The sequence below is a fragment of the Vidua macroura genome, chromosome 6, assembly GCF_024509145.1.
Source record: "Vidua macroura isolate BioBank_ID:100142 chromosome 6, ASM2450914v1, whole genome shotgun sequence".
NCBI lineage: Eukaryota > Metazoa > Chordata > Aves > Passeriformes > Viduidae > Vidua > Vidua macroura.
In genome coordinates this window covers 16,307,644-16,361,437 of record NC_071576.1, presented here as the reverse complement: position 1 = coordinate 16,361,437, position 53,794 = coordinate 16,307,644, and the positions used below count along the sequence as shown (strand labels likewise).

Genomic DNA, 53,794 nt, shown 5'->3' with positions numbered 1-53,794 from the left:
CAATTTAAGTTTAATGTAATTTGCAATAATTTTGTTTTGATACCATTTCACATGATCAGCTTTTAACTAAGAACATAATTATCAAACAATTAAGAAGCACCAGAACTGTGATTTAAGACACCGACATAGGTACAAGCTGCTAAAGACACTAGTGTGTTTAATGCCTTCGTTATCATCATGTCTATTTCTAAAGCAATTTTCACAGCCACAATGCACTCGATTTCCAAGGACAGACTACAAAGGGAACTTTCTAAACTCACACATTTCCAAATGTTCCTTTAGGCTGACTGTAAATGGCATGATTCACCCCCCTCAGACTGTCCCCTAGCAACGAGTACAACCATCAACAAAGCTCCACCATTCATCTGCTGTCTGAAGTGTAAGTTGCTGAGGGATGGGAATAACAGAATTCATGAGGTTACAATACAAGAGTTAAACTCATGGTAATCAGGAAAGAGCTTTTTCGCCTCCTTTGCTTGGCACTGTCGTTAAGCAGCTTTCTTGTAAATATGACTTGACTGTTCATCAACCAACTTCTCAGCTGTGGAGCAAGTTTGCTTTAAGTAGACTCTGGAGCTGTAAACAATGTGTGCTGGGAGAAAAAGAAGGCGGTCGGAAGATAGCTTTGGTCCTCGCAATGTTTGATTCTGAAATGCTGTTTTCAATATTGTTTGTTTTGTTTTGACAAAAGTGGTAAAGAAATTTGAATGAGAGTAAAAAGAAACAAACCTGTATGTGCTACCAAAACACAAACAAACCCCTAAAAGTATTTGCTAATGTGCTTGGATCAATCTGAATGCGGGGGCGGGGGGGGGGGGGGGGGGGGGGGAGTGGGATGCCGGTGATTTACAGTCTGTGGCTCGTATCTGAAACATTCAGAGAGAAACTCACAGAAAAAAAACCTAGAATTAACCTTCAGCACATGTTTGTTCAGTGCTGAAATGTAAGCCAGCTGCTTAGGCTCCTGAAGAGACTAACATAGTACAGAACCTAAAATACAAAGAGAGAGAGTTTGGGCAGAATAAATATCTCATAAACCTCTGAGTCCATAGAAAATAGAGAGTCAAATACACAAGGCAAACAATAAAGTTAATACAAGCAAAAGATACGGAGAGGAGATGAAGGGGCACCAGCGTTTTATGGTTCTTTGCATGAACTTGAAAGCAAGGTAGGAGTACTCAAGATCCCAGGCAAACACAAAATGGTGACATAACCTCCTTGACTTGAACCCTTCAGAGAGTGTCACAGCAGTGGAGGAATGCCCATGGGCCTGCAAGAAGAGAGAAGGAATTCATTTTAGTTAGATCCACCACCTGAAGAGGTGCTACAAGCACAGGCTGATTCTGGTGACCTAACACAGTGAGCTCACGAGATACAGCAGGGTGGAAACTTCATGTCCAGCAAACCAGGAAAAATGTCCTCGGAAGCAGCAGCAGCAAGGGGAAGGTGTCCTGCAGGTTTTAAAGACACAATAGTCCTGGTCCGTTGAGAAGGTGATTACTGAAGAGAATAACGGTGAAAACGCTTGGGCACCTTACCCAAAACCTTGTGTTCTCATCAGGGCAGGGAACATACCCCAGGCAGAAGACTGCCATGTATGTTTCTCAGTTTCTTTCGCTTTGAAGAAAAGAACTACCTCAGCAGCACTAACTGGGAATCATGAGACAAGAAAAAGAACTAGTAGGACCACATTAGGAATTTATATTGACTGCTTTAAAGGAAAAAATAGGAAGCATAGAAAACACAGAACAAACGAAAATGTATAAAATATAACATATTTTGATTATGTTTTATTAATATGAAAAATATTTGAAATAATAAGTATCAATTCCTAGCAATCATAACTAGCAAATGTCCTTATAAAACAGAATGTGATTTTGAAGGTCCAGCACTTCTGGGAATTTTAGGTTTTCAGACTGCTGTTTTGCCACTTTAGTTTATAATAGCATATCAGTATCTATATCAATGACACTGGGGGTGAGGTAAAAATAATAGGCAGGCCAAAAGTTTTATAAGCAGCTTTGGGAAATACTTAGGCTGGCTAGAGTTGAAGGAAGGTGTAAATTCACGTGGAAGGCAAACACTCCAGGGACAAGTTAACAAAGCCTCAGCAGGGAGGTAGTTGGCAGCAGGGCACCTCTGATACCTACTAAGGGCAGAGCCATTTCTTGGAACAGTGAACAATGTGGCAATGAGGAAATTTGTGACCCTGCTACCTGCTCAAATAGCACCCCGAATTCACTTCTGTGTGCAAGAGTAACAGATGTGGGAAGAAGAACTTGATGAACTAATGAAAGACTCCAGTTTTGAGGGGTTGTGACAGAAGGCACAAAACTAAGGTTATCCAGTGCTAGAGTTAGATAAAGATTATGGTAAAAATTGGTGGTCAGTACTTTATGTTCATGTGCACTTACTTAATGTGCAGAAACACAGAAGGTGGCTTTTATTCTAGCTGAATTATATAAAAAATTAATGTTATTTAGAGAAGGTCAGTGTGGACAGAAACTTGACTTTAAATCACACGGACTTGACTTACTCCCTTAGAAGTGAGACTTTTTAAATTACAGATGCTTTAGAGAATTGCTGCTTGCATTGTAACACTGGTATTTCACAGATGCTGGAGTGACTGCAGACTCACTGCAGAGCACTCAAGGACTCTCCTGTGGTGACAATACTGTTCAACTGCGTTTTTTAACTTGGCTATTCACATCTCCTACCTGTCTTTATACTCTGATACAAAACCTGTAGGCATATTACCAATTAGCTAACTCAGTTCCATCACTATTTGATGTAGTAGCAGCTGGGGTATCCAAAAAGCAGAGAGAGAATCAGACATGTTGTACTGGTACAGCCTCTCTTCCTGACCTACATCAGCCCCATGCCATACTCTGCTATGTATTTTACAAAGGCCAGTAGGATGCTGCAAGCTGCCAGACACGAGAGAAAAGATTAGTCTTGTCTAAAAACTTGGAAGCATGATGTATGGGCTCTGGGATGTGTGTACTTCCAGAAGGAATGCTAACCCACACTGGTACACTAGCCAGGGAATGCTGCTGAGCCCTCTCAGGTGGGCAGCCCACCTACAGTATCTTTATGCAAATAATTTACACTTGCTTAGAAGATCAGTGCTATTTGGCCCAAATCATCCCCCTTCTGTATTACAGATGTACATTTCATGAGCATTAGTTCCACCCTGTACCAGAGAATTTCCAGATCTCAACCTAAACCACTAACAGTTGTTCCCATGGAGCCATTTCAGAGTCCTGAGACAGACAGATACTGTACATCCCTGGGACATTCTGCAGTGCACAGCAAGGCCACGGGTATAGATCTATGATCACTTTAAATCAGTGGCTATTTTGATCATTTGCCAGTAGCATTCTGCATTTTTAACATTACCTACTGATTTATATATTATTTTTACATTGTTCATAAATACAATTGGCATACAGAAGATGGCATCTTCCCCCTCCCTTTTTTAATTGCCTTTTTTTCCAGCAGCCCACAGGGGTTCATTTCAGCTTTCAGTTGTTCTATTAATTTATATTACACCCTCACAAGATTCATACTCCAGTGAATGTGGTTGCATCTAGAGCAATAGCAAATGAAATCTACAAGCTCATCAGGTAGCCAGGCAAATCATAGGAGATGAAATTCATAGGAGAGAACCACAGAACAGAACCACAGAATATCACAGGTTAGAAGGGACCCACAAGAGTTGAATCCAGCTCCTGGCTCTGTACAAGACAAACCTAAAACACAGTTATGTCTCCCTCACATGAATGAAGACAGTTATGGCTCTGACTGAAGGTGGGCATTACAGGCCCTCCCACAGGAGGTTTTCCTGTATCTGCAGCATGCCCACATGCCCTGCCTCCTTTCTGAACTGAACTGTGAGCTGTGTATTCCATCATTTTCTTCTGGACTCCAAAAAGACAAAGTGGCACATGGACAACTTCTTTAGAAACGCTTCAGTTGTAGCAACCTCTCTTCTTTGAATGCTTGCTCGGTTTTACACGTGGGCTGTGGGTGACCCATCTCGTCTCCTGCTTTCACAACTTACCTGGAATGGGAGTTGATGTCCTCGAGGCAGGGGAACTGCAGTACTGCTCTGGCATCCACAGCACTGCTCCAGAATGCCTCTGCAGCTGTAAAATGGTTGAGAGGGGTAAGGCTGAACTTCAGTGGCCACTCTACAGATGCCAGGAAACATCATTTAGCAAGGCAACAAACTTCATTGTGCTGGGTTGAAAAGGCAGCTGCCTGCCTAACAGCACCACAGCAGCAACACGACAACAGAGCCCCATCACTTCTGCTATTAAACATTTCTGAAGGAATGCAAAAACATAGGCAAACCTGATCTGAACAGTTCCATCCTTAGCACATTAAAAGGATTGGGCCTACTTGGCATTTAATTCCATGAGAACATGATGCCTCACCTGGGTGGGCTATGAGAGATGAATGAATGAATGGCCTTTGTTGCCAAGCAGGCACATTACAGACAGCACATTCCAGGGACAACTCACTGTTTAGATACACCAGGTTTTAGATGCTTTCACCTTCATGATACAGGAGAACTCTTTTGTGGTGATGTGCACTGTTAACCCGAATGCAGCCACACTCTGCACACATCAGAAGAAAATCTGGAAATATTCCAGATCACCTGGAATTACTTTCATTAGTGTGTGGGTTCCTCGAGGGACCAGGTAGTTCATATACATTCTGTCTGGTACTCCCACTAAGTCTAGGCTCAAAGTTTGGAAGTTCATCCAAGGAATGAGCATCAAGTCTTTCAGCCACTGAAGGAAGAGAGGGGCCTGTATGGATGATTTAAACATCCTGGCTCTTGTCTGTAAATACTGAAGGGTTTGCCCTGTAAACCATACTTCAGGGCACAATTAAAATGCAATTAAGATGACTGAGCCATGCTTAGTACAACATACATGCAGGTCTCTTGGGATGAGGACAAATGGTTTTAAAAATCAGCCGAAAGAATGATCTAGAACAGATACTGTTCCCTAACATCATTTCTTCCATCTATAAACTCAAACCCACTCTTTTTAAAAAACAATTATCCATCGCTTCTTGCAATCCCCGTTTTTTTTTTTCCCCTAAAATACATTTCAAGATTTCCATGCATACAAGTGAACGTCACTGAGCAAGAGTATACCCACCATTCATCTCCTTCCAACTTCCATGAATATATTATATCAGTGCAGACATGTCCTGTCAGGCTACAAGCATTAGATAACTGGGAAGACAACTAACCATGTAACCACAAGTTAGATAGCATTAAAAGACGTGCAGCCTAATATTTCACCAGTCTTTTAGAGCTTCATAAAAATATAAAAACTTCAAAAAGTTCCTGATTTCATTGTTATTTTGACCAAGCCCAGTAACTTCAGCATAATACTTCTGTTAAATGTAATGTTTCAAAATCCAAGATTCCTACAAGTATTATGAAAGTATCCAAAAGTCTGGAAGACTGCAGCATCAAACATCACAAAATTCAAGCACTTGACTGCTAAAGGAACAGAAAAAAAATCTTTAACAAAAGTGTTCCTTTTATCAACCCAGAAGAATGATTTCCTGAGATAGAGCCTGAAAGACTTGCAGATGACTGTATGGATGAATTTTGAGAGCTTTATGCTCAAGAAAAGTTTGACAGCTTGAGCTGGATTTAGGTTCTGGCTAATTAAGAAAACCTGCAAAATTGCAGATTTCCTTGTCACAATGTCTGCTCTGACACCAAAGTTGCAAAAATCAAGTTTCAGACAGTTTGTTGCAACAGCATGGGGACTCAACCCATGGGAAATCCCATGCAGCAGCAGATTGTAGTGCACTAATCCTGTAGTGACCATGTGCATAACTCCTGATCTCTGTAAAACTGCTGAGAATTGCCCTATCAGAGACATCTCAAATACATTGTAAAAACTCAATCTTAGAAAGTGATCACAAATGAACTCTTTGAGAAAAAGATGGCTAATAATTTCTCCCTAACGCACACTTTTATTTAAATCCAAACTGGCTGGTATGTACTCACAAAGCCCAACCACTGAAGCTTTGCCTTTTGTGGTTGGCACAGAACCTGCCACGCCACCTACAATGTTCAGAAACAAAGTGCTCATCTACCCTTGGGTCTGATCACCTGTGATCCTGCCTCAGATTCTCATTTCTCTTATTTCTATTTGTATTGACACGTTTATGTATTAAACATCATAATTGTTGCAACACCGGTGCTTTGAATGCCCAAAAAGAAATCAGCTCTTGAAAAGAGATGTAAGAAAGGAACTGAATAAACAACCCTTCACAGGAAGCACTGCTGTGCAAAGCCATCTTCCGTAAGGAAGCAGGATATAATGCCTGATTTCAAATTAGTATTATTTAGACTCTTGGGAAAAGGGGAAAGAAGGTGGTCATTGATTTAGACCAAGTTAATTGCTGTTTTTCAACTGAGTATTAGAATACATTTCAAAAGATGGTGTCCTTGTAAAGAGTTTATTCTACAACCATCTTTTATTCATGAAAACTGGTATTTCAAAGGGAATCAAGAGATTTTTAAAGAATACCACTAATGCTATTTTCCTTCAGCTTTAATTATTTCTATTTTATTTGTCTAAGTCAAATGAGTCAGTATACTGGTATTCCTAATTCATCCATCTTGCATTTTGGTGAGTTAGTTACCATCACTGTTCTGCATTATGAAATTTCAGTCTCTTTGGAATACTAATTTCCTATCTATAGATTTAATTCTTTTAATTTAATCCTATTTCCCTGATTTTTCTCTCAACATGTGCTGCTGTAAAATTTAATATAAAATATTTAGTCACAAAATAGTATTGCTTTTATGCACATTGTCACAAGATTTTTTTCTCTAATAAAAATGATACCATCTTCCATAAAATCCTTAACGTATTAAGAACTGTGATGCAGAACAAAATTACACAGTGTGAAACAGGTACCAGCACAACAGTGAGATTATATTACATCAAAAAATTTTAATGGTCCCAAATATATACTCAACAACTAAGCATACACTCAGGGGGGCAAAAAAAATTATGACACAAAAGTGACCACATCTAGAATTCCACTCAATCTTTAATCAAGAAGGGACAAACAAATCCCCCACCTCAAAAAAAAAATCTGCAGTTTAAAGGGCAAAGGGAACAGATTTAAAAAAAAGAGGAAACTTTATATTCAGCCCTCCCCCGCAGAGGTTTTTAAAACCTGTTGTAGCTCGAGTAAAATGTTCAGAATGTACGATTTCAAAGGCAGGTCTCTTTTATACAAAGAAACTGCTGGCATTCTTAACTAGTGAAGAATTATGGCAAAACCCGCCTTTTCTTCAGAAGTCTCATACATGGTCCAAGAAAGCATATTCTGATTGTAGCAACTGACCAGCCAATCCAGAGTTCCACTAACAAAACTCCTGCCCTGTTGGCTTTTTTTTTTCTTTTTTTTTTTTTTTTTTTCTTTTTTTGTTTTGTTTTGTTTTCCATTTCCTTCCCTGAGAAAAGGGCAACATGTGGTCCAAGCTGGAGAGCTCAAAGGCATAAGTCTTTCCCCTAAATGAAGTATTTCTCCTTCTTCTGCTCCTTTGAATTGGCACTTGATTGGCAGAAATCCATTTGTATAGGTTGATCTGTGTCATACACAGTAATTCACAAAAGATTGCTGCTTTGCTGTGGGTTTGTTTTGTTTTTGGAAAAAAATCCTTCCCCAACTGGTAATCTTCAGCAGTTGCCATTATGATGACTCAAGCTTTGCTTTCTTTGACAAAGGTAAAGTTTCCTCTTTATCTTCATCTTCATCATCCTCTTCATCATCATCAGGATAATCTACAAGCCCAACGAGGCCTCCCTACAAAGACAGACACAATTATTATAATTAAGAGAATGTCTGTACATTGATAATTCATGATTGCATTGTAACATGATGTTTGCACAGAATATTGCCATAAGCACCCTGGGTCAGAACATTTTGAATAAAATCATGCAGAACAAAAATAAATCCTTCAGTATGAATGAAAACAACAATATCTGAGAATGTTTAAATGAATAAATCCAAAATGGGGTTTTACCTATCCAATAGGAAATATTGCCAGCTGAAATTTAAGTAAAGCCAAAAATCGACATCATTTTGCTAAGTGTCACTGCAGCTCCACGTGTAAAGACATAGTTTATTTTTACTGAGCACAGCTGACTGCATTGAGCAATCTGGAAGCACTTCAAAAACAAATGCAGAATACTCTTCAATTTAAATTTTTGAATTCGGAAACTTCCCCTAACCATACTATGTTGCAATTTATGAAGCATCAAATTCTCAAAGATCCTATTACTTATTCAAGTGCCTAATAATGGACACCCAGATCAGAACATTTCAGTCAACTGTATAACAAAACACAACTTGAAAAACAATTACACATATTCTGTACAGTCACATACATGTAACACTTGAGTACACTACACCTAAAGCAACATCAGGTAATTAGTGAAAAACCCAATTTCAGCACTGTTTCTAGTTTGTGACTGGTATGTTTTACTCTGAAAGAAGATAAGATACCTTCTGCCTGAATCCAGGAGTGTTTTTCAGTGCACTTCATGTTCCCTTTTGTAACCTGAACAATTTTCTTTTGTCACCACTACTTGAATTTATGGAGTCCATACTGTATCCAATGTATGTAAAGACTCCATTGCGGACTCAAGGAATTACACTGTCTGGGAGAGAAAAACCTCTAATAGATTGAATGGATTTGCAAGCCAATTCCATCCCTTTTAAAAAGCACTTGACTAACTCTTGGATTATACAAGGAGTTTCTTCCACAGAAGTATTTAGATGAAGTGTCCTTAGGTTCTTCCATCAGCCAAACTCTTCTGATCCAGGTGTTTTCAAGAGAATGCAATCCAAATACAAATTCTTAAGCCATGTTGAGCAGGAAAAAACGCCAAACCCTAAACCCCCATTTACCTTCACTAGAAGTTAGGTGAACAAGCAGTATGGTAGCATTACAAAACAAGGATGAATCAGTATTATTCCAAGACTATCTGACAACTGACACACATACCCCACCTTTCAGAAATGGAAACACTTGTAATGAAAATAAATTCTCATTATCTGAACTACACTGTATCAACATTACCTTATCTGCCCTCTTGTGCTGGGAAAATAGCAGTCACTCTACTTTCCTGACTCAGTAGAAACATTTTTATTCAAAAATCTGATAAAATCCAATAGTGTCCTAAAATGTATTTTAAAATGCTAGTTTTGAATATTCACTCTAAGTTACGATGCTCTTTTAAAGTGGCATTCTTCTTCTACTTCAGAATGACCCAAATCAAAACTGTAAGTTAGTTCAAAGATAAAAATGTCACACTTGGGTATTAAAAATTGTTCTGGCTTACAGCAATCACCATCCAATGCAATTTATTTTGTCCACACAGCTCAGTTATAGAATTCTGAACAACATTAAAATGGTGATAGTAGAAATGCTCAATGGATGTGCAGGGCATTGTGGTATCTATCACAATTTGGCTATGTTTCCAAAGTATTTATCTGTCAAATATCCCTGTGCAATTTAACGTAAGTGCAGTGTTGTCTGTATTTCACTGTAAATATCACTGCTAAGAGCAACTAATGGCATGCTTCCCACTTGACCAGTCTGGGCATTAAAAGAACTTTTATTTCTTTTATACACAGCAGATCTCGTTAAAAATGCTGAAGGTCAGACAAGAAGTACACACAAACCAGACAGTCCATTACTGCTTAACTTCTTGGGACTCACACAAACTTCAGAGATGCAAAAGCAAACTCCTACTCTGTAACAATAAAGTCAACCTACAACCATTCAAAATTACCTTAGTTGTAATAGCTGCCATCTGAGATGTGCTTTTAGAAACTGATCCAGGTGAGCCAGGGGACCCTGGAGACCCAGGGGACCCAGGAGATCCAGGCAGATTACTTGCAGATGACTGGCTGGTAAGGTTAGATTTTGTACCACTAGAAAAAGAAAGCTTGAAACTTGGGCTCTGACGACCTGAAAGGTTAGTTTTCAGAAGAACTTCCTTTTCTTCACTCTCTTTCACTGGAAAGAAAAAAAAAAGGCAAAAATAAAGCAGTATTATTAAGTGAAACATTTAATTACAAATCACTTCACTGTTTGCTAAAAGGCTTAATACTTTATGTATAACTCAGTTAAGTGAGACATCATAGACTTTTCCCTTACTACTGTACCACCTACCAGTGGTTGTCACTGACCAGGAACGAACACTTTTGTTCTACCAATGGTATCACCTGAACATTTATGTAGAAAATTTTGAGTTCACACATAACATTTAATTATAACCCAAATAAAACACCGAAAAGCTTGACTATCAGATAAGATTTTAATTCAAATGCTTTAAGAAATTTAAAACATATTTTGTATCATTCTGCCTCTAAAGACAACAAAACTTTTTTAATATGTGGTCTACCAAATTGATGTTGCAATTTCAAAATAAATACATGCAAATCCTTCACTGCAGCAGGGCTGAATAATACAAGTTACGCCATTCATCTTCTCATCACTTACATTTTTTTCTTTCCATGAATTTGCTGATAGGGTCCATAATATCCTCATCATTTTTAGGCTTGTCAGAAGGGGGCACTACTGCCTCTCCATCTTCCATATCATCCTCATCAGTATTAAACCACATTTCCTCCTCATCCTCCAGGGTTCTTGCATCCCTTCTGTACCTGTGGTTTCTCAAAATGGAGCGCATGCTGCAGAACAGGAGGTTTTAAAAGCTTAGATTCAAAAATCAACTTATACTAATAATAAAACTTCTACTTGACACTCAGTGACAGCTTACAGATCCATACATTGCAGAGCAATAAAAACACCAGCAAATCATTCCCTATTGCAAACCTTTGTATTATTATGTGTTTTCAAACTAATTCAAGACAGCAAAACAAGAAGAGATCTTGCTAACAATTCTTGAGAGTAACTCATCTGTTCACTCAGCAGTCATTTTGTTTTAATGAAACTAGACATAAAGCAAAAATAAATGGAGCAAAAAGGCCTAAACTTCCTATTTTTATACATCTCAACCTTTTAACCTTGAGCAACTGTGTACTAAGGGAAGGGAACTTTTGCTCTCGCAAAAGGAAAGAGTGATTCAAGCTTTGCATCAGGTTGCTTTTTACTCCATCAGCAAATCTAACAGGGACAAAAAAGCATTCTCTGAAAATTTCTTTCTATGTTCTATTCCTCAAGCATTTTGATAAAGCTTATCTAAATATCTACTCCCACAACTAAAATGAAAGGAAATCTGACGTGTAAATTTTTGAAGGAAAAATCCACAGAATGGTAATTCACAACTGACAGTCTTTCAGATCAGCAGTGGAAATCTGTTATTTAAACAAATCAACTTGATAGAGATACTTGGTAGACTTCCAGCCTCATTAAAGTACTGCACAGAAGTTTAAGATACAATAAATTAGCATTATGACTGGGGGTCCAGGAACTAACGTTTGCTGAAAGCTGATGAAATGTCTCTAGCAACATATTTGAAAATCACACTTTTAATCAAGTAAATTCAGGAAGGCTTGAGAAGCAAGCAGGAGTCTAAATTACCTACATTTTCCAGAATAAGAGAACAACCCACCAATAGTCTCATAAGAGAATTAAAGCATCAATATACTATTAAGAGCATTTAGTGTATTTTACCTGTCAAGTTTTGGATTATCTTGTCTTTCCCTTTGTTGTTCAAATCGTAGTTTCAGTCCTTTGAATGTCTGCACATAATCTACATCTTCCAGTGCCTTCCAGTAATTTTCAATTACATGAGCCGTTAATGATTTTATATCTTCCTACAGGAAGAAACAAACATAAAGTGACTTATTTTCATTCCAATTAATTTATTTAATATAAAAACTATCTGAAATGAGAATGCCATAGCAAGCACTGTATTAACTTACGCAAAAATGAGTATATAAGTATATAAGTTTAATTAAAAATCTAGAGCCTCAAGTATTTGATTAGCTAAACAACATAAATTTTCTAGCAGTGTCTCCTTCAAAACATTACAGAACCTAAAGCCTGATAAAAACTATACTAATCCCAATCCTAAAATGTCTTTCCACTGTAACTGAGAGATATTTTTATACTGATAGACAGCACGGCGTGCAGTCCTTCAGAAACAGGCTGCTCCAGCAAGGGCTCCCTGTGGGGTCACAAGTCCTGTCAGTGAACATGCTCCAGTGTGGGCTCCTCTCTCCATAGGGCCACAGCTCCTGCCAGGAGCCTGTTCCAGCACAGGCTTCCCGAGGGGTCAGAGCCTCCTTCTTCAGGCCTCCACCTGCTCTAGCCTGGGGTCCTTCACAGGTGGATCTCTGCTGCACCACAGACCTCCAGTGGGCTACAGGGAGATGGTGGCCTCACCATGGACATCACCATCACCATGGACATCACCACAGGCTGCAGGGCAATCTCTGCTCTGACCTCAGCTGGTGGCACATTTATCTTGGAGCCAGCTGGCATTGGTTCTGTTGAACACAGGGGAAGCTTCCAGCAGCTTCTACAGAAACCACTCCTTTAGCCACTGCCCACCACTGCCACTGCAAAACCAATATGCCACTGTACAAGTCATGACCACCTATACAAGTGAACTTTTTTCATAGCTTCAAAACCAGTTTTCAATCAACTCTTCCATGATGATCAGGTCATCTTATTCTTGAATTACCCTGAGTCCCAACACAAAGAAGAAAGAGGTGATCAACACTACAGATTTCAAGAGGTAGCAAGGCATGGTGACTTACTCCTCCACAACTGTCCGCACCCTAGCTTGGCCCCATTTACCACATTTAAAGTCTGTACAGCATCTTGACAGAATCTGGATGCAAACAACAGCAAGGAAATAATACTGTGCAGACAGCCAACTGGCATGAATATTTAAGACTCCCCATGCAAGGAACTTGGTAATACTCCATTAAAATAATCAAAAGAGATTGATATCTCTTCTGTATAATTCCATATTCCATTGAGTTGACATTACAGAGCACAGCTAAATTTGATGGGTTTGCAGCAGTAGTTTCTAATTACATTCCTGTCATAACAAGCCCATCCAATCTGCATGATGAAATTTGATTAGTGCTGCCTTTGCAAATCTGGGTACTGTGAGTACAGTATCAAGTGAATTTAATCTTCAACTAATAGTACTGTTTGAATGTAAGAAAGAACATGTACAAATATGCAACAGTGATATAAAACAATATAGTTCATATAAATACAATATCATATGGTCCCATTATGATAGCATAATTTAGGGCAAAAGCAAAATGAAAAGTAATCTTGAATTACAAGACTAAACAATGCAGTCATTATTTTCTGCATATAATAGCACTCACCACTCTGATAAATTCGAACATCTCTATTATGGCAGAGTTCATCAGATTATAACGGGAACCATTATTTAGAAATGCTTTGACCACGGGTTCAAACAAAAAACTTTTCATTATGTAACGGTTGTAGAATTCATCCTTTAGCCCAATTATCTTTCTCTTGAAACGAAGGGCACCTGAAACACAAGTGTTGTCCAAAGGAGTTTTTTTTACTTTAACAGCAATATTGCAGAAATTACTCAGCATTAGTTAGGACAATTTATAGCCTCAGTTCATATACAGCAATACATTCAGTCCTTCTCTGCTTCTCTATACTGCTGAAGATTACTAACCTGTTCTATCATAAAGAAATCCTCCATCATAACTGTACAAATGAAAACACCTCTCTTCTTCACTGAAGAATTCATATAGTATTGTTTAACTATAATACTACTAATATAAAAATCTATTTTCAATTTTTTTAATTACTTATGGTAAAGGTAAAACATTTTCTCAGTAAAAGAGCTCAGAAATTTGCTTATCAACCCTATTATTCAAATGTTTGGTTAGATTTAATTTGTTATATCTGATTAGAATATAAATAATCTCATTTTAAAATTGGTAAATGACTTTTTATTCACACACATAGTAAGGCAAAGGCTTGATTTGCAAGCAGTTTAAAGCTCTTTCTGAAACTCCAAAGTGTACACAAGTTAGAGAATGTCCATGCATAAAGAGAAAGTACAGTATCACATGGCAGCACATTTTGCTTAGCAACCATGTGTACAGGTTATTTGGTTACAAAATGTAAAAGGTACTTATTGTATGGTACAGCTCAGTCAACTTAAGGCTTTGGTTTTTTAACTCTATGTGCACAACAGAATTACAGAGAAAATCTCCTACTTCCCTCCAGAATTAAGTCTGCTTTGACACTACTGAGCTGAGCGTGCTCAAGAAACTACCAGTCTGAAGAGCAGCACACTGAACTTCCATACAGTTTCATGCAGTCAGGTAGTCATAGCTCTAATTAAGTACCTCTAGTAATTTCTACTAAAAAAGCCATCAAAACTTACAATGTTCTCTTAGTATATTCAATACTGACATACCATCTCTTCAATTCCCCTCTCCACTGAGACGAAGCAAAATCCTTCTTTTTTAAGGATAAAAATGTATATATAAATGCAAAATTATTTACTAATAGTAGCTGATATAACTATAATCTAGTATGAGAAACATAGACTATAACATAGAATTTCTGTATTCAGTAAAAAATTGTCATGATCTATGAACATTTTTTTTCCAGCAGAGTGAAGATATCTATCAGTTCACATCCACAAAATTCTAGTTTATTCCTTAGCTTTCAAACTTACACAATGCCAAGAAAGCGTGCTTTGAGGCCATGAGAACAAGGACCCTTCGCAGGATATCTTTGTTAATAATGTAGTTTTTTATGTGATAGGTATGATGTTCTACACAGAAAGTTAGCAATTCCAGTATTAATGCCAAGAGTTGGGCTGTCTGAAAATCATCTGTAATAAAGCAAAACCAAAATAATTAAATGTATCTGGAATACTGCCTTCAGAAACTAACTTCAAATATCCAATTGCACTCCAGTAAACATTTCCAAGTTTTTTGGTTTTTTTCCCACAGACATTTCATGAAACATGCTGCAGAATATGTTAGTCTTGAAAACAGAAATTGAACAAATTTGTTATGGACTGAGTATTTTCTATGAATACAGATATGGCAGGAAACTCTTAAAATACGCAACCGATTACATTTTTCTTAAATTGGTGTTTGAAGGTTCAGAGTACAGAACATAAGTAGTCAGGCTTATTTAACCAAATCACATTATGATGTCCACAAATCCAGATCATAAACTATCGCCCCAGATGCAGTGTATTGACTAAGTTTACACCAAAAATGTGATCTATAATGCCTTTTAACTAAAGTACTATGCAAGAAATACCTCAGGGTCTTGTAACACTTGTAGTAAGAACTGCTGCTAGTAGCCAGCATGAACAATTACTTCATCACTGATTTCTGCTTTCTTAGTCTGCTGTAGAAACAACTCTCAAACTCAGCACACCTTCCCAGGGGAAATGTTGCAACATTTCTAGTAATCCCTGACCTTAAGAAACCATTTAGACATGTTTAGAAGTCTATGTCAGTGCCCCATGAGTTCCTAAAAATTGTACAAGTATTTTATTTTATTTTTTGCTAAAGCCAAATTTGCAGCAAATGTTGTTCACTTCTTAAATCAGGTCTCTCTGCAGTTTTGTGCTTATGCATTATTCAAATGACTAAATATTGAATCGGCATTTTACTTTGAACTATGTTTCATAATCTCAGACTCAAGTTTTTTAGATGGAAAATGTTCTTTGACAATTATTCTAAACACTGACATTCAACAGTCTTGATGTGCCCAAAATCCAGAGTGTCATTACCTTTGCTAGGCTTGTCCTCTGTAGTATTGGCCAATAAAGGGGCTGTCAGAACATGCATACAATGTTTGTAGAAGAAACCCAAGAATTCTGTCTTTTCTGTTTTCTAAGGAATGAAAAAAGTATATGTAACACATATTATCAAATGCCCTAAAAAATCAAATGTAATTTCATTTGAAGGTATTTACTTACATTAGCAGTGGCAAGCATATTTTCTGGATCAACTAAAGTACGGAGCAAACCCATGAGTAGCACTGCTCCTCCAAGTTCTGGATCTGTGTCACAAATCATGTGTTCTATAATGAGGTTAATGAGTAATATATCCTAAGAGGGGAAAAAAAAATCAATTCAAATGCTACTCCCTTGTGCCAAATCTGAAATTATACAATGCAACAAGCATCCGTGAACAGGTGAACTCATCTCACCTAACAGAACTCTTTAAAACACAGCAGCTCAGTGCCCTGTTACCAAATTCCAAATTACTTCTTTGAAACTAGGGCTCATGTCATTCACAGCCATAAATATACACCAGTAACTTCAAACCCCAGTGATTTCCTAAATATTACACCAATTTCTGAGGACTCTTTACTTACATCATCATTCTGCTGCGCTTCCTGCATGACAAATTCTCGTACCATGGATGGGTTGTATTCAACCAAATATGAGAATATATCAGTGGCTGCACTTCGTACTTGTGCATCATCCATACCCTGGAAAAGTCAAATAAAATAATTTTGTTTTCTTCAAAGGGCTAAATGGAACCAGAAAACACACAGCTTTAATTCCTTCTCACAAATCACACCTAACTATTGCTAAAACCATATTCTAAAACTAAGTCAACTCTGTAAATTTGACAACAGCTGGACAAAATAAATTTTATGGTTTCCATGCCCTTTGATCTATTTCCTTATTTCCTTACTTATTTGGATACCAAAAAGCAAGCAAAGCTAGGAAAGGAAATAGGAAAACAAAAACTGAAGAATGCCAGGGTACTTACCAATGCCATATTGTAAAAGCTTTTAAAGTTTAACAAAAATATTTTGAACATTCTGTATCTTAAGCTAGGACAAGCCAAATGAAGCAAACAAAAAGAAAACCACCTGCTGAAGTTTGTGCTGAAGTTAATTTTTAAAAAAGCCTCTCTGAAGATTGACAAAACTGTTATGACAAATAATTAAAATGACTTACCAATATGACTTCTAGGGCAGGCAGTATGCCCATATTTGACAAAGTTTTGAAAAATGCATCTCTGTTTTGAGGTTGCAGTGTTTGTGAGAATGCACAAAACTCTTTCAGAAAATTTACCTGAAAACCAGGAATATACTAGTTTAGTAATTAAAAAGAAAAAAAAAGTATTCACATGTCACTTTGTGGTAACTGTCACATATTTTACAGGTTTCTTACCAATTCCTGTCTTTTCTCCTCATCTGTGGCTTCATCTGTTAGTTGTGCAAACAAATCTGTCAGAAATTTTTCATCTTCCTACAAAAGCAAAACAATACCATTTGTTTATTTGACAATATCAAAAGGCATCCAAGTATAATATAAAGTTCTTCTAGACCATGCTTCCTGGAATGAAGAGAACATATGTTTGAATACCGTAATTAATCACACCAGTATCAACTTTCTAATTCACTTTTCAAGTACATTAATATGCATCTTGTTTTTGAGCTTTAATCATGTTCAGAATCCCTCCACCCCCAAACAATTCACTCTCAATTACGACGTTTGTTGCACTGCCTTCTAGTTGCCCTTTTTCTACTTTTTACTGCAACTCTCATTGTTTTGTCTTTGACTTCTTCAACTTCCTTCCCCCTTGTCACATGCCTGTCCCCCTAAATCACACCACCCTTGGTCAGCTGTTTACATACATTTATAAACAACATCCCACACAGCCCTACACAGACACACGCATACAAGCATATCTTTGGAATGCTATTAGATCACTCAAGCACAACAGAAGCAAGGACACAATGAAGGGAAAGCTGCCTAAGAGCAGGAATGAGGTGAGCTTCCTTCCCCTCAATGTTGTGAAAAGGGTGAATTCTAGAGACCAAATCAAAACAACTGTTCCTATTACATACAGAATTCATTGGACATTCTGGCTGACAGCATTCAAAACCCATTCCATTATTTTCACACAGGTGTATCTTAGCAAAACTACAAACAGCTCCAAACACATTACAAATGTGTATTTAGACTGAAAGAAGGAGCAATATTTAGCTTTCCATAACCTTTACTATCCTAACAACTAGGAAATTATTAAGAAATAAACCTTCTCCCATCCTTTTCCTAATATTATGCAGTAGTAAGGCAGCACTTGCTTGAGAAAGGTTCCAGTATATCAGGTACTAATGCATTTTTTCAGAAAACGGACACTGTTGTTTCTTGTGAAGTCAGTAATACATGGATGTGCAACATCCCTCCATCCCAAAAACACAGTGCCAGAAATCCAAGCTTCTTTGCTCATGTTTGCACTGCATAAAGCAAAACCATGAAAGTACTTCAGATACACACACAAAAGCTTTCTTATGTTGTGAATTCCCTCAATACCTCATCCACGCTCAACACGCGGCCTTGCTGAGGAAGTGAGCACCTCAGTTGTGATAGCACACCATGCTAAGGCTGCTACAACACTCCCACAATGCAATCAGCATCTCTACGTGGCACTGCACAACACAGATAAACCCACAACAGGCTGGCATGAGCTACTATATCTCATTGCACTATAAGGTAAACCTTTTGTTTAGAATATGCCATGTTTTCTCTTGTCTGATGCTGAGCTGTGCTCCTAACCTGGCCCAACAGGTAATGAAAAAGAGTGATTTCTGGACACAAGTTTCGTTGCTCTTTCTGTGACTGCTTCAAAATCAAAACAAAAGGAGGTAAGAGCGGCCCCACTTGAAGTATACCAACATTCACTCTGGATGATCAAGCACAGATGTATATTTTGACTTCCAGATATCAACAGTGAAATATGTCCAAAACAACTACTAAGGTATTTGATTTCAAGAAAAAACATAGCTGAAGCTTTGATGGGAGAATGCAAGGATGTTTGACTACCTGCTATCCAGCTCTTACATGGCTTTGTAAGTTTTCTGTTCTAATATTTAACTCATTAGACATCACAGGTAACTTAAGTAACCCACAGTGGATATACTGACATACTTAGTCACTGAAATTAAAAAAAAAAAAACCCAAACAAAACAAAACCCCATAAAACCCAGTTCCTTTGAAGACTATGCAGGTTCTTTTCCATGATTAGCAGTGCATTTAAGAGAAGGCCACATAGTTTGATTTCATTTCTCTTTTCACTATTTTGACCAAGATGCAGAACTAATCTTATCTATGAAAACTATTGAGAAGATGCATGCTTATCCCCAGTTGGAAAGCATAACCCTTATTTCCATTCTCACTGTGAAAGCAACTTTTCACCTCTTCCATGATATCTGAGAGTAAGGGCAAGTCAACTATCCTAGAGTGATCACTGTGAAAAAATAATGGAAACTTCAGTAGCAGAAACTTCAGAGCTTCAATCATGGCTCTTATGCATGTAAGAGCCATAAGTAGTGTACCTCTGAAGAAAAAAAAAAAGGTATACAATATTACCCAAAGGATCAAACTGGGGGTTTATGTTATGGAAAGAGGAGAGACCCTGTACTGTTGGTGATATGTGGGTCTCATTTATGACCCACTTCAGTGTCCCAGAGACAGAGTCAGCTGGGGAAGCTGCGCATCTGGCACTACGTGGCAGAGCAGCACAGGCAGGACCCCAGCTCAGCTCTCTGACCAGGTCCTGCCACACCCCTGACCTGTCCAACATGTGCTTGTCTGCAGCAGAGGGCAACCCACTCACCCTGGTATTGGGCTTGCAAACATATGGGCCTTGTAGAGTGAACCTAAAACTGGCAAGTGATAAAGACTTCAATGCTGTCACTTAATGTTTCAGGACGAATTTGCAGAAGTTCAGTACATAACTATTTTCCAGCATTCCAAATATAGACTACAATACAGTATTTTACAATTCTGCATTAAATATAATACTGAAACATATCTCCATGTCACGTCCTCTCCCAAACTCCATTAAATACCTTGCACTTTTAAATTAACAAGATTACCTGAAATCTCTAGGCTCCAGAACAACCATGACCTATTTAAAATCAGACAAATTAAGATGGATCTGAGTAATTACAACATCCCACCCTTGCATGGATAATATGCAGTAAATGGCACTTATTCCAAGAAAATAAAAACAACTTATTACTAACTTCACACTTACGGCTTAGCCCTGAAAAGCGTTCAGCATTTATCTCATTCCAGATGCTTAATGAAAGGCAGACAGGTTGCTGTTCATAAGACCCAATCCCCTCCCATATATAGAAAATCATTGCTAAGAACATTCTAAGTATAAGATTCCCTCTCTCAAGCTGTAAAATTACTGACAAGGGCAATATATCTAAAGAAACATTCCTGAACAATACTGCCAAGACCCGTGGAAATGCACAGTCTGAGAGCAGAGTTCACATATTTTAGAAGTCACAAAGCACCAACACAGAATGATAGAATTACACAAATTTGAGTGTTTTTTTTTAACTTGCAAAAATCCCTCAAAGTATGTCTGTGAACATAGTGCAAATTCTCTGCAGTATGTGGTCTTTTCACACAGACAAGTATCAAAACACATTTAGCTGTACCTTAGAAGCTGTGAATGTCACAACTGTTTTCCAAGAAAACCAAACTGCAAACAATAGTTTATGATGTAATTGTGGATTCTAGGTACTTTCCCCAGGCACAGAAATTATCAGAAGTGCAATACTTAAACCACATGTATACCAGACACTAAGTATATTCATTTATGCTTTGAAAGATCTAAGTAGATGCTTCTAGATTTAATACATTTCAAAGCTCATGAATATAAAAACAAGCCAGGCCAACTACTCACTCTATGACTTTAAAAACAAGAAAACCCACAGATAAGCTAGGGTCACAAAAAAGGATACTATTTACATTTGTGATTCAACTTCCAAAATAGCCCTCCTCCTTCTGAAAGGCACTTAAAAAAAGGATTCTTCAAAACCAGGCCTCTCTTAAATGTAATTAACATTCAGTTATCAGGTATTTTTGTGTCTGTGATTACAGATAAATGACATAAAACATATTTTTCTCAAAAAAAAAAAAAAAATCAAAGAAACTCAACACCACCTAAACTGGAAAGAGCACACATTCCATCCTATATTCCACCTCCATATTCATTTTGGGCAGAAGCAATATTTTAGCCCATAAAGTGAAATTTTCATAAAATATTACTAGCAAACAGATAATTACCACTTCAAACACACATTCCTTCCTGCTACCACACAAAAGATTTCTTAGTTTAAAATCTCGTTTATATCAGACTGCCTTTCCCCACATGCATTCATCATGCTCTACTGTCACTTGAATCAGCATGCTGGAAAAATAGCAAGATTCACCAAATTACTTTTGTCCTTTCTGAACACATGAAAAATAATTTTCTACAATGAAGAAGTTCATCCCCAAAATCACAAGAATGCACCACTTGCAAATGTCTCTCACCAAGTCACTTCCCCCAGAAAGTGGTATTTTTTTACACTTTATTGCAAGGTGAATTTTGTTGAAAGTAAATCTCCAGTTATTCCTGAGTGAACTACTGTAAGAAAGCAGACTAGATTTGGGCAGAACTACCAGTATGCACTAACACAACTCTTCCTCCAAAACAACTACAGATAATTATGTTTGCATCCACAGGACTCGGTTAAGAATAAGCAACTATCTGTAAAACCACTTTAAAAATTAAAACCTGCCTATCATTACATATTAATACAATAAAATATACAGATATATCAAAATACCTGCAATTTTTTAGCTCTTGAAAAGGGATACAGGGACTATCAGTAATATGACTTCTGTATTTAATAATTCTGATTTACCAGTACAATAATACCATCTGATCACTGCTCTACCAGGCACAAAAACTATTTTAACATATGTCCAGTTTCCCCCTTCTACTCTCCACTTTCCTGAAAATTAAAGATCTTGAAGTCTAAATGCACATACAAAAAAGTAATCCTCACAATATTCTTTACTCTGGAAGATAAAGACGTTGCATGATCTTGCTGGCAAGAAGAACAAACCAATGAGAAAAGGGGGAGAGAACAGAAGGAAATAGTGTTTGCTCACTCTATGGCGCAGTTTTGCAGGATTTTTTTTTTTTAATGAACTAGTTAATAATAAAAAGGGAAAGAACTGGTGGCCTCCAGTGTGCTCATTAGTATATATTTTTTTTAAATTGCAAAAGAGCGTCATATAAAGCAAGAAACACCACTTACCTGTCCCACCCCCACTCTCAAAACTTGGCCAATTCCATGTTTCAGCAAGTTTCTTGGTGGCTATGACATCTCAAGACTAGAACAGGCTGGACCCCAAGCAGTAAGAGCATATTAGGAGGGGCTGTAATTGCAAAAAAATGCAATTCATATCTTGCACGTCTTACACATTGTGAATGAGAAAATCTGTAATTGAGTAATTTTCACAGCAGTTAATTCTGCAGTCTGGGAATACTGTTTTCATAGCTTTACTATTCATCATGCAACAACAGTAACTAGTTTAGTGAGATGTTGACATGCTCACATAAAATTACCTATCTTATAAAATTAAACCACAAACAAACTTACCTCCAGTTTTCAGAAAAGCCCATCAATATAAGCACATTTTTAAAAGCTTATGAGAAAGCTAACCTTCATGAAGAAGGAAGGAAGACTATGGTTCATAACCCTAATGCCAAAGGTTACTTATTTTATATTTTTGGTTTTAGCACAGAAGAGTAAGTTATTTTACCTACCAAAGAGAGCAAAATGATCGAAGCAAGTATCTTCCATGACTACAGAATTTATTTTTTTTAAACACATGCAAAGTCTCTCTAATAAAGCCAGAACTCTGAAGAATCAGCATATTCTCATCTTCAATATTAATTATAACTGAAAAACTGACATTAAATGCCAGTGACCTTTAATGACCGCAAATGGCCTATCTTGACAGTAAATGCCTTAAATAAACACAGTGGTAGTTTTGAGTAAAGTCAGTCAGCTTGTCAAGAAGCATAAGACACAATCTGTACAGTCCTGTACAAACTTCTATTCACTTCTCTGAAACTACAGTCTGGCTGAGTTAACTGAGATGAGAGTACTGTAAGGTGCCACCTTGGTTAATACACAGCCTGACATGGATAGGTCTCATTACAGCTCACTTCTTTTCCATGATGGAGGTAAGAGTTTTTCTTTTCCTTTCCCTCACAGCCAGAGAGAGAGAGAGAGAAGACCAGAATACCAAACAACTCAGTTGTACACACAAGAGTTGCAGGATGTCATGGAATATCAACTACTCAGGGAGTTTACTTTTATCCTGCCAAGTGAAACTTCCCCAAAAGAGATCTCTTTTGTCACATCCTCAGTGGTCCAAGAGACAACCTAAAGTCAACAGCAGAGGCATTAAAAGCCTTAATTATTCATCTACTATGAACTTGAGACTCATCCATGACTTCCAATAAACCACCATGAGGCATCCCAGAGTCTTTTCAATTAATAAGGACTTCTAAAAGAAACCACTTCTTAAGTACACATGTAAGGTTAGTGAGCACCAAGATCTCAGAAGATCTAAAATAACAAATGCCAGGAACTACAGAGAACTAGACATCCTTCATGCAGTAACACTCCCTCCACACACACAAAGGATTGTGATACCAGCTACAGGAACGCATGATGTCAAATCACACACAAATGGAAGAAAGCCCTTAGGAATCAGTTACAGAAGTGAAATCAACAAATTCAGTCTTTTAATTCAGCTCTTAGAGCATTATTTATTCTGTGTAAAGAAATAGGAAGAAATAGTATCATATAGTCTTTTATACATAGACTGTAGGAATGGGGGATGAATAAAACTAGAGTGCAGAGATTACAGAAAAGTGCAACCTGGCCTATTGGTTTATGAATAAATAAATGCTAAGTAAGTAGGCTGAAACCTTGGGTTAGAGCTACATTGCCAGAACTTGAAAAATCAGTCAAGCAATCAAGTCTTTTAAACTCTTAGAAATGCAGTGGACACATAACTTGTAAGTATTTTTTAATTTCCTCAAAACCAAAAATTGATCAGCAATGTCCAATTATTTCTGACAGATTCTTACTTATAAACTCAGGGAGTTCTCCCTCCTTGGTAGAGAGCTGTACTGTGAAAGTACTAGGAAATGCAGTATAGCACAGGGTGTATTATCTTTCTTGTGTGCTCTCATTCTGGGCTCCTCAAAGCTTCAACAATTCCAAATGTTTATCTAACTTTGAAATGCAATCTTAATTCTTCTGGCTCCAACATACATGAAGTATACTTTATTCTCAACCATAGAGAACAGTAGTGAGGAGAACATTCAAAAATCTGCTGTTACACAACAAATCAAAATCAGATCTGAGCCTTTATTTCAACTATAAACTGCAACTAACAAGTCTGGCAACAACACAAAACCTTGATATTGTAACTTAAACCTACCCTATATCTATTAACCTAACACAAGTTTTAAGAGACAGAAAAAAGGAAATTCATCAGTCTCTAGTCCTCAATAAAGTTATCTCGGAGTGTCTGGCAAACACACCCTTAATGATTTTGCAGGATCAGACCCTCTTTTTCCTTGCCCAATTTTCTTTTTCAAAGCTCAAGATCTCTCTCAGAATCAGCCACTGCCACCAAGACTCCTGAAAAATTCTTGCCCTCCTCCTCCTCAAGTCAAAATGTATATCTTCAGAAATTTGCTTTTAGCAACACTTGCAAAGAGGGCAAGACATTTTTGAGACAACAGTCATACTGGATGCTCAAGTTGAGACCCCTTAACTGAGTCTTTTTCAACATTCTCTCAAAGTCAGACTTGTAAACTTCTTCAAACTGGCAACTTCAAAATGCTTAAAGCCTTCTGACTTATCTTCAGATAATCAACTGTGACTTTGTTTATCAAGGACACACACCCAGACATGAACAGTTTGGTTCACATGGGCATAAGCTGGGGCCTGGTACTACTGAAGATGCCCAAGGTGTTTCACATGCAGATTAAAGCTCCAAGAGAGTGGATTAAGTAATATCAGTATTCTGATAACCGAGTGTGATGGAGGAAAAGTTGTGAGGCCTAGTTTTAACAATTATTTGCTCCATGAGCTTGCAAAAGGAATTTTCATTCTCCTTTGCTATGTATTTTCCATGAAATTATGCAGGGTACATCCTGAGAGTAGAACTGAAGATAAACATGATTAAAGTAATCAGTAACATCTAACATTTGGTCCAGTTCTCCAGATCAGACAGACTCTACAAAGACAATGACTATTCATTTATTAAACGCTGGGAGAAATACGATAATGATAATTAACTTCTACAAACCAAAATACATGTGCTGTTAACATTTTGCTGAGTTAGCTGAAAGCTCCCCTTACAGAGATGTGCCACCAATTTCTAACACTGTTCAGAAAGTCCATGCGTTGGTGCAGAACACCTAAGACATTGGTAAGCTCTGTAAAGCACCAAATAATCTCTTTATATCTGCAGTAAGACATATTTCATGAAAAACTGGTAACTCCAAGCACCATTATTTAGGGATTTATTGAACTAAGAAAACATTCAAGCATCTAAAGTGGTCTTATGTTCTGAATGTGTACTTTCCAAACAGTTAATTTAATTTACTTCAAAATCAGCAACAGCTACATCTTGGTAGGACATTATATTGTGAAATTTAGGCAAAGTGGTTTTTTCATGGTATCATGACTAAAGATATCTCTAAGTCTAGTAAGTAAAAAGTCTTAAAATACAAAAACAACAGCCCTCAAAACTCCTACTAAAATCAAAGATTCGAAGTGCAAACAGTACTGTTCATTCCAAAGAACCTCATTCAATATTCTACATGTTTGCTCCCTTTAAATCAGTTAGACAGAATCTAGTCCAAACCCAGAAATTAAAGAACGTGTATTTGACAACACAGTACTCAAATCCATGCCTTTTCTTTTCTGTCACACTCCACAATCACTTACAGAATCACAGAAGTGAAGGTTCCACTGAAGCACCTCAATCTTTTCAGGAATAATCACCCGACTTTCCTTGCCCAAGCACAAGTAAGAGACTATAATTTTTGAAACTTACCTGTAACATGCCAACTATTTCCACTTTATTAAAAAAGATGAAAGAATGAAGTGTTGATAGCATATTTTCCTCAAAAACTGAGGGAGTGGGTAGGACCATATCTTGAATATACTGTACTCTGTATGTCTGATGTATTTTTTGCTTCAGCTCTGGATCAGATATAGGTATCACCTCTTTAAATTTTGCTGTTTTAGTCAGAAATTCCCTGTGTTTCCGTGACTGTGATAAAGACGGATCATATTCTAGGCATCCAATTACATCCATTATACATTCCTCGGAAAACATGACTTCAAAAAGTGCAGTTCTGTTCAAAAGGAAAATTCCCTTAATAATTTCGTATAAGTGGTGTAGTCCTTCAATGTTCTCCAAGTCTTCGCACACATGAAAAATTTCTAAGAGCTTCTTAATGTAACCCTCATTTTCCAGTGCTAGTGCGAGTTTTTCGCGACGTAAGGGTGAAGGCAGTGAAGATGCCACGAGTTCTGCGATTTCTTCTAGTCGGCTGAGTTCACAGGATGGCAATTCTAGACCTGGTGATGACATATCATCAAAGCGCTCCTCCTCAGATTCATCAACAAGATCCTGAGTAATATCGACAGAAGGGTCTTTGCCTTGAACCTGCAAAGTAAGATGTGTCAAAAAAGTGGAGTTTAATTTTACTGCTATTTGAATGCTTTTAAAAAAATACCATTTAAGTATCACACATTTTTTATTTGTACGGGCAAAATAGAAATGCAAATCTAGTCTGACATTGACTATAGCTGGTTTGGAAAATAAAAGAGATAATGACAAAATTTCTTTAAATAGAAAGTTTTATAAAATTGTTTCTACATTAGACATTTAACTTTATTTTTTTTAAGTGGGAGGAAGAATAAGGAAAAAACTACATTTTCTGAGTACTTCAAATAAAAACAGAAATTCGCAATTATTAATATGGACAGCAACTTCTTAAGAGACTACTGAACTAAGCTGTTTGTTTGCGGTCTTTATTCTCTGCAGACAGATTTTCAAATGCAAATCAGTATTATATTATTCTAGTGATAGCTTTAAACATTTATCTATAGGCTATTAACTGCTCTTGATGCTTTTCAAAGCTTCCACTACCTCAAACGGAGGAGAGAGGCCAGTCTTGCTAATTTATCTGCTGTTTTCAGTTTTGGAGAACTGCAAGTAAAAATCTGTTATTGTGCACCTTCTAAATACTCAACAGAGACACAGAATCTTCTCTTAAGAACAAGAAAGCTCAAACCAACATTGACAAAATAATAAGAGGAAAACCGACTGTCAGAAAAATAATGCACAGGACTTGCAAAGATCTCTCCAGAGATATGAGGAAACTGTGGAAAGTATGAATTAGTAAAAAAATGCACAGATGCTTGGGCACCAGAATGTATCAGCTTTAATGGCATCTTAATTTTAGCATCTGCTTGGAATCTGATGTCAAATTCAGAAAAGCACTGCTGAGAAGAACAGTAGAAGGTGCTGCTGTTTTTAATCTTAAATTCAGCAAAAAAACCCTGGGAGAAATAATGCTTCATTTATAACAGCAAGCTTATACTCAGAATGGTGCTAAACCCCACATATTGCTCTGCTCATACAGCAGCAACCACTTTCTCTATAAATGGTATCAAAGCTTTCCTTTTAGAAGAAGTTTTAATGACTGAGGAAGCTTAAGATCTATAAAGTACACTAGATGCAATTACAAAGCATGGCCTGAAAACAGGATATAAAGACACTGGCTTCCTACAAAAATATTAGAACTTTATGTGAGGGTGAGGAAACTGGGCTTCTTATCTGGGTGTTTCCTAAGAACAAAATTTCCCCCTTTCCCTACTTTGCTTTTGTCCCCAGCTTTTGAGCCATTGACTGCTAAGGTTCTTGGAAATGTTTCTGTACCTATTTACATAAGTGGTAAACTGCTGAAAATACTCATTCTACAAAAAAGGAATAATCTATACACATGCAATTGTGAAACCAGATATCTTTTGGTTTGTTTCTGAAATCACTAAGAACAAGCTTCAAAAGACAGAGTGGGGAGAGCTAGATGCTTGTTAAGAACAGAAAGAGAGTGCAGACAGAGATTTAGAGTATTTAGAGAAATCCCATATATTGTAGCACAGAATTAAGAGAAGTTGTAATACTTGGAAGGGAAGAAAAAACCCAAACAAGAACTGAGAAAGTGAACTAACACCAGTGAATATATTGATTAAACTCTTTTGGGTCAATAGTTATTTCCCGAATAAATATTATTTACAAACAACACTGATTCAGTGACTATACAGTCATCTGGTTGTAGTGGTAAAACATATGTTAAAATATATACATGCTAGGTATACACTGTTTGATTTCTTAAAACATTATCTTTAAGGTGATGATACAGGGATGGAGGTATCTCCTACTATCAGATTAATCTTTCATAGCCTGGAAATGTTTGCATGGAAAAAAATTCTGAGAGAAACTCAATATCCCCCTCACCTGAAGCAGAAGAATGAGAAATGTAGAAAGAGAAATGTAAATAAAATACTGTTTTAGTATATATATAATATATAAAATTATTTATTGCAATATATTCTGTAAGAAATACATCATAAAACTCACTAAGAGCTCACATACATTCTTCTCGCTACAATAAAGTTTCATAGGTAATCTTTTCCCTTATGGCTACCCTGAAAAAAGTTTCCTATTACATTAACTGTTAATTTAACCACTCATTTGGAGCTACACTTTCTTGGGTGAAAATAGAACTAAAAAGTTATGTTGAGTAGAAAGACCTGAAAATGCTCTAAGAAAGTACCCAAAACTTAGATTAGGTCTGTATTAAATTTCTGGAGGAAGAAGAAAGTTTTTAAATTGAAAAATGCAAAATTTGGGAGAGCTGGCTAAAACATTAGTTTTTACTTTTTATCTACTATTGTTCAAACTCTCAGAACAGCCTGTAAGTTTTGAATACAAACATTTAGATGAATTAGGTTGTCTCAATTTTACATTTATCAAACTTACCTGACATATTTTTTCCCATATTTCATCACAACCTGCTTTTTCTTGAAAGCTAAGTGCCAAATCATAATTTTCAGCTTCAGACCACACAATCAAGGTATCCTTCAAAAAGAGGAAGAGTATTTTCAGGCAATATATTTCAGATTTTATTAACCTAAATAATGTTTAAAGAGTAATTTTTTAAAATAAAAACAGCCTGACACCTAATAATGACAGGACAATATTACAATACAAATGTAACCATCACACTTCATAAAATTTTTATATGTTTATATGATTAAAAGCATTCCTGCATAAATCAAAAGAAGTTCCAGAAAGCTATCAAAAGTTTTTGTTCTTACTTTATGTGACCATAATATTGTAAATCTCAAAAAGTTTGGCCTAGAAAACGCACTTCTACCTCAATGCATTCTCTACTACAATACAGTAACAAAAGCAACGGGTTTTTGGGGTTTATGTTAGGGGTTTCTTTAATGTTTCATTTGGACCACATAAAACTGTAGGATGAAAGTTACAGTATTTTTTTTTTTTTTCATTTTTGTAGGCCCCAGAAGACACTCTGCTAATGCACAGAACAGCTTTTTAAAAGCTAGTCCCAAGATGGCTACAACCTTTAAAGAAGAGAAGCACCACAGTTCACTGCCTGGGATTACAGGCACCCACCACATTGAGCCACGCATAAGAGTTTTACTTATTCCAAACTACAATTCAGGAAGGAAGTTTTGCCCTGGACTTCTAGAACTACTTGAAACCATGCTTAGCTATGTTCACTTCCTAGACACTGAAGCTCTCATCAACTCACTAGGATAGTTCAAGAGTTTATCAGAGCCCTCATATTGCATGCAAAACCAATAGATGAAAGTGGAAGCTCTGCTGCAAACAGCAATGTCACACACTGACAAGATATTTGATGAAGTAGTCTACAGAGACTTAGAATATATATATACTCTTATAATATACTCTTAGAATAACTAATAGAAAATAAAACTCAATTAATAAAAGAAGAAAATAAAATCAACATTGTGTTCAGGTATGCAATCAAGTTTTATTGTTAGTCTTTTGTCTTCCTGTAACAGCTGAAATATAGCCACAGTAAATACACATAGCTCCATGAAACTGCATTATTTCAGCCAAGTGCTAAACCATGCATTCACTCACTAGGACAAGAGACATGAGAATTTTTCTTATACATAAAATACAGAATTTCTACTTCATTAAGTACAGATTTTGCTTAGAGTGATATTAAAACGAATACTGACAATAAAAAGAAAACTTACATTTAGATTTTGATATGCACTTACTAGAAAACACCTTAAACTAAACTATAATCTAAACAGCACAATCAGCCAGCTCCAATGGGATTGTCAAGCCAATACAATATAATCAATTTGCCATTACCAGAGCAGCTATACTGCTTCAGAGGCACTAATGGCTTTACCTTGTAAATGGCAAATAGTTTACCTTTTCCTTTTCCAAAGGGTTGAGGAAGAGGTGGTACACAGAAGAAAGGGATTTAGGAAGACCACCTCCAAAATACAAAAGGAAGAAAAAAATAATAATTAATAATTTATTCTCTACAAGACAGGTCATGGAGCAAATTCTCTGGTAATAACAGATTGACAGCACCCAGTACTGCTGACTCCAACAGAGCGAAAAAAAAAAAAAAAAAAAATTAGTTTGCAGAAATCTGAAAAGTGAAGGTCCCAAACAAAAAGTTTTTCTCTTTACCATCTTTAAAAAACAGTATGTACCTTACTGCATGTTAAGTGTAGGTATCAGGTTCAAATTCTAATATATTTATCTCTTCAACTGTATCTCTACTGCAGTAATTTTCAAGGCCACTCTCTCCTTAGTTTCACACTGAGTAGTGCCTAATTAATTTAAAAAACCCAAGCAACCCTAATACCAAATTTTAAGCAGACCCTAGCAGAACTTGCAACATTCCCATCTAATTACATTTCCACCCAGGTGAAATTGGTTTGATTTCTATGTAAGTCATTTCCAAAAGACCAAAATATATTTTCTTCTTGATAAAAACACAACTAACAAATGGGGAAATGACTAAAAGAACACTATTAAGGGCAGTGCTGTTTACATTAACTGCTTACGTTTAATAAACAAAAGCTCTAAGTCTCTGAATAAAATCCAGCAACAGATCAAGAGAGAGAAAGGAAGGAAGGCAGAGAAAAATAAAGAGAAGACAGAAAGTTAAACCTGCTTTTGAAAACGCAGTCACAGATGTACAAAAGTCTATTTGGCCATAGCATAGCAATCTTTCACTTTAACAAGATCACGTACTACTAAACATGGAAGTTCACACCTCCATATAATCTGATTTTTTTTAGCTATTTCTTCTTTGGAAAACAAAACAAAAAATTGCTTAAAGAAATCATTTGAGCAGCAGAACAATCCAGTTTGTTTAATCAGTATTAGAAAAGTGTTTTCCAATTGCCAACATTAAAATTTGAAATTATTAGTATCTGTTGTCTTAACACATAAGGGTTTCATATATTATGGTTCCTCAACAGAATTCTATCAATTGCTACTTTCTGAATCTTTAGTAAACTCTATTTATTTGTACAACCTTTCTTGAATGAAAGGGCTTTTAAAAAGAGAACATGAAACAAAAAGCACTCCACTCTGTTATGCAATATACAGTTTTGTCTAACTTTAAATTCACTGTTAAATGCATATAGTTGTGACTATAATTTCATTTCGTTGATCCTACAAAGCTTATAATCATCAAAAAGAACAGTACAAGACTTATACATGTATGAAGAAATGACTGAAAGAAATTCTAGATGGGGTTAAAGACAGAAGAACACATCTGTAACAGTCTACTTTCTGTTTATTTTATTGAAAGAAATCTTCGTACATGCTTGATCTGACATTTCCTCAGTGTAAGTTGAGTCCACTAACTGCTGTAGCTCTCTCAGCTGTGGAATTGGAGTTTCTGTTGCTTCCGAATGTCAAATATTACTTCTTGAAACTCCAGAAAGCAACTGAAATTTCTTAAGACTGCCTCCTCCATTCAAAGAGAAAACAGGCGTAAGGATAAATATGATTAGTAGTAGTGGCTATTGGTTAGAGAGGTAAGGAAGTAAGTCTTGCATTTTACATCTTGATGAGCATAAAATCTTCAATATAATTTGATTCACAATAGCAGTTCTGGCTCAGATGGAGCAAAGACGTCCTTTGTTGTTGCATTTCATATAAAATATTAGCATCTACACACAAGGAACTAGATGGGATAATTAAAACATCTAAAAATTATCTTGTTCTTTGTAAACAATTAAAATGTGAGATAGCAGTATTAAATCATAGCTACACTGTGTTAACTGTCACAAACCTGGACAAAGGTTTTATTATTGAAGGATCTTATACTGAGTCCTCTCTGACAACTTCAGCATTCTAGCTCCTCATATTTTCAAGATGCATCACAGTTCTTGGTAAGATCTTTTTTTTAAATAGGGTGATAATCAGGAGCTATTTATGTAGAGTTCATGATCTTATTCAAAGATTGAAAAATCATTTGCTACTTTGCAAAAAAAAATATCTTGGCAGTAGTGCCAGTTGGAGTTGTCATCACTATCTTAGCCCATACAAAATTTGCTATCTCCTTAGGATCATTTACATGAATTTGTTTTCTGGTTCAATAGTGCTCATTATGACTGTGCACATAAAATGAGAAAATTTAAAATTTAACCTAAAGTTCTGAGTATGGCCTCCTTTTAGGAGACCTATGTACTTAACATTCCCATAAGGAGGTATCAATCATTTCTATGGGTGGATAGTAGCTTTGTACACTCTAGTGCTTATAAGGGCATAGCCCAAGGCAAAAATTCAGAATACAGTCGGTGGTGATTCCTATGCTGCTTCTCTCTCTGCAGGCTGCATCAAGCCCACATGAAGCAAATTTTGGTTAGTTAGAGGTTTTCCAGAGGCACTGCTGTGTGCTACAGTTTTATCTGAGACATCATGCCTCAAAAGCTAACCGGCAATATTTTAACTCAGGAAACAGTGGCAATTGCACTGGAGAAGGATACGGTTTAGTATCTACCCTATGACTTTTCATTTTTTTGAAACTATTGCCAAAAGGCTTCTGATTTACCTCAAGAGTAAAAACTTCTTGATACATACTATCAGTCTAAAGTTCTTGCCGCAGCACTCATTAAAGGTCAAATTTTACTGGACCTTAAATCAGCTTTATTTAACTATTAGAAAGCTGATTAGTAGGTGTCTTGTACAACACTCACACAAATCTCCAAAGCAAGCTCTGGGATTTCATCATGAAGAATTTCAGAGCAACCAGTATTCAGGATTTGACTCTGCTAGGATTATATTAACAAAACTGTTACTGTTTGACAATGGATTCTCACTACCGTTCATGTCCAGGGACAAGTCTTCTCCATAGCTCCAAAACATTCTCTTGGAAGCTCTATGAGATTTAATCTACACTCAAGAAGTAGTGATGCCCTAAATTCGGTAAGTATCTCATAAATTCTTGCTTCAGCCTTAAAAAGCAAATTAATCTCTTCCAATTAGCAAAAAAACAAACGAATACCTTCTCTCACACAGCTCAGGCTTATGACACTTTCCTGGCCCACACAAGGTTCAACACAGCCAGGCTGTTTCTTCCCCTCTTGGACTGCCTGATTGCTAGTTCTTCATCTAATTCCTCAGATTGTTTACAGTAACACAGACACTTCCCTGGACATGCCAACCCACCTTTCAGCATCTTGCTATCTAAATACTTCCAATCAAAAGTACAGCTTCATAATTTCAGGTTTCCCTTTATGAAATAAACTATTTGTACTACCCACACTTTTTAAGTTAAATACAGAGTTAGTGTGGTAGGTAGTGGCAGAATCTTCAAACTAAAAAAACCCACCCACCTAACATAATATAAAGTTTCAATTTTGTATTTGGTTTCACGCACTTGTTCACCTAGAAGCTGGTTATCTCAGTGTGCTAACAGTTTACTCAAAAAACTGATTAACGTGCCAAAGGCATACTCAGATTGCATTCTACTAGCTTCTGTGAAAGCTCAACAGTCATACACAACTTTTCAGTTAGTGATTTCACAGCTGTATTCCCATGAATCACATAGAATAAAATCAGTTTATTAGTTCTGTGGCAGAAACTTGACTTACTGGCCATACTCATAAATTCCTGGGGTGACATTATGATGCTGAATTGTATCCTCATTTGTCTGTTTAACCCAGAAATAAGTTTTGCACCCTTAAAACTAGATCTGAGAGTGAAGGGGGAAGAAGGAGAAGCAGTGGAATGTCTGAGGTGGCTGTATTCAAAACACAGAGATAAGAGCTTCAGCTTTTCTCTCTCACGGACTGCATTGTCTGCAGCACAGAGAAGTAGGAGAGAGCTCTCCTTTGCTATTTAGTTAGTTTTTAGCTAGCTGAGGCAGAGATGCTCCCAGACTGTGGCTTTTCTTTTTTTGGAACTGATCAGCCCTGCTCTGGACTTAAAACCCAGAAGAACACCGGGAGCTCACACCTGTGGCCCACCGGGGCCCGGGCGTTGGTATTCTCCCCGCAAAAGAGGGACTGGTAAGAGACTGAGCGAGTCGAGCTACAGCCCACAGAAAGGACTTTCTGAATCTGCCATCTCTTCAGAACAGCGAGAGGTTTTATTGTTTAATATTATTTTTTATGCTTGTGAATACTTTACTTGTTAAATAAAGGGGTTTTTTTCCCCATTTTTCACCAAGGAAATCTTTTCCCAAATCAGTTGGGGGAGGGGTCACTTGAAACTGCTTTCCAGAAGGACCCTTTGGAGGTTTCTTCCCAAATTTGTCCCTAAGCCAGGATACTCAGCAAAAGCAGAAAAATCAAAATACTCAGGAAAACAGAAATGAAGGAAAAGAAACCTATGTTAATTTAAAATAGGTGAACTCCACCCCAAACTCAAGAGCAGCCCACCCTTCCCCTTGTTTATTCCCTCACCCCACAAAGCCACACACACTTCCTTACTATCTTAGCTACAATATGCACAAATTTTATTGAAATAGTTTCACTGTTGGCTTTCTTGTCATGACAGCAAGGGAATGAAGTTCATCTTCTCTGAGCATTCAGTCAGTGCCCTTTTGGATAGTTTCAAAACTTGGCTTTTTTATTAATAAGTCTGCTCTCCATTATTCAAGAATGGCCACCTTCAAGTTACATAGCTAGTAGGTAGTACTCTGGATGAATTTTAGCTTTTTATTCTTGTGAGGAACTGGAAAAGAGACTGAAAATGTGAAGCACACAAGACACCTCTAGGGCAGAGGCAGGACTCTGTAGGTGGAAGCTGTAAATAACTCTTGTGTCAGAGTTATTTTATATCTTGCACAGAAAAGGATGCAATACATACTTTATCATTGTGTTACAGGATGTACGTGGATGTATCTAAAAAAGCTGAGGATACCAGTCTTTACTCTTCTATTTTTAAAGCATTGCCAAAGTATACTGAAAAGCTCTAACCCAGTCCACACCCCTATCAAGTTTCTCCCTAGGTAAATGCTATGTTGTACAGAGGGCTTTTTAATCATTTAGGGCTGCTATAGGAAAAGGTGTTATCCTAATATACTAGTGCAATTATTAATTTTCTGAATAAGGATCACTTGTTTAAGAACAGCATCTTTGTCACTAACATTCTGAAATTTCAATGCCTTAAACCCCTCAACCCACAATTAAATATCTTCTACCTTTACTAGAATATTAAGAAAACAACTAACAACAGAAGAAAAAGCTAAGTATTCCATGTGTGACCCAGAAATGCTTTGTATAATGAAATTCCACTTACTAAAGAAAATTTGCTTTTAAGGTGAATGCTACTACTTACCCAGTAATTAAATCCAGTAATATTCCATGGCAAAGTTATAGGACCATTATTGTAACATTTTAAAATAAAAATGCCAACAAAATTTAACACAGAGCTGTAAACAAGAATACAAATCAGGTGCTCATGTGGCCGTACTGTGCAAATTTTGCTTTTTCTAAAGAAGTTCCTACCTACAAATAGTACTTTAACATAAGAAATATTAAGTCCTTTTTTTGAGCCACAGGACATTAAGGACATTAGTTCAAGTCTTCTTTCTAGCTTTTTTTCCTCATATGCCTTACTTTCTTCTAGTTCTAGTGTAAACAGTGATGAGTTTGCCAGGGAGTGCATGGTTCAGAGCATCAATGAACTTCCACTGGTAGCAATTCTATGTTGCAGAATCAGATACATAGACCTATCTCTCTTTTTGCAGAAAACAGCTCTTCATTGTGACAGACTAATTATTTTGACTACTGAAAAGGTAGTCAAAAGATTGTCTATGAATTTCATGCTTTAATGAATTTTTTAAAACCTCCAGATGGCAGGTAAGTCTGGGAAGACTGAGAAGTAGACTGTGCAAACTGAATACTTAAGTTTGACTGTTTTTCAGGTTGATGTATGAAAAATGAGTCCCTGAGCAGGACTCAAGATCTCCCAAGTAGGTTTTCTCTCCAAAGGCAGAAAGTTGTATTTACCACCACAAAGGGCAGTCACTGCTTTCAACATTCAACACCAAGAAATATAAAGCAGACAATTGGGACAAAAATCATATAACAAGCTCAGCTTCACAGTTTTAGTTTTTGTTGGGTTGTTTTTTTTTTTTGTTTGTTTGTTTTTTGTTTTGTTTGCTTTAGTTTCCAAGGGAACAGAGGCAGCAAGGCAAACTTGTCCTCAGGTCTTCACACTAGTATTTTGATAAACAATTATCTAAGCTATGCAGTTATTAAAACACACATATGTAAACCTTGAGATTGCATAATTTGTGATATCAACAATTACTGAGATCATCTACTTCACACTAGCACTAACAGATCAGCATAGGCAGAAGGTTCTTTCACCAGTGGAAGGACTTCACTGTTTATCACTAAGGTATCTATAGGCTTCTTTTGTTGAAGGATTCAAAGCAACTGGCATAGCAAGGTTCCCCAAGAGCTTAGTACATATTATCTTTCCTTGCTTCCAACCAGATTGTTTCAGTCAGTCCAGTAAGACTGTTTCTTCTTCTGAGCCTCATGTCAGCCTAGACAAAAGTCAGAACCCATCCATTTATTCCATCAGGTATTCAAAGTGTTCACAAGCTGCATGTTGTGTCACAGTAGAAATGGATGCTGCTATGTACCCCTTAAAATAGGTTCATCCTCACAATAAAATTATGAGACAAAAGCCTGGTAAGATCATAACACTACACAGCTACTTTGAAGTTTAAAGCCTTAGATTTCTGGGAGACTTTTCTTGAAATTTTCTATGTGCAACAACAGCAGGCAAGCTCAAAAGCAGCTCTTCTATCTCGGGCTGCAATTTCACTAGTAGTGAGGTGACCTAAGTGACCTTCTGCAGTCAAAAAGAAAGATCTCACTCACTCTTCCATCTCAGTTCCACAAATGGATCTTGTGTAAGATAGTTTGAAAGCTCTGCCAACATAGAAAGCTACCAGTTTTTGGAAAAGGATTTAAAGTACCAAGCTGATTTTTGTGGTTTAGTAAGTTTAAGCTGCTCAGAGTTCTAGGAGCAGAGCTAGAAAAAAACCTACTCTTTCTTTCAGCTGCTAAGCTCCAAGCTTAGTTCATATGGAATCAAGTTTAAACTCTGAACTTGCCTTTTACTAAGGGAAAGGATAAGTAGGCCTCACACTAAAGAAACCAGGCTACAAAGCAGATTTAATACACACACCAAGAAACATTTGGTATTTCTAAGGCTCGGAGTGGAGCCCCATATTCAATTTATATTTGAAACTGCTTTGGTTAAATATGAACAATCCATCTGCAAGTATAAATTTCTGTCTACGCAGCATTTGAAAGCTTTAAAAACAGCACTTTTCCTTCTCCAGCACAGAGAATGTACAGTGCTGCTCTAATGGGACAGATTCATGTTAATTATTTTTATTCCTCTAACCATGTTTTCACAATGAGCAGTGTGATTTATGCAGCACTAGATTACAGTATATGTCTGACCTGGAGACAGGTTACACTGACCAGCACATGTGGTGGTTTGCACCAATCCTGCAGTTTTATGCCTCCTTGAAGTAGGTTTCATGTCTGATGTGGCACAAAGCCTGTTGATACAAAACTCAACCCCCCAGTGCTCTTTTAACCGATTTAAGTCAGCAAAGCAAGTTTACACCAGATCAGCACTTTATGCAGTAGAGCTGTGAAATACTCAGCGTCACTTAAGGACTTTTAAAACTCAGGTTATTGTATCATAGAACCATGACCTCAAGCTGGTCAGGATTACAGCTAAAACTTGGTCTGCTTAGCATTTTTGCTGGTCTTGTCCTTACTCTCTGGAATTGATTCTCCAGACCCACACTGCCCTTATCAGTTGCTCAGTATCAGCTGCATATACAGCGCTTTATGAATATATCAAGAGACAGATACAGGTTAAAATTTTCAAGGAAGGATATTTTTAGCCCAAATTGGTTCTCTCCATTCACTTCAAAATGCAATTCTACAAACACCTGCAGTGACACAACTACTGGGACCACCTGTGAAAAAAACAACAGTACGTCCATGCCTGTGGTAAACTACTAAAGGTGAAAGACTGAAGAGTGTTTTAATACATTAAATCTGACAAGATTTTAACAAGCATGAGGTGACCAAACAGGCAACAAAATACAATCTGGTTCAGCATTTTTAAACCTGTAAAGGCAATTCCCAGCATCCATGAAACAAGCACAGCAAATAAAGTACAAAGCCTACACAGTTCGCTTCTCACCCATCTCAGGAGCATTCTTTAGGGGCTCACAATGTATGGTTTAAATAATTGAAGCAATGTGCAAACTAAAGGTGAAAAGCTGCTTTTATGAACACAAAATGCTTTGGAGCAGTAGTAACCCATACCCAACTTCTAAATAAAAGACAAACAAAGGTTAAAATGTAAATAGCTTTAAAGCCTTCTAGATTTTTCCCTGAATAAAAATACATTTAAACTTAAAGCATCGGAAATATAAAGAAGAAAAAGGCCAGATGATACTAAGTTTCAGATACTATAACCCTCAGGAACCTCTGCTACTTTGTGATTTTCCCAACTATGTTTTGACTGCCTCTCCAAAAGCAATTTCTGGTGCAAAACAGAGTGCAATTTATCTGTGTAACTTCACCAAAAATGCAGAGGAACAGCACATGAGCATGTAATGCACAAAAATGGTGCAAACTATTTTGCCTATTCTTGGCACAAGAACATAAAATATAATTTGCAATAGAGGCAAAAAATCTACTATATTACTACCCTGTTGGTTGTATACTGTTAAAGACCCTGCCTTTAAACATGAGGAAAAGAAAAGTATGTTTACCTGTTGCTTCTGGTACGCAGTGTTCGGATTAATTTTGGACTCCAAAAGAAGAGAGCCTAGAAAAAAAAAATTCCACTTATTTATACGTGCGCTAGAATTTTACCCGCCACATAAATTTTCTGATCACTCTTTCCTTGAGCAACAGTAAGTCTCTTAACCCCTAAGAGATACTGTTCACACAGCACAGAAAAATGCTCTGAAGACTGAATTTTAAGCCTTTCTTATTCTAAGTAATGACTTTTCCACAGAGAATTTTTTAGACATGATAAAGTCTGCAAGTCAGCACACCAAAAGCATTACAACTGCATTCCAGAGATTATGGTTGTTTTGTGTGAAAATTCTAATTGTGTGGTATTTGTTTTTAAAGGTTAGCTAAAACACTTATTTTCCTGGGAAGCATATCTAGAAACTAATGCTTAGAGCAGTAACCACTGTGACTGCTAATACCAGAAAACTTCACAGGAACTCAGAACAATGGTTTCACAGCAGGTTTTACTGATATGACACAGAACAGCAACTCCATTCTCATGTCTGTGTCTTCTTTCCCTTCCTTTTGCATGTTAGCATTGTTGTGTCAAATTTAAACAACCTGAAGCGCTGATCTATGCAAAAACAATTTTTAAAACTGATTTTATTCTTGGACCAATCACTTCCCTCATCCACCTTGCTACTCAGCTGTACTAACGCCAGTGCATGACTTAAATTTACCTACCTGCAGAGCTTCACTCAGCTTCACAAAGAAATACTGATAAATTAACTTGTACTGTCAATCATATAATTAAGACATACAGCTGCAAGCATCCCTTTAAAGGGGCATTTCTCCATTTACTTACCTGGTTAAATTTAGGCTTTAAGAAGTGTCCAAACTTTTCTTAAAGTGTTAACTTCTCAGTTTCATCACTATAGTTCTAAAGCAAATGTATTACTAAAATATGGGCTGCTCTCCATCTGTTCACTCCCTAGCCTGGACTGATACCAGGAGCTGCTCTGACCCAGGTGCAGCACCTTGCACCTCCTGAGGTTCACAAGGGCCCACTTCTCAGCCTTGTGCAGGTCCATGTGGACAGTATCCCGTCCCTCAGGCACCACACCATCCAGCTTGGTGCCACCTGCAAAACTGCTGAGGGTGCACTCGATCCCCCTGTCTGATACTGATGAAGATGTTAGGCTGGGGGATGTGAGGCAAGAGACTGAAGAATCAGATCACAGAACTTCACCTGCTGTAAGAGTGGGGTATCATTAAAGAATTACAGAAATATCAGAACATTCTGTTGCCTGATAAGAAAGGTTACTACTTGATGAATTTAGAAGCTTTACTAATGATTTTTATATCCACTAGCTTACTATGTATGTGATCATCAGATACAATTAAATATTTTTTTTTAAATTAATGTACCTGTGAAGGCTGCTTGTTCCCAATTTCTAAGTCTGTTGCTCTGCAGGAGGCAGCTTTCACTAATGAAGTTGGCTTGAGAAGCTATCACCCTGTCTCAACTGCTCTTGGAGTAAAAGCTGCTTACAAACTCAATACAATTCAACAACAAATCTGAAATAAATACTCCTCAAGGGAAAACAAGACACATAGAAAAAGCTCTTTTGCCTCAAGCCCAAATATACTATTCAGGGTTTTTTGAGTTTTTTTCAGTTTTCTGACACACATCAGCTCTGCATTACCAAAGCAGCTTATCTGCTTAAGAGTAAGTGCATAATTAAAGAAAAAAATAATCACAAACCATAGAGCAGGACAGAGAAGAAAAACATCTAAGATGAGGTTTACAGATGAATCCAATACATTGCTCATACTTTGGCCATAGACTCAAGCTTTGAATTTAGACTATGCCTAAAGAACATCTAAACTGAGCATTTCCTTTTTACAATCATCAGATACGCAGAGTCAGCCATGCTTTCCAAATCCCAGTTTCTACTACATGAAGATTTGGAATATTATTTGTGTTATTAAATTGGCAGACAAACTTCTGGAAAGTCTTTACTGTCTAGAAATATTTAATATCAGCAAGTATGAACTAGAATCTTCTAGGAATCAAAAGTAGTTGATAATTTCAACATCATATTTTAATGGCTGAACACAGACATACAGACATGTAAATCTCAACATTAGAAGACTATCATACATAACTTAAATGTCATGTTTGACAAAATACTATTTAAAAAATTGAAAACAATTGAATGCAGACACTTAATCTTCCATGCTAGAAGCAGACAACAGAGAATGACTTCTTTACTAGACTTATCAAAAAAGAGCATTTCTTCTTCCCTACAAAACCTGATGCTTGCAGGAAAGACAAATCAAGCTTTTTAAGGCTTGAATTGTTTCTCACTACCACATGATTCAACTTATTCCTCACCATTTTGGACAATAACAAGAAAAATATTGATCTGGAGATAGAAACATACTGAAAGATAAATTGTGCTCTATAACTAATAACTGTCCCAAATCTATCCTTCTGGAGAATATGATGCTCCGTCTGTGCAATAAATTCCCCAAAAATTATTCAACAAGTCAAAGATCAGTGACTAATCTACTAGTTAGTTCAGTGAGTTTATTTTATATACTAAATTTTACAGGATCAGGCCCCTTCCTGGTATGAGGCAATGTTAAGTCTTTGTTACTTGCATGTGGAAACCAGGCAGCAGTAACAGATATCTGAAACACAGATATATTCTTTAGAAAAAAGGTTACAGAAATATAACACACCACAAATAAACTTCCATTCAAAGTCATTATCACTTGTTTGAGATGCTTTTCTCATAAGCATTACTTTCCATGTAGGTACTTTTTCATTGGTACTATCCTAGAAAATCTTACGACTATCTAGTCTACTTCATAAAAATACACCAACAAAATTTCATCTTCTTTGACCCAATGACACTATTTAAAGTTAGGTAAGAGCTGAAAACTCACCTTAATGTTTTTAAGAGCTGAAAACTCACCTTAATGTTTTCAGCAAATGCTCCAAGATTATGCAGATCTAGTTATTTTTTTTAATTACAGCCTTGAATGAATTTGTAAAGGTAACTGAAAAACACTGGAGCCAAAAAATAATATCTGAAACCACCTATAAAAAAGAAAACTGACTTGTAGAATTCTATTACCTCTCACTGTAATGCAGAACAGCACAGCTGGGGGTTTTGTTAGTAGAAAACACCATTCTGTGGTGCAGAAGGAATGTGGGTAGAGGGAAAGACTTGCTCAAAAGAGATTACATACAGATATTCGATGCTATTTTCAATTATATTTGGAGACATCAGCTATCCCAGTTCAACAGTCTTGAACAGCAAATTTGCAGCTTTGTTTACAAATATGCATATGGAAGAGACCAGTTAATCTGGCACACTGCTGCTCTCCCACCATGTTACATGGAGCCTTCCTCAAAAGCAGAAAAGAAAAAGTGCTGCTCATTACCCCTCACCAGTATAAACATGTTTACATTTAAATGAAAGTTTCAATTCAAGATCTGTTTCTTGCAAGATGCACACAGAGGTTTAAGTTCTGCAATTAGTTCTGCTGCAACCCAATCACAGAAACTAATCCTCAGAAACTCAAGAAACTGAGGTCCAAGAAAGTGCTCTACAATTTCAAGAGAATATTCCTGAGTCTAAGACACTTCTGGAGGGCCAAACCGAAATATTAAGGAAAGGGGAGAACCAGGAGAAAAGAAACAAAAACCCCCCAAGTCATCTTCCCCCATGCTGTTTTTTATTTTGATCTAAGATAAATACTGTGTTGTTTACCTAAAAACAAGCCAATAAAATCAGTTCCTTGAGTTTGAACAAGGTAAAAAAAACGTAAGCCAAGTTTTCTCTAAGCCTGCTAGTTGTACACATTTACTGATACCTGCATTACAGAAACAGCAAAGATAGGTGCTTGCCCTGTGGCAGAAGTCGTTAACATACAGACTTCAGAAGCAGCAAACCACAACTTCTGAATGAAAATTATGAGAGTTCCTAAAATGGAGCTCACAAATATGGCCTGCAATGGAGGGGTTAACTTTCACTTGTCAAAAAGTTTAGATACAAGATGAGTAAGTTTTAATTAAAGGTTTAAGCTTTCAAATTAACACAAATTACTTGAACAGAAACGATCACTTCAGTCATCTGGGCTCAGAACAAAAACAAAGTGATCTGAAACCATGCAGTAAACCCCAAGAAGCACAAAGACATTTTAAGAATAAGGTAGGCCACAGCAGCCTAAATACCATGTCAGAAACACGTAAGAAATCAAAGGCTTCTGATTACACACAGACTCACACGGTAGGTGATAATTTGTAAGAAAATATTTCACTCTTGCCCTGCTGCAATTCAAGTAGACTACATTACAACTAGGAATCACACAGAGTAACTTTTCAGGGTTTTATTTAAAAAGTGAATAGCTATTGTAGTGTAAAAAAATTACAATTTCATGCTTCAAAGCATAATATACCTGATATGAAAGCAGTTTATGGTATTTCTGTTCTAGAATTGATTATTCCAGGTTGTCTGCAATGACTCTTAACAATTTAGTGCTTGACAACATTAGACATGCAGCTAGCAACACAACTACTCATCTACTCTAAATGATTTTCTTTTATGATGGTGTTAAACACCAGCACAAGTTAAAAAAAAAAACACTCCTACAGATAAAAACTCCTTACAGATAAAAACTCCTTTTACTCAGTTCTTATTCCTCCAATTCCAAAGGACAGCTTACACTGGATGTGGCACACTGATTACACTTCCCTTATCTGAACAGCCTGACTGTGCAATAAAATCTCAACCACTTGTAAAGCAGCCTACTACACCAAGACACAGCTGCAAAATCCAAATACTCCTGAACCATGTGCTAGCCCACATGGTCAGCCAAAGAAACCACTGGTAATTCTGCTGTTGATCTGTGCATAGCCAAACTGGCCCTTTAACAGGAGTGGGAATTTCCCACAAACATAAGGAACTACTGCTCATATCCCCAGGACCTCCCCTACTCAGGAAATAGAGCCTTCACCTTCAGGCAGATCCCGAGGTTTTCTGTCAGCTTCCTGGAGTAAATCAGTAAGAATATGCCAGTGTGCACAGGATGAATCTCAGCTCAAAGGCTAGAAAAAGCTGGTTTAGAAATGCAGGAAGGAAGAAGTTTCATTGTGCAAAGAGGAGGAGCTGACAAAGACAGACAACACAAGAATGCAATGGAAACATGGAGACAAATGGTGTATAGGTCAGTTTTGCTACTCAGTTCATACTACTTGTATGTCTTTGTTAACTGGGAAAAAGTTAAAGTCACAGTCAACTATTTCATTTAGTTAAAAAAGCATGCAAGGAAAGACAAATTGCGCAGTGTATAAAACACAGGTATGGCATTACCTTTTTCCAAATCATTTGCTCACATGTAGAAATTACTGTCTGCCTTCAAAATTAGCCCACTAAAAACAGACAGTGGGAGTAAACAAAATATAAATCAAATTTTATGAGGTGTCTACACAAGCAAGTTAGAAAAACTAACTAGCCTATTAATAGAGTGCACATTTACCCAGGACTGATACTACATACTATATTAAGAATTTTAACTGTATTATTCAATACTTTGAAGTATGCAGTAGAGAGGGGTCTAAAGTGTATATCTTACCAAATAACATCTGTGTATTTGGTGCAATTGATAAGTTTGAGACATTTCCTGCTTTGATTAGAGTATCTTAGCAGTGCAATATAAAGCAATGACTTAACTTTAGTTTTTAATACCAGTTTGTATCTTCCCTCTTACAGACGTTCATTTATTTACAAATGAGCTGGCACCAACAGTCCAACTCAGGTTCTAATGAGTCTGAAGCACACATGTCCCACTGAAAGTTAATAAATGGATTTTAGTTCAAATGAGCTCTTTCTTCACAAGGAGGTTAGGAACTGCAGGTCTTTTTTTAAAAAACAGAAAATTTTTACTATATAGGAGACAACAGTTTTTAAACATGCCCCCAACAGCCAGGACAGTATCTACAACAAAACATACTGTAAAAATTAGCCAAAAAAATTAGTGATAATTTTTTTTAATTTCTTCCTCATATTGAAATTAAACTAAATCTACTTCCATTTTGAATGCTTTCTCTTGCAGTATGAAGCTGCTCAAGATTTAAATGTATCTTCCTTACTGTAAAATAAATAAAAATCAGGTGTTAGTTTAACCTTTTAAAGTATAATCAAAAATCTACAAGATCTCTCTGAGAGCTTATCAGAAACTCAATTACCAAAATCCTGCTTAGATGACTGATTCTTCCATATCAGTTTTTGATCTTTGCTGTAGGGATTACATATTGTACAGTTTATCAGAACTTTCCCAAAAAGTAAGGATTAATGATTCTCAAGCTTTTCATCCTACTTCCTACAATAAAAAAGCTTAATAAATAAAATTATAAGGTCTGTTGACAGTCAAAAGCTACAACTAGATCTACAAGTCACTAAATACAGTAGTTATACATCTAATGAAGAAGTAAGTCATGCACTGACAGACTTTAAAAGCAAAATGGTACAAGCCTGATACTGCGAAGTACACATTTTAAAATCTCTGGTCACAGCAGTCATGAACTCACTTGACCAACAGTCAAGACTAGCCTAAACATGTAGCTACAGGGCTAGATACTACTACTTAACATATACTCCTGACATATGCTGCCAGAAACCGTAAAATAAGTTGATAATCCATAATTTTAAATTTATTTTCAGGAAGACCCAGAACTGCTGAATGGCTGAGTAGTCCCATTCCATTAAAAAAAAGGGCATCTCTGAAAATGCTGTTCTGTCCATTGTATTGTCTTTACTACCATAACTGTACTTTGAAAACCGTTGATAGCTGTTAGAATGTCTTACATAATTCTAAAAGCTACCAAAGAAAAGGGCAGGTGGAAACAGAATTCTGAGTGTTAGCCATCCAACGATCTTCTAAAAACAAATACTAAAAACCAAGATCTAAGTTTTGAACAACTTTCATCAGGTGATTGCTTCCAGAAAGATCCAGTGATCAGTTTTGAAACCAGACCAGTAGATATCCAAACCCATGCAAGATTTACAACGAGACTCGAACGCATTTTGCATGCAACACTGTGTATTCACTAAGTGCCTACGATGCTTGCACTTGATGGCAATCTTCTGTTTCTTTCACTTGGCCTAGCACGAACGAACCCTGTTTAGTGCCTACTTGCTTTTAGGAATACCATTTGAATTATGCAGCAAAACATTAACGCTACAAACACAAAGCTACACCCAGTTCCTTTCCTGGGCAGGACGAGGAAAGACTGTACCTTCTTCAGCCGTACACACTTACCATCACTTTCTGCCCTGACTAGCAGGGACATGCCCTTGAGCCTCTCCACGTAGCAAGAGGACACATGCCCTGTGCCTCGATCATCCCACTGGCGGTCCTCATTTAGCGTGTAAACCTTCACCCTCCGCCGGGTGTCCGTCATCCTGCCGCCTGCCACACCGCAGCCACCACTCTGGCTGGCAATCGCTGGAGGAGCAGAAGGCTGGTCGGGGGCCAGGCCCCCCTCAGGGGAGGGGAGCGGAAAGGAAGGCAGCAGCCCCACACGGGCACGCCAAGCAAGCTCTTACTCCTCTTCAGTGCCCCAACGGGATCCTCATTATCGAGGGTAACAGAGGATTGGGGAAGAGGGAGAACCAAGAGGTGAAGATGTAAAAAGGGGAGCTGCTTCTTCAGGTACAGTCAGACGCTGCACAAAAGGCGAGTAAGCCTAGGGAGGGAGAGCCGCAGAGAGGAGAGAGGCTCTTTGCCGGGCGAAGGGCAGGCAGGAGAGGCGGCGAAGAAGGGATCCCGGAGGAAAAGGGGATCCACGGTAGTGGAAGCGGCGGCGGACTGCAGCCGGCCCAGCGTGACAGGAGCAGGCGTTCCTGGAAGCCGGAGCCCTGCCGAGGAAAACAGGGGGGAAGCTGGTGAGGCCGGAGGGAATCAGAGGAAGGGAGGCAGGCGGGAGAGGGGCCGCTCGCCCCGGCCTGTAGCCCGGCTCTATTGTGCAGCAGCTGCCCAGGCCCGAAGCCCCTCGCTCGCCGTCCGTCAGCGCGGGGCTCCAAGGAGCCGCCCTCCTTCCCGCCCGGGCTGCCCGGGGCCTGCGGACACTGCCCGTCCAGGGACAGGGTGAACGGCCGGCCGAGCTCAGCGCCCCGTCTTCCCCATGGGTTCCGGTCGCAGGCGGCGGCTTCACTCCCAGCCCGACTCCGCCGCCATGTTCTTCTTCCTCCTCCTCCTCCTCCTCCCGGTGCTGCGGCGGCTCAGTCCCGACTCCCCAGCGCGCCTTGCGACGTGGCTGCGCTTCCAGGCGTTCGGCGGCCCGGCCGGCAGAGAAACGCTGTGCCCTGCGGAGGGAGGGGGCGATCGGCAGCGGCTGGTGCGGCCCGGCTCCCTCCGGCCCCGGCTCCGCCTCAGTCACTGCGCGGCCGCCATCTTGGTTTCACCTCTCACTGGAGGCGCGGGGTCTCCCAGCCAGCGGCGGCACGGGCCGCCCGCCGGCATTTAAAGGGCCAGCGGCACCGCGCGGGGGACGCGCGTGCGGCTGTGGCCGCGCCGTTACCGCGGGGCCGGCGCCGGCGGACCCCGGCTTTGAGGTTTTCTTATCCTTTTTTTTTTTTTTTTTTTTTTCCCTCCTTCTGTCACACCTTGCCGAGTGATCCCAAAGTTAAACGATCTCCGCAGTCATAGATGGGATCAAAGAATTCCAGTATCAGAAGCTGTCGAGGCTTGGCCGCTGCTGCCAATATCTGAGCATATGTTTGACAGATTTCCCTAAAATATGTAAAAACGCTGGTGCATTTGGGACCCCAGCAGCACCACTGCAGAAGAGTCCATTTCACAGTACATTCTAGATACTCAGTGTACGTGGGAGCTCACTGCAATATGTACTCTGTTATTTTATGCCTTTGAACAACTCCTGATACTCGTTTATCAAAGTGAGTTGTATGGAGGGTGGTTTGAGCCAAAACCACACATTTGCAGCTTTCACCAGGATTAATTATGCATCACAAGGAATCCTCTGGTCAAGCCCTGTTTTCCTTTGTCCATCTTCTATTTTGTTTGCCCTGTGCAAAGACAGTGGTTGCAGGATTGACAGGCAGCTTCCCGAAGAAGCTCCCAGGATCACAGCAGCAGCCTGACAGAGTTCAAGAGTTTGGACAATGCTCTCAGGCACATGCTGGGACTCTTGGGGTGTCCTGTGCAGGGCCAGGGGGTGGATTTGGTGATCCTGATGTGTGCCTTCCAAATCAGAATATTCTGCGATTCCTGATGTGCCCAGACAAAGCCGTTTGGCCTTTGCTCTGATGCCCAAGGGCTGGTTAAGAATACAAGAGCCTTCGAGAGTGTTGTTTGGGTGCCTAGGACATCGCTGAAAGCATGTTGTGCTGCTTGTTCTCAGCACGGTGTTCTTGGCTAAAGCAGCGACAGGTTTGAAGAGATTCAGAGGTCCGGGAGCTGTGGATTGTGGGCCTGGCTGAAGGGGAGCCACCACACACCGTGTGCACAGGAAGATGCCCGCTGCCTTCACTCGGTGGCCTGGGCAGGTCTTGAGGGGCTGTTCCTGGGCAGCTCTCGCAGAGTTGTTTCTGGGCATGTGCTATGCCAAAATTTCCCTTGGGCCAGCCTGGAGATGGATTTTTGTGACTTCAGAAAAGACTGATGTCACTTAGAGAAAACTCTGTAGGACCGTTATATTCACGTACCATTTACACATTGTACCCTCTTGTGGCCATCAGATTAAGTAAAGACCACACTGCTCACTGCAGGCTTTTTTTTTTTTTTTTTTTTTTTTTTTTTTTTTTTTTTTTTTTTTGTGAATTGAAAACAAGAACTTAATCAGATTATAGTTTGCTATATGAAAATTTTGGGCTCAGCTTCTTTTAATGGGCCTTGTGTTATCTTGAACAACCGAACAATGCTTGATCCAACAATAGTGCCTACTTGTCAGGTTTTAACCCAGTTCTCATTATATTTGGCAAGGGTTTGTTTTTTTTTTTCCCAAACATTTCTACCCCAGTCATTTCAGAAAAAAGGGCTGGGCATTGAGAGCAACTTGCCATGCTAGAAAGTAGATGGGAAAGAAAGAAACATTCTGTTTATTTTTCTTGGAGTAATGAGTTATAAAGCAAGTCTGTCAGGTCACACCTCAATTCCTTCTCTCCATTTCTACTGGTTTGAAAGTCTGTGTTCAGAAGGAAATATCTTCATGCATCAGGAGAGGCTGTTATTAACTGAGTTAAAAGGTTTAGGCCCCTTTAGTTCCTGTAAATAATAAAGGACCTAGCCCTGGCAGAAACTTTTGCCCATCAGGAACTGAGTAATAAATGATGAGATGTAGTGTTGAATACCATTTTAAACTTTCATATTTCTAGGGAAGTAACTATACATAGATCAACGCAATAGGAATAAGCCTAAACTGGGTTTATCATAGAGAGCAACTTTCTTGCATAGCAGTCAAGACTAAAGAACAAGATAATTTTTCTTTCAGTGTCTAGTAATAATTTTGGGAAAGGAAATTGCATTGTTATTGTGAAGAACTTCAGGTCACACATATAAATTTGGTCCTATGTACTAAGGCATTATTAGAGCTCCTAAAACTCCTAGCTAACTATTTTCTGAACAAAAAAAAAAATGTTAGGGAAACTAACAACTTCAGACTTTATTACGGTGAAGATTATTGCTAGAAAATCTGTGCTTGCCTGAGTATATAGATCTGGCTATACTCAGTATGTGCAAACAAGGTTACAATCCATACTACACACACATGGACACCCTCTATGTCTTCTTGTTCCCAAGGCATGTATTCTGACTTGTGCCCCAAAAACCTGTGGAAAATGAATGACTGAGTGCAAAGAAAAAATTAAATGGAAAAAAATTATCATAATAGAGGGAGGCTATAAAGAAGATGTCTGTAAAGGAGTCAGAATATTGTGATCAAGAAGAGGGGAGATTCAGAAAAAATATGTTTCTAGTTTAATGGGGAAGCAAACACAGCAGTTTAAAATAAATACATACAGTAGACAAAAAAGCAAACCTAGCAATCATTACAAGTTATGAAGCACAGAAAAAATGGATAAGGATGTCAAGAAATTTGCATGGTTGGTAGTGTTAGGAACAGCTTATGTTTGCTAAATCTTAATACTATTATAGGCCTATTATATCACGATTTTTAAAATGTTGATATTGATACCAAAAAAATTGAATTGTTTAATAAATAAATTTGTTTTATACTTGAAAGAATGTGCAATATATTTGTATCATATAATGATGACTAAGTGTTTTCCTGGTCATTATTTAGAAGGATATTAAACAACTTTTCTTAGAGAGAAACATATTCAAGTGTACAAGTCCTAAAAAACTTGAATTTGAGAGTCCTAAAGAGGTTTGCGTGTGTGTTCTCAGGAAGTGTGAAACCTTATTAACTTTTAATAAAGCTTAAGTTATTGCAGAAATTCTGGAAGACATGAAGACTGATTATTAATATTCAAATTGGACAAGTGAGAATCCAGATAACAGTAGACTGATTTATCTAACATCAGTCACAGACAATAAATGCCCACACAGAATGCAATAAAGAATTACAAGCAGTATATATTATATATTATAGTATAGTATATTGCTATATACTATAGTGTGTGTATATATATATATATAGTATATATATACTATATACTATATATAATAGTATATATATTATAGCAGTAGAAGCTGATGAGGCTTTAGGAAGAAAAATGTTTAATTCATTGTTAAATTACAATGTTGCTCATAAGGGTAATGGTGCAGATATAATATACATGTATAGTTCTCAGGTATTTTTCTGGAAAGTTAAAATTGTATTCTGTGAAGAAAGCTCACATTACATAGGTCAGATTTGAGGTGACTGGTATAGCTCAAAAGGAATTATTGATCTGTGGAGATGATCCTAGATGATTGTGGGAAATCAAGAGTAGGACTGATGGTATTTAGGATTTCTTTTAATGTTTAGAAAGTCAATGTAAAATCTCTGTCATAAAAGCTGTGTATGACTCAGAGAGCCTGGAAGAATGGCAAGAAATGGATAAGGCTATAATGGTCAGAAACAGACAGGTTCAATTCCTGAAGGTGCTGATGTAGAAAGAATGGGACAGCTGGGAAGGTTACTGGCAGCTGCTTCTGGCTTATTCCAGCTTTACCAATGTCTGTGAGTTCATCAGTGCTTCCTAGTAATTTAAAGCAAGCAATGACACTTTCACTTAAAATTTTGAGCTGTAAACAGTGTTTGTTCAAGACCTGATGGATGAGCAGCTCAGGCAGTCAGGCTGTGGCCTGGTTGTGCTCTGATCTACACCTTCTAACAGGACCCTTCAGATACAGCCAAACACAGGGTCACATCTATGGGAAGAAATAGTGAGGCAGCTCTGAAAGAAGCAAGGCTGCATAGTAAACAAGCAACCCAACACAAATTTCTGATCCTGTTCTGTGTCTCTAAGATCCTATAATATGCCTTTTGGACGGATTGTAAACTAGCACACTGTGGAAGAATGTAACATCAGGAATAAAAGTAGCTTTAATGCCACATTCTATAATTCTGGTGTCCTCATGGTTAACAAATTTTAAGAAATTGAAATAGGTCTAAAGGAATTGCTCTGAAGAGCTTTATTTTTTTGCAGATCCATTTGTCACACTCCAAAATCTCAGATTCCTGCAGCATGCACTTTTTTGCAGCCACACCCTCTGAATCATGTCTCAGATGCTGCCACTCAACTTTCACATCCTGCCACAGATCCTGAGAAGCAGTAGCTCTGTTCTTGTACCTGAACCACAAACATGAGCCTGTGAAGGTCAGCAGTTAAGATTCTGGGACTCTTCCTCCTATATAATGTGCATATGAATCCCCTCAACAGAAATGTCATCTCTTTTCTTTCAACCTCCTATTGTCATCTTAATTTTCACAGTACTGAAAAGACCCTTGTCTTCCAAGCAGAGCTTCCTTTTAAGAGTTCTCTGCAACTGCACAGTCATGCAAAGTCTGTATTTGTTTTGAATTCCTGTATGCCTGTCTGGAAATGCTACTCTTTATCTAAATATGTAGGCCTCATTATCAGCAGACTGAAGAATTTCAAAGCACTGCTGATGCAGAGATCGTGCCTGCATCATTTATTCATCCAGCAGTGAAAATTCCCCTCCTTCTGTGAGGGGAACTCCAAGACATCCGAATTGTGCTGGCTGTCCCTATGCAGTACATATTTATGTTTTTACATGTATTATTTTGCCTGTTGACTGTGTTTGTAAAGTTTTAGTAAGAGTTATCGAATTATTTTTTCCTTTTTCTATGGCAGACTTCCTATTCCTAACATTTGCTCCCATTTATTTTTTTTTTAAATAAGGTTTCCAGTACTTCATCCATAGCTCAGACTACAACAGGCTTCCCTTAGCCCCATACATTTGTTGGTCTTTTGAGAAAGTGATGGACAGAGAGGCAGGAAGTATGAGATCCACATCATAACTTTGTTTCCAGGAAATTTTGAAAGTCCATCAGAAACCCATAAGGCTAAAAAATACCTCATTTTTTCTATTATATCTCTACCTAATCACCTGCAAAATTACTATCTGCTGAAATACTCTCATTCAAATAAATTCCTCATTACCTTAGACACATGCTGAGGTGAGTGTGGGAACTGTTGAAGGTGTTTCCAGTTTGTGTAAATAAGAACTACATAGGTGGATTTAGAGTAAAAAGGGAGAAAGGCCAAAAGGGATGGAGAAGGGACATTGGCAGAGCCAGAACAAGACAGCAACACATGGACACAGGTAGGTGGACTGTCATCCTTACACACACAGAGTCTCAGCACCTTGGTACTTCAATTCGAGCAGTCACCTGGGACAAATGGACTAGTGTAAATTTAGGATCAGGTTCCTGGACAAAAGCTAGTGAAAGTGACAATATGTCTCTATGTAATAAAGTGTAATAAATGTAAAAATATGTCAGAAAGCTGAAAAAAACAGGAGGCAGGTAAGTTTTTTGAAGAAAGTAATATAGAATCAGCCATTGTACTGACAGCAATTCAAATATGTTTGGTTTTCCTATGTTAAAATAAAATTTTATGAGTCACTTCAGTGTTTGTGGCAATGATAGTCTTAGAGATGCAAATAATTCAAGACTTACACAGAACAGGAATGGTTGTGGTGCAAATTGCAACTAAGTAATATAAATAGGTTGGGAGCACATCCAATTACTTGAGAGATTACTGTACTAATTATCTTAGCTGGTTCTAATGTCTTCCATTTTGCATATGAAGCCAACAAAGCAGAGGTGAGAACCTGACATCAGGCTCTGTGGATGAGCTCTGCAATAACAGAGGCCAAGCATTTAGGGAGGGAAATGTGCACTGTCCTCACTTTGCACCCCTTCTCTAGCTAAAAGCAAAGCTAAGTAGACCGAATGCAAAACTGGAGGTTTTGCTATTATTGTTACCTAGAAAAACAACCTAAATTGTTATG

The 53,794-nt window shown here is 37.8% G+C and overlaps 1 protein-coding gene across 2 annotated transcripts; it reads right to left on the bottom strand.

Annotated features, from left to right (window-relative positions):
* Positions 1–7,080: 7,080 nt before the first annotated feature.
* Positions 7,081–47,692, bottom strand: PPP4R3A (protein phosphatase 4 regulatory subunit 3A). 2 transcript variants are annotated; one of them, XM_053979313.1, is made up of 17 exons: positions 46,613–47,692; positions 39,310–39,365; positions 30,441–30,505; positions 29,478–29,538; positions 28,983–29,081; positions 25,983–26,600; positions 17,205–17,282; positions 16,989–17,105; positions 16,394–16,510; positions 15,993–16,124; positions 15,804–15,906; positions 14,727–14,885; positions 13,384–13,553; positions 11,705–11,847; positions 10,568–10,758; positions 9,855–10,081; positions 7,081–7,860 (listed from the first exon to the last, which is right to left on the bottom strand). In XM_053979313.1, the coding sequence occupies exons 1-17, from the start codon at positions 46,752–46,754 to the stop codon at positions 7,747–7,749; spliced, it is 2,592 nt and encodes an 863-aa protein (XP_053835288.1). In that variant the 5' UTR covers positions 46,755–47,692; the 3' UTR covers positions 7,081–7,746. The 2 variants fall into 2 exon arrangements, with proteins under 2 accessions (XP_053835288.1, XP_053835287.1); XM_053979312.1 differs by lacking the exons at positions 29,478–29,538; positions 30,441–30,505.
* Between the last annotated feature and the right edge of the window lie 6,102 nt (positions 47,693–53,794).

Bases quoted from the DNA above. Each gene is read 5' to 3' on its own strand.
- PPP4R3A (XM_053979313.1), bottom strand. From the start codon at position 46,754: ATGACGGACACCCGGCGGAGGGTGAAGGTTTACACGCTAAATGAGGAC. The intron at 26,601-28,982 runs GTAAGTTTGATA...CTTACTTTGCAG, and splicing joins TATGGGAAAAAATATGTCAG to GTTCAAGGCAAAGACCCTTC. The intron at 14,886-15,803 runs GTAATGACACTC...GCTTTATTACAG, and splicing joins AGAGGACAAGCCTAGCAAAG to ATGATTTTCAGACAGCCCAA.